The sequence below is a fragment of the Cinclus cinclus genome, chromosome 18, assembly GCF_963662255.1.
Source record: "Cinclus cinclus chromosome 18, bCinCin1.1, whole genome shotgun sequence".
Lineage (NCBI taxonomy): Eukaryota > Metazoa > Chordata > Aves > Passeriformes > Cinclidae > Cinclus > Cinclus cinclus.
The window spans coordinates 13,901,680-13,973,476 of record NC_085063.1 but is presented as its reverse complement, the minus strand read 5'-3'; the positions used below and the strand labels follow the sequence as shown (position 1 = coordinate 13,973,476).

Below are 71,797 nucleotides of genomic sequence, written 5' to 3'. Positions count from 1 at the left end.
AAGGACCGGGCAAGAGGTTTCTGCTTGTCTGAGTCTCACAAAGCTTTTCCAAATGCACCTTTGAGTGACACATATTAGAGAGGTCTGGTCCAAATGCTGCATTTAGAGTGTGCAATGACAGCTTTCCAGGCCATTATTTTAGAAGAGACTTTTTTTGTCCTCATAGTGAACAGAAAAGATTAAAAATTTAGAGAGCTGCTAGAAGATTGGGATAATTCAAATAGCTATTAAACCCATGACATCAGCCAAATTCACTCCACTTAAGTCCGTCAAGAACCATTCAGATCAGACATTGGACGGTAATGAGCATCTCAGCTAAAAATAAAATGTTTGGGCCTTTTTTGCTTACTTGGTGGTGCCATGTTATATTACATTGCTTGAGGAGTGTCACATCACATTTTGTGGCTTCTGTGGGATCCTCTGCTGACACAACATAACGCTTTTTATACTTAAAAAATATTTTTGATGGGATCCTTGCCATTCAGTTACTTTTGTTTAGTCATTAAGTTTGGTAAAATTCACAAATCTGCGCATTAATTCAACAGAAAGAGAAATTAGTTATTGGCAAGTGGAGCCAGCTAATTCCCTGTATATTTATAAACATGAAGAGAATGGACTTTAGCAGGCTTTACAGTGTCCTGAGGTCCAGCCAGTGCTCACCTGAGGGACTCATCAAGGCATGAATGGTCCTGTTAGATCTGCGTTAAGATGAAGGGAATCCATCCCTGTGCTTCTCCCTGAGCAGGAACCAGAAAAAGCCTCTCCAAGGGCATTCAGACCCCACAGAGTGTTCTGCATTCTCATCTTGTAACTCAGAGGAATTCAAAGCCATATTAAGCAGGAAAGGACACCAAAGGCAGGAAGCACTGAGACAAGGCATTAAAGAGAAAGAAAAAGCAGGTAAAGTTATTTTTTCAGCAGTTTTGCTGGTACATCTGGCACCAGTGAATGCTAAAGGCCAGGCAGGCATGGACTAGACTGAGGGCAGCCAATGCAAGAGGTAGGATGCTGCTACAGATTTCAACCAGCATCGTTTGTGTGAGCTGCTCTGTTCTCCTGGAAGGTCAAAGAGGATCAGAATTGTAAGGCCCTAATGCCAGCAGTGGTGTAGGGGCATTTATGGGGTCTGAAAGCAGGATGACACTGACTGGGATAGGGAGGAGCCTGACAATCCCACAGAGCTGCCAGCATCTCTTCAGTCTGATGAAGCTCAGAGTTCTCCCCATCAGCTGGAAGTGCTGAGATTGAAGGGGGACAAAGAGCAGGGAAGCACAATTCCTGGGGATAAGGAGGTCTGGGAACCAGAGGAGGAGCAAGCAGGCCCCCCATGTTCCTGTCATTTGTCATCTATTTTGATGGCTCGTGTCAGGTGCTGGCACTGTAGTGGGTGACAGCAAGCACATCTCACTAAATGTCTTTGTCCCAACATGCTGCAAGGGACATGTGAAGAAATTACTGTTTTGCAAAATTTTGATGCGTGTGAAATGTCCTTATTAATAACTTGGTTCTGCTCCCAGCTGGATTCAGTGGTGTCATCCCTGTTGGGGTGGGGAGGAACAGGATTGCACCCTGAAGGATTTGTGCTTAGCTGTTACTTCAAGAGCAGATTTGCCAAAGAAATGCTCAGAGGAGAGAACAGAGTGTTCCAGCACACACAGGTAGAAGATGGTATTTCAAACTGAGCACACTGGGCAATCTTTGCTCATGATTCATCAGTCAAAACACGTCAATTTTATCCCAGAACAGCTAAAAAAAAATCTGCAACTACTTGACAAGTACATTTTTGGTGCAGGTCCCAGTTCTTTCCCAGTTGGCCCATTGGCTTGTCTGTCAGCATCTCTTGCACATTGTGGAAAATTAACCCTGCGGCGTGTTCCATTTGCTGTTGTCCTGTTTTTCTCAAGTGACTCCATTCCTTGAGATCCTCAAAGGTAAAAAAGAACAAACTGGCACCAAATTCTCACTAAAAGGCCACGGCAAGTGGGCATTTAAATTCCTCAAGTGCTTTTAGAAACCTTCCCTTGAAAACCAGGTTTGCCTTTTGGGTTTATTTCACATTCTCTTGTAAGGCTCCAGCATCTTCTCTCTCCCTTGCTTGGTTTGGTAAATTTTATCTGCTGGCTCAGGATCTCTGTTTCATTTTTGGTCTCTCCGGAACATAATATTTTTTTAATTGTCATTACAAATTTCAGACTTTTTCTACATGGGGTTATAATTCTGCCTCAACAGATTCACAGTTTTGATCAAAGCTTAAAATATCCTTGGCTAGAACTATCCTGATGCAACAATATTGACATTACAGAATGTTTTTTTTCTTGGCATTATCCTAGTTATTCTTTTTTTCTAATGTACACTGTTCTGTAGTGGGTTTTCAGGATATTCTTCAGTGCTAGCAGAAACCCCTTGTTAAACTTACAAAGTGTTATATATTCCCTCCTGAAGGATATTTTAATTTTCTTTCCTAATGGAGAAGGATAGCAGCGGAAATTCTACTCGCAAGTTATCTTTCTTAGTGAAAAACTGCATCTGTTTCGAGCTGAGCAGTGCCTGTGCAAGCCAGAAAGTCACACTCAGCTGTATCCTCAGGAAACAGAATAAGAAAAGAAACTTTGCCCCAGGTGCTGTCCCTCAGTGAAGTCTCGCTGTGAAGTTGTGGTTCTGGTGTGAGCAGGGAGCACACCCAGGGGTGGATCCGTGCAGGGATTGCTTTGGACACCTCACACTCCTTGAAATTCACTCTCCTTCATCTCTGCCTCCAGCGACTTTGTCCCCGTGCTCCAAAGCAGTGGAGTTTCAGATCAAGGCACACAGAGGCTGCCCTGCTCCCTGTGCCAGTGATCCCCTGGTTGTGCTGTCCATGCTGGAATTGGGCACTTTGGAGCAGGGAGGGATGTTCTGGCTCTCTCCTCCATCCCAGCTTTGCACAGGGGCTGCTCTTGCTGCTCTGTTTGTCCTGGCAGAGATGTGAATACACACTTCAAAACAAGAGCTTGATCTTTATTTTAATTTGTCAGTGGATTCTTGGACTCCCACCAAAATCTTCCCTATTTCCTCTGGCTGGAATATCTGTTGGGCAAGTAACTGTAGCAATTTCACTGCCTCACATTTCAACCACTACTCAATGGTGTGATCATCTCTTCTGCCCATAGATAAGTTGGGTTTTGTGCATTGACATCACAATTGACTTGATAGGTTGAGCTACCTGATGATTCCTGTCTTTCCTCTTTCCATAGGAATCCAATTCTTAATTTATAGAAAGACAAAAATCTGTCCGTGCAATGAAAATGTGCTGTGATCTATTGGGCTGCCACTGATGGATGATGAAAGGCTTGATATTAATGCCCTGAATATGTATAATCCTGAGCCAGCCATGGTGTAGGGTCAGCAATCATTCACTTCATTTGATCCATTTCCTCACACTGACTTAACACAGAGCATGAAACCCTACAGAGCCTAGATAGTGGTGGAAAATCTGAGGAATTTGCTCCAAAGTTCTCCCTAGGCTATTGTTGCTGATAATCAGCATCTAAAATGTGATGAAATTTCTTTTGTTAACTTTGCCTGCATACTTAGTTGTATTTCACATCACTTTGGACTCCTGATTAGTTTTTTGTACACACAACTGTACACATCAAATTCAATAAATGTGCGGGAAAGGCAGCATTATCACCCAGCTCCTTTTGAAAATGCAGCCTCCAGGGATATATTTCCATTGCAGCATGTGGAGATTTTGTCACATGACATACGTTAATCTTTTCAGAACCCTACAGCTGAATCACAGGCAATGCTCTATAAATGTATCCCTGCACTTCCACAAAGACAAGACAGAATCTTTCTTGGGGTCTGATTTTTCTACCTTCATTGCACAGAGCCTGTTTACCTGGGAAGATTTGGTAAATAAGGACAAGTTCTGTGCCTAAGGGCGGAAGAAGGGCTCGTTTATCTTTGTCTCAGGGGACCATGGCATTGTGTTTGCTCTGTAAGAAAATCCGGAAAAGCCTTTGGGACACGGTCCCATGTTGGCTGTGCAGAGCAAGGGTGGGTTTTACCCTCCCAGTAATGGTGGTGAGTTATCTGTAGGAATCTCCCCACTCAGGGTTGTCACTCTGTGTGCACAGTCCTGTTTCTCTCCTCGTGCAGTCCTCAGGAGAGTTGCTTTCTCAGGACTGTGAAATATTCTTTAATTACTCAGCCACCACTTGGGCTCCCATTTCCTCTCCAGCTGCTCTGGAGAGGGAGAGTGGCAGGACTTAATTCTCTTATCAAAAAGGGCATCACAGGGTAAAAACTTTTGCACAGTTTTTGTCAGAGCTCTGAGCTTATTGTCTGCTTGCTTGGCAGAGAAAAAGTGGCTGCGTGTCTCAGGCAGCCTAAGTGATTTTCCTGCAAAAAAAATTCCTTGTGAAAACATGAGTGATTTTAAAAGAAGCTTAAGGAAGACCTGTCTGACAGAAAATGGGTTCGGAATTAAATTTCCCCATTTCTCAAGTGTTCTTAAAGCCAGGATTTCAGTTCAGTCCCATCACTGAGAGAAATTAAATCAAATGTAATTGTGGATGTGTCTAATCCGGGCTCCGACCACAGCTCCAGGAAAGTTGTCCAAGCTGATTTCCCAGTCTGGGAGGGTGCTGGGGTGGATCTCTGGAGTGACATCAGTGCAGGTATGGCTGGAGGAGCAGAATTTGCACCTTTGTGTTGTGGTTTAAAGGAATTAAAGTCACAAACTGCAGAGGCACTCAGACAGCTGCAGCCCTTGCTCTGCACACTGCAGCTGCTACTTAAAAACTACTGGTTCCTCTCTCCTGCCTCCCTTCCTCCTCCGGGCAAGGGCCCCTGAGCAGCCTCATGACAATGTCCTGGTCAGCTCTTTTCTGTTTAAAAAAAAAAAACCCAACCAAAAAACCAACAAACTTGATTTCCTGTTCTGGTGAGCCATATATCACTGACGCTCCCATCTGTGCCGTTTGTCTGTGACAGAATGACAGGTGTCATTTATCATTGGAGCTTGAGGAAGCTGTGGGAAGAGGGATTGAAATTTTTTCTGGAAGCAGTCAGTGTCTACAGACTGCCAGATCATTAAAAAGGGGGCTTTCCAAAGAAAGCTGTGTGTAATGTGATTGCACTTACTGTCAATGACAGGCTGAGAGAAAGAAGAAACATCAAAAAAAGAGAGAGAGGGGAAGGATCGAAAGGGAGAAAGGGAGAGAAATGAAGTTTCTGCCAGGGGCATTTAAAGCTACAGTACAACAAATGCAGGAATCTTTTTTTGGTTTGGTTTCAATATCTGCATACTAAGTAAGGCCTTTAGAGATTTTAGCTCAGCTTGGAGTGCCAATAAGGAAACCAAAACAGGAAACTTCTTTAACAGCACTTATTCGCATCACATATTATTTAGGGCACTGTAACAGAGTTTGTACTTTAAGGAGCGTGTCTCAAAGCACAATGACTTAAGACTGGAATAGGAGCTAGCAGAGACAGGAAAACCTATTTGGTCTGCAGCTGAAGCTCCCAATAAATCAAAGGGCAGAACTAAGACCAGATACAAGGCCCTTTTTCAAAAAAGGAGACATTTACAACGTCCTGTTTGCATAAGGACATTCAGGAAAAGCAGCATAATATCTCTATTTCAGCACCACCTAGGCAGGCTCAGGTCAGGGATTTGAGCTGAGTCTTTCTTTCTTCTCATGGTAAAGAACGCTTCTCACAATTGCAGCAAATTTTCCTCCTACTTGAGGTGCACAAAACCAAAATTAAGACTGTGTTTATTTGGAAATAAAAAAAACCAAACAACTTCCAAAGGATATCAAATGATTAACTACAAAAAGAAACTGGGACAGATTTTCTCATATTTTCTGTAGTCTCCTCAGGTGAGCTAGCTATGTTTATCCAATGTCCATAGCACAATTTTTGCTGCTGGAGCTGTATTAAGGAGCAAAATTCTAACTGATGGAACACAGAGAGGCTGGGGATTGCAGAGGGATTGCTCAGGAGCTGGTCACACGTGGTAATGGGCAATAGTGGTTAGCCTGGAATAAGTCATTTCAGTCCTTCCTGGGGTGAGAGTCTGTGGCTGTAGAAAATCCCAATGTGAGTTACAAAACTGAGATCCAACTAACACAAATCTGGCTGGATCCATAACCCAGGGACCCGACATCAAACGGGAGAGCTCTGTGAGTCTGGGCTGGAGATATGACCCAGGGCAGGCGTGTTTTCCTCTGGGCTCTCTTCAGAGTGATGGGTTTTCCTGCAGGCCTTTGGGAAGGACAATACAGAAAAGAAAAAAGGGAATTTTCACAGTCCTTTGCACAGGGTGTGTAAGGAAAGGGAAAAGTAATCTCCCTGTCTTGTGCCACCAAGCATGTCCGTGGAAAGACAAGGAGAATCCAGCTGTGCTGGATAAAAGCAGCAATCTAATGATTGAGGTTCTCCTGGGGAAGTCTGTTCAGTTCCCAGCTCTGCCAGGGGATTTGGGAGCGAGCATTATCTGATTTCTCCGCGTTTTCAGTTTCTGCTCTTTACCATCTCCTGCAGAGATTTGAGTTCTTTAAGATAGGAACCATCTCACAGCACCTTGAACACATCATGTCCTGCACGGGATGTCCTGCTCTGAGCTTGTGCTTCTTCCTGCAGCTGCAGTAGAATGATTACAAAGATTGTAATTATTATGGTCATGAAAAATGAACGCTCTGCCTTGTGCTTAACAGTTCAATAGCTTCTAGCAGTTGCATCTATTTGCACCAATGTTGGCCTCTGTGTGAATGCCTTTGCATTCCCTGGAATCAGAGAGATCAGAGCAAGCCCACCCAGAGCTAATGGCTTAGCACATGTATGTGCTAACTCCGTGCAACTGGCTGATGAACTTGTTACATGTGTTTGTTTGTACACCCTTCCCAACATGTCAAATGCCATTATATCACTCTTATCATCACCAGGCTCAGCATCATTCTTTCCTGGTGTTGGAATTGCAGAGCATGTGTGCACATGGATAGACATATATCTATGTATACACACAGAGATAAGCATCTGTACACATCAGGTTCAAAACCATTTTTACCACGTGAAGACCATTTATGCCCGATGCTTGATTCTTGCTGGGCTGGACTCCAGGTAAATGTGCTTTCCTGTGTGAAAGAGATCAGGTCAGAACTGCTTTAAATGTCATCTCTCTAGTGCAAAATAGATATCCCTGTTTTGAGCAGCTACATGAAGGAAGCAGAATATAAAATCAGGCCTCAAAGTCATGTCTGTGGTTCTGTTGATATTTCTGTCTGGGGGGTGACAGAGTCTGGCCCTGTCATTCTCAGCAGTACACCTGTACAACTCCTGTAACACTCAGGGCTTGAAAGCTTCCTGGGAAATGTTTCCTGTGAGTCCAGAAAAATGGATGGCATGCCATGGACACACAGATCTCAGAGGAAACTACAGCAGGCAACAGGTATCAGCCTCCCCTTTTAGGATGTAAAAATAAAGTTGCATCCAAGACTCTCAATTGTAACAGAAAAAATCTAAGCTGTTGCTGGTGTGGTTTTGCTTTGAGAAAGGAATTGCTGCTCACAGAGATAAGGTTCTGCCTTCTGGCCAAGTGGTTCTAGCAGTGAGATCTGAGCAAATACTTCCATTCAGCACAGCTAGGGTTTGAGACTAAACACTGTAGTCTTTACTCAGCCAATCCTACTCCAGTTTTACTTTGACTGTGGAGTTTGGGATCACAAAAAGTAGCCCCGTGTGCACAGCAAAGGCTTCTTTAGGCTAATGGTGGAGAAACAGGACCAAGATATCATTCATTCTCAAGATAAGCTGGAATGGAAAAGGGATTCAAGCCCAGATTTGAAGAAGTTTGTGGGGCTAGAACCACCCCACCTCAAGTGGCCGTGGTGGGTGATTGTCACCAGACCGTGTCACAGAGAATGGCTCTGCAATGTCCCCTGCAGGTTTATTTAGACTGTCAGCAGTTATCCCCCAGCTCCAGACTTCTTACATCAAATGTGTATCCAACACTGGCAGAACAAAGCTGAGTCTAATATTTATATAACATTAAAACCAGCTGGAACACAATCCTGCAGGTAAATATCCCCTCTTTGGAACTGCATCGTTTTCTCTTTGCTGGTAACATGTTGGTGTTGCAGGGGACATTTGGTTCACAGCAGATGTCTCAGCAATAGCTGAACAAAGCCAGAATTTCACAAATTAAATCCGTGAAAATCTTATTTTTATTGGTAAGAGTCTGGATTACTTATATTGAAAAAATTACCAGCTAAGAAAAGATCAGTAAAATTTGGGATTTGTAATACAAATTGTCACATACACATATGCTCCAGGATCCGTCATGCTGATCCCTTAAAATTAGGAGGAATTATACCATCATATGTGATAGTCTTCTGCCTTTTGGTCTTTATTTAATTTCTGTCCACTAGAAAAAATTATTTAAACTGTAAAGGCGAAAGAGGGGAACCCATCAATATGTATACTGTTTTTCTCCAGAGATTAAATAAAAGTTTGTGCATGTATTTACATTGTTCCTTCTGTAGTATATACTGCCCAGTTATATTTGGAATGGGACTTCAGAAAAGCTGCAGAGGAGTTAATGAGAATAGGATGTTTGTACAATTCTGTAAATATTGGTTTATATTTCTGGGAGCAGCTATCATATATCTTGAGCCTTTCTTTCTAGGCTCACAGCTCTCTTGGACTCCCATTTAGGTTAAACCTTTGGCAAGAGTTCAAGGAGCAGGGAAAGCAGCTGAGGATCTGCTCCAGTGGGAGAGATCCAAGAAAGCTCTTAGATGCTGGGTGTGCAGCTGACAGGGATTCCAGGAGCCTGAGCTTGAGGGAGCAGAGGGGAAGCTGTGCTGCCCTCAATGTCCCAAACCTCCAGGACGATCCCACAGAAGCTCCATGTGCTCCCCAAGACACATTCCCTGAATGCACAGGGAAAGCAGAGCTCAGATTTGTATCTCAGTGTCTGAGAAATCCTCTTTCTCCCCTTCTCTGGGAGGCAGCATCTGAGATGATACTTCCCTCTCTCTCTCTCTCTCTCTCTCTCTCTCTCTGGTTCTCTCTTTTTGCTTAAACTCTGTAGGGCAGATGTAAAGGTCAAGCCAATTGATTTGTCTGGGTAGCAGGGCACTCTCAGAGGAGATGCAATTCACAGTTTCATAAAGTCTGGTGGTATTGGCTTGACTCAATGTTTGTGAGGAGAATCTACAGATAGGGAGACCTCCATCATTGTTGAGAGCATCTCTGTAATTTATTGTGAAATGATTATATTTCAAGTTTCTTGCTAAAACAACTCAGAAATGCTGGTAGGTATGCTGGGGGGGAAGCCACTAAATACATAATCCATGTTCCCTCTCTGTGTAACTATGAAATGCATCTTGTTCACTTTTATCTTTGTCACAGAATGATTGACATGCAATATCTCAGCTTGACACTTTGATATTGGTGATCAGAGCAATTTGTTTCAACCTGCATGCTAAACCCTCAAGGTTAGGATATTCCTAAAATATAAATATAAAGGATGGATTACTGCTATCATTGCCTAGTTTATAATCTGTTCTTATCAGCCAAGGGCTGGTGTTGTAAAAGAGCTGATTTCTTTCTCTAAGTAATTTCAGTGTCCATTTTAACTGTACATTTCTTCTGCTCTTTACTTGTAACACTGAGTTATTCCAAGCCTGTTCATAAATGCAGAGACTGTGGAAGTGCACTGGGTATATCCATGAGCTCCTGTGTGCTTCCTGATGTACAAAATGGAATGGGACTGGTTTGGCACAAGACAAATCACGTTGTCAGGCTGATGAGAACAGTTTTCTTCTCAAGGAGAACATCGGTGCTCCTTTTCTACTTTGTCACAGCGCATTGCTCCTTTATTCTTCATCTTCAAATACACTGAAATGAATGGTTTGGATACCTGAGAAATAATGTGCAACATCCTTCTTTATTGCCTGGCTTCAAAGTTTGTTTGGTAAATGCTTTTGGTCTCTTTCCAGCAGTCACATGAAGCTTTAGGAGGTGTCAGTGAGGCTAGAGGAGGGTTTATGAGGCTGATTTTGGGTTAGAAAGGACCTTAAATATCATCCATTCCCAGACCTGCCATGGGCAGGGACACCTTCCACTGTCCCAGGTTGCTCCAATTCCCATCCAGCCTGGCCTTAGACACTTCCAGGGATCCAGGGACAGCCACAGCTTCTCTGGGAATTCCTGTTCCAGGGCCTCCCCACCCTCAGAGAGAGGAATTACTTCCTAAAATCCATATTCAAGTCAATCCACCCTCTTCTGTGGGGCTGCTCAGTGGCACCATCCACCACTGAGGAACCTCCTGTGCCTCTCTCTGTGAAAGCTTTGGCTGTTTTCCTTGTTCCTGTATATCCTATTTAATACTGAAACCTAATTAATCAAAGTGCCTGGGCTGCCGTGGATCAGCTCTGGCCTGTGACCATTTCACACTGGGATGGTTCCTGTACTGGTCAGGACTAGGGACCAACTGGGACTGGTGTGGGAGAACCATGGAAATGCTGCTGAATGTCTGAGACTCCACAGAAGTTCCTGTTCCTCATCCTGGGATGGACACAGTTTTACAACCAGCTCCTCCTTTCATGATATTTCCCTGCTGTTAAAATTAGAAACCCTTCTGGTCGGGAAGGAGGGCCAGACTTGTCAAATACAAGGTAGTTTGTAAGTGTAACACTATTATTTACATTGATATTTTTAGCAGTTTTCTGGTGCTTGTTGAGATTTGAAGCCAAGAATTCTTTGAGTTCCCCTTTCCTTTCCTGCAAATACCCAAGCACACACCTTCCCACACTGGACCATGGCACAGAGGGATTCTCCTGCTGTGCTCAGCCAGAACTGCCTGGCTGATAGGGATGAAGTACACGTGGAGGTCAGGACACTTTGTCCCCGTGCAGCCCCTTCCCTAACCCTGCTGCACTCACTCTTTGCACCCCCTTCCCATCACAGATCTCACTTGTGCTTAGCAAAATGCTCCCAGATCCTCCCGAGCTCAAGGTGCTATTTAAATGTAAATTATTATTTACAATATCTTATGCTTGATATAAGTTTTGGGGAAGTTTCATCTTTATACTTGTTTGCAGCAGCATATCCTTTCATAGCTATAATTTATATGCAAAGGTTTTCCCTGTCCTATCACACGTTTTCCAGTATGTTTTGATGAAGTCTGAATAGTTCAAATTGAGCTCCAGCATTGTGCATTTTATTTATTTCCTATCTCGTTTGTATTAAGTTTTGTCATAGGTTAGGGCTCGCTTTTATATTCCAGTAAGAGCGGATATAGAATATGTGATTATTCAAGGTCTTTGTTATTTATATATCCTGCATCCCGTGTGTGCTGCTCCAGTGTCCAAGTGAAATGCAGGATTCTATTTGAATTCTCATGACTGTGTGTGATCATTAAGAGCCACTGCACCCAGTACAAAATAAAAATGCAATTCCAAGAAGTGTGCACATAAATAAATATAAGTGAGCGCGTAAAAGAACGAATGAGATAAATTGGTTCTTTTCAAATATCAAACTTATCTTCAGTTTAAGGGAGGCATCCTCTGTGCTGCCTCTGCTCCAAATGGCACTTTAAAAAAAATTAAACATAACAATAAAACAGAATTCATTGCTTTTAATAACATTTTCAACCATGTGATGAGGGTGGGCTCCCTTTTTCCATTTTTTTTCCCTTAAGATTGCAGTTTTGAAAATAGCAGGAAAGGTCATAACACACCGAGCACTGCCTTGCCGTTTCTTTAGCACTTCTGAATTTCAGTCAGCTTGGGTTTGTGTCTGTGCTGAAGCTCCAGCCCTCTCCCTGTTCCTTTTCCTGCCGCATTTGGAAGGGGAACCCTCGCCCCCTTCTGTCCAGACACTCGCTGGGGTTTGGATCCCACAGCATTGCTCCCCATCCTGCCCAGCCAGGGAAGGGAAGGGAAGGGAAGGGAAGGGAAGGGAAGGGAAGGGAAGGGAAGGGAAGGGAAGGGAAGGGAAGGGAAGGGAAGGGAAGGGAAGGGAAGGGAAGGGAAGGGAAGGGAAGGGAAGGGAAGGGAAGGGAAGGGAAGGGAAGGGAAGGGAAGGGAAGGGAAGGGAAGGGAAGGGAAGGGAAGGGAAGGGAAGGGAAGGGAAGGGAAGGGAAGGGAAGGGAAGGGAAGGGAAGGGAAGGGAAGGGAAGGGAAGGGAAGGGAAGGGAAAGGAAGGGAAGGGAAAGGAAGGGAAAGGAAGGGAAAGGAAGGGAAGGGAAGGGAAGGGTTTCTCTCTGACACGGGATCCATCAGCTCTGGGGTTTGGATCCCACTGCTGTGCCCAGCACTGTTGCCATCCTGCCCAGCCAGGGAAGGGAAGGGAAGAGAAGAGAAGGGTTTCTCTCTGACAGAGCATCCATCAGCTGCTGGCACTGCAGCAGCCAAACACCAGACACAAGATGAAAGCTCCTGGTGGTGTTTCTTTGGAGAAGGGGAAGCTCAGCTTCCTGCCCGTGTAGAGATTTCCTGGGATGAGCAGCTCGGAGCTGTCTCACCAGCAGAGAGGGGGCTCCAGTGCCACCGATTCACAGCCCACAGCCACAACAGCCAGATCTGGTGGTGAAAAGCAGGCGACTGTCAGTCCTGGTCATTTTGGAGGGGCTCTCAGCTCGGGAAGCTGCTCCAAGCAGTTTTCATTCTTCCTTTCCCTGCTCTTACCTCCAATCCTCCTCTGGTCACCTGGGCAAGCAGTGACCTCAGCCTGGCTCTGCTCCATGGCCCCATGGCCCCTCCAGCCCTGCCTTCAGTGCTCAGTAACAACCTGGGACAGCTCTTCTGAGGTTAAAACAGAATAGAATATATGTAAATATAGTATTGCTTATTTATGGATGCATACTTGTTCGTTTCACTAATTTTTGTACAATTTTACTAAAATAAAACAGTGAAATCTGCTTTTCTTTGGGGACAACCAAACTGAGGGGAATTGTGCTCAATTGCACAATTTGTTCAATTTGCAGACACACAAACTAATTTTCTGTCTCTTTCTGTGGCACATAGACATACAAATATATATATTGTTATTTAGTTACTAATAACGAAGTTAGAGGAAAAGCAAGTGGCAACTCAGTAAATTAAATGAGGATATTTGGAATCACTGATGTGTGTGTGGACTAAAGCAGGAATCAAAGAAAGCTGTGTAAGAAGCTCTTACAAATGTCCCCATAGAGGGTTACAGGAGCATCAGAGCCTTACATCCTCCAAAGAAACAGGGACATCTGACTGAAGAGGTGGTAGAAGATCAAGCATATTAATTTTCATCTTGATCATTAGTAATTATTAAGTATTACTCCAGATTCAGGCTGAATTTCAAGTGATCTCTCATGTCGCTGACGCCTTGTACTGCGCTGCTGCAGGCAGCTGTAATTCTGTGTGACAGGACAGTTTATCCTTTCTTTGGGAGAAGCTGGGCTGTCCCCCCAGTTCTGCTTTGCTGGGTTTCTGTGTTTGGGGTCACAGTGCAGTGTCAGAGTGTGCACGTCCTACCCATGAAGGAAAGCTGGTGATCAGAGAGGGAGCTGCACCCTGAGAACACTCTGAGTATGGCACAAAGTGCTGAAGGGATGGACAGGTTTTTATGGAATGGCCTGGCTTGGAATGGACTGAACTCCCTCTGGCTCCAGCCCTGCCATGGCAGGGACACCTTCCACCATCCCAGGCTGCTCCCAGCCCTGCCCAGCCTGGCCTTGGGCACTGCCAGGGATCCAGGGGCACCCCGTGCCAGTGTCCCATCCATCCCTGCCCTCTGGCAGTTTGAAGCCGTTCCCTGAGTCCTGGCACTCTTGTAAAAAATCTCTCTCCACCTTCCCTGCAGCTCCTTCAGGCACTGCAATGGGGTCACTCCAAAGCTTCTCCTCTCCAGGTGAACAATCCCAGCCTTTCCCATCCTAATGCCTTTCTTCTCTCTGTAAAGCAGGAGTAACAGAGCTTCCAAACCTGCCCAGGATTGTCAGGAGGAGCAATCCTGGAAGCTGGGGGTATGTGGTGGGACAGGGACAGGGCTGTGTCAGGAGAAGAGGATTTGTTCAACCCTTCCAAAGGAAATGTGCACAGCGACTGCCACCCCTCCTGCTACCCACCACAGAGCGATCTCTGGCAAAAAAAACCACAATTCTTATAGCAAGGCAAAAAAAAAAAAAAAAAAATGAAATCACCTTCTCTAACACAGCCTCTTAGGGCTCAAACCTTTATAGAATACCAGGTTTTCAAAAAAATGTAATTACTGTTAAAAAACCCCCAAACAAAATAATAATAATAACAACAACAATAATAATAATAGTAATAATAATGCTAAAAGATACTCCTCTTCTAGCTTAAGCAAAATTTTTGCTCTACCAGCAGACAATGAACTCCAGTGTCTGTGAGCAGGCAGTCATCTCTGACAGCACAGGGCTTCTGCTGTACAAAATACAGTATTTATAATGTTTCTGCAAGTGTCTCTTTGATTGCATTATTCCTTTGTCTGACCTATACTTTCAGATAAAAGTGTTTTGCTTAGAAACTACATAATAAATCAAGTGTAGGAAACAGACACGTTCCTTTTCTATCAGGGACTAAATGTGAAAAATGTTTCAAAGAAGCTGAGGGTAAATGATGGAGTTCTGTTCCCAGTTTTGCCTTTGCTGAAACAAAGTAAAGGTAATGTACAGGAGGAATATCTCAGGGTCACTGCAGTCATATGTCAAGTGATAGAATAGTACTTTATTTGGCAAAGAGATCAAAGAAAAGCTTTGTGTTATTTTTCTTCTGTATGCTGAGGAATGGAAGAGGTTTTCTCCCCTTTTATAGTTACTAGAACTGTAGTTTCCCTGATCCAAGATGAGATCACCCAACTCCAGGATATGATTACATTTCAGTAGTAAAAAAAAATTACATAAGTACTAAGCATGATTTGACCTACCTTTCCTGTGTCAGACTGCTGAAATTATTTTACATTTATATAAATCCAAGCTGCTTTGCACCTTTTTGTAGCTAAAATAAATGCTACCCTGGGAACCAGGGGTCTCGTGGTGGACAACTTACTGCATGTTGAATGTGTCACAGTAAATCTGCAAGAGGTTTTAAACTGAAAAGAGTTGTTTTTTTTTTTTTTTACCCCTTAGAAGGCTAGAGGGAAGTAAGGAAATTAATTTTCAAAGCATAGGAACCAGAAAAATTCCTTTTCATATTCTCGTCTCCTTTTCTGTAAGCACTGCACTGAGAGAAAAAAAAAAAAACAACCAAGTTTTAAGCGAAATAACCACTTAGTGAAACACTTGCAGAGACAAATCCTGAAGTTATATAGGCTGCAGCGATTCTATTTTTCAAGCCCTGCTTTCCAAGGTGCCATGATACACTGTGGTTGTCTTTAATGCTACAGTTAACATATATTAAAGAAATGCTGGTGTCTTCATCCTCTGCGTGTGTGTGATGCACTCGGGTCTCACTCTCCCGGTGCCTTTGGGCTCCAGGTCTTGCCTGCAGCACATCAGTGCTGGGAAGGATTGTTCCCAAAGGAACAAGAGCGGGATGAGGTGTCCCATCCCAATGTCTGGGAGTCCTTTGGGAAGGACAGACAACCTCTGTCCCACCCTAAGCATCACCCCCAACTTGTGTGCTGGGAGTTTATTTACCACAGCTTGGGAAAGGAGCAGCACTGAAGAATTATTCACATTGTTCCGCAGAGCTCCTATCTCACGTCTCTTACTTCCCCCCCACCAAAAGCTGATGAAATTAATGAGAAGTGACCAAAGGAAAGGAACTCAGCTAACAACGTGGCTGAGGTCAGGCTTGAGGAGCGAGCACAGTGGGTTAAAACACCAACACAGTAATGTAGGTGTGAGCAAATGAACCGTCTAATAAATAATTAACAATTAATTTTCTTCTGTCTTTTATCTTTACCTCTTTTTTTTTTCCCCTCTACTTTTCTACCCCGCACTTCTGTTTTGCATTTGCCATGTTCCCGCAATTAATTAACAAACAAAATCAAAGCGTGGGGTTACAAAGTTCCAGTGGTGAAATCCTGCTGGAATGGAAAGTTGTGCTTCTCCAATCCCATTAGTTTGTGCTGGTATCGAGGGCTGGCTGTGCATATTTTATGGAGCAGTGGATCCCAGCACAGCCCCGCTGCTGCCGAGCTGGGAAGCTTTGTTTTAGAAATCTCCAATGCGATGTAGCCGCAGTTTGTGTCATGTTATATTGTCATATGACAAGACATGAACCAATGTAAGCCAGCGGAATGCAGCACAATGCATTGTATGACTTACACCTTGTCAGGTTTTTTGGCTTCAGAAAGAGCTTTTTTCCCTAAGGTAGTAAGTGATGCTAGAAAAAAAAATCCCCTGTTACCTAGGAACTGACAGGTGCCCCTATTTTCTGACTATCCAAATTAAATTTAATCTGGATGTGTTTCCACACAGCAAATCTAAATGTTGCTTTACTTTTTGTCACTTCCCGATTGGAACATTAGCGGCCTGCTAATGTGATTAACTGTTTGCCTCAGGCAGCTCAGGCTGGGCTTTGTCCCACTGGACAGCTGATGAGCTCAGCAAAGTTTAAAGCTCCCTGGCTAAGAAGGGATCAGCATCTCAAACCTGTATCCTGGCCAGGGGGGCTGGAGCCGGCCGGGGGGGACAGGAGAGTCACTGAGCTGGGCACAGGCGCGCAGGGGTTGTCTGGGGTGCCTTATCTATCACACTCTGCCTTGTCACAAATGCAACAGCTCAGCACTCTGGGGTGCATAGCTGTGCAGATGGCCAGGTGTAAGGGCAACAGGTGTACACGTTACAGGTGTGTACGTGTACAAGTTACAGGTTACAGGTGTGTAAGTGTGCAGGTTACAGGTCATAGGTGTGTATGTGTACAGGTTACAGGTGTGTACATGCACAGATTACAGGTTACAGGTGTGTAGGTGTGCAGGTTACAGGTGTGTATGTGTACAGGTTACAGGTCTGTACATGCACAGATTACAGGTTACAGGTATGTATGTGTACAGGTTGCAGGTTACAGGTGTGTATGTGTACAGGTTACAGGTGTGTACGTGTACAAATTACAGGTTACAGGTCTGTACATGCACAGATTACAGGCTACAGGTATGTATGTGTACAGGTTGCAGGTTACAGGTGTGTATGTGTACAGGTTACAGGTATGTACGTGCACAGATTACAGGTTACAGGTATGTATGTGTACAGATTACAGGTTACAGGTGTGTATGTGTACAGGTTACAGGTATGTACGTGCACAGATTACAGGTTACAGGTGTGTAGGTGTGCAGGTTACAGGTGTGTACATGCACAGATTACAGGTTACAGGTGTGTAGGTGTGCTGGTTACAGGTGTGTATGTGTACAGGTTACAGGTGTGTACATGCACAGGTTACAGGTTACAGGTATGTACGTGTACAGGTTACAGGTGTCCACATGTCCAGGTGTGCAGGTATGGAGATGTCCCTGTGTACAGGTGTACAGGTATGAAATTGCACAGCTGTCCAGGTGTCCAGATGAACAGATGTCCATTTGTCCAGGTGTCCATGTGTCCATGTGTTCAGGTGTTCAGGTGTCCAGGTGTCCAGGTGTGCATTTATCCTTTTGTCCATGCGTCCATGTGTCCAGGTGTCCATTTGTCCATTTGTCCAGGTGTCTATGTGTCTATGTGTCTATATGTCCATGTGTCCATTTGTCCAGCTGTCCAGGTGTCCAGGTGTCCATGTGTCAATGTGTCCATCTGTCCAGGTGTCCATGAGTCATGTGTCCATGTGTCCATTTGTCCAGGTGTCCAGGTGTCCATGTGTCCAGGTAATCATCCCATGGCACAGCCCACTGCCATAACTGTTAATTTTTAATGGTATCTGCTGTGTGGGGCTATGTGGATTAAAAGAATAACATTTACTTGGTGTATTTCTAATTCTGGATGGTTGGTGCTAGCTCACCCTGCTCCTGGATTGCCTAAATCCCTCTAAAATCCCAACAATGAATGCTTTATTGCCCAAAACACCAAATTCCAGCAGCACCATATGCAGAGCACTGCAGAGAGCTCCATATAGCATTGCCTCTCCTGGCTGGGGGGAGGAGGGGGTGTGAAGAATTATTAAACAAATTATATCTGCTTCTTTGAGCAGTCACAGGGAAAAATGTCACCCTGGAGTTCAAAAGTTTCCTCTGAGTAATTCAGCATGGTTTCCCCTGAGGGGGACCCTTCCAACCTTTAGGAAATGTCCCCGCAGAGTTTGGTATGACAAAGATTCCATGGAATTGCTTCAGGATTCCACAATTTTTAAAGGGTTAATGCAGGGACCATGCACACTCCCTGTGTTCTGACTCTCACTCTGTTTTCATATGCAGCAGAAGAACCACACCATGTTCTACACCAAATTTCCTTCCTGGGTGCATTTTCCCCCTGGCAGCAGGAATTCATGTGTCACCAGTTAGATTCAATTCCTTCCTGGAATCTCTTACACAGGGGGATATCAGAGCACATAACCTGGTGTATTGATGGGCAATTACAGCATTATTTACCCAGCACACTTTTGGTCAAGCTGGAATTAGACCAACATCATTTAATTCATTGAAAGATTTAGGATTGGTTTTTTTAACCTGGTAAAAGTGAAAACTCAACAAATTCAATAAGAACATTTGGAGTTGTTCATGTCTATGTCTGAACTAAATGCCACCTCCAGGAATTGCTTGGACACCTCCAGGGATGGGGATCCAAACCTCCCTGGGCAGTTCCAAACCCTGAGCACCCTTTCCATGGGGAAATTCCTGCTGCTGTCCACCCTGAGCTCCCCTGAGGCCGCTCCCTCTGCTCCCGTCCCTGTTCCCTGGAGCAGATCCCAAATCCCCCCCGGCTGTCCCCTCCTGTCAGGGACTTGTGCAGAGCCACAAGGTCCCCCCTGAGCCTCCTTTTCTCCATCTGAGCCCCTTCCAATCTCCCTCAGGAATTCTCCATCCCTTTCCAGCTCCCTCAGGAATTCTCCATCCCTTCCCATCTCCCTCAGGAATTCTCCATCCCTTCCCATCTCCCTCAGGAATTCTTCATCCCTTTCCAGCTCCCTCAGGAATTCTCCAGCCCCTTTCCCAGCTCCCTCAGGAATTCTCCATCCCTTCCCATCTCCCTCAGGAATTCTTCATCCCTTTCCCAGCTCCATTCCCTGCCCTGGACATGCCCCAGCCCCTCTTGCAGTGAGGGGCCAGAACTGGACACAGCACTCGAGGGGTCCTTCACTAGTACCCAGCACAGAAACAACAACAAAAAAAAATCAAGTGGAAGTTTGTGGGAAATGAAGAATTAGTGCCACTAAAGGCTAAAATCGTCAGTATTTATCAAAAAGCAGCAGTGCAGCAGCAGGAAAAGCAGGATGTCGATATTCCTGTGTCCTGGCAGGTGACCGTGCTGAAGGTGGAGCAAATCTGTGTCTGCCCAGTAAATGCCAATTTATCAGCCACCTTCTCCTGGCCATTCCCACCCTGGAAATGCAGCGCCTCTCCAACTCTCCCCTGGCAAAAGCAATTTTAAAACAAAGCAGAACAAAGAAGAATGTGTTCCTGATATAATTATGCCTTCTGCAACTTAAATTCCAGGCACTCGGTTTCATCTCTTACTTAAATGTATCTGTGTATTTTAATAGGAACATTCAGCTATGCTTTTATTAATGCAAAAACATTAAAGCACTATCCCTGAATACTAAAGCCTTAAAGGGCCATTTCAAACAGAACCTGTCATAAAATGTGCTCTCAAGCGTGTCCCCTTTAAGAGATTCAAGAATTAAATGTTCCCGTATGTGAATTTTATTTTGTACAGCACATTTGCTTTATGGCTACAATTAAGTTAGATGTGCCGATAACAATGTCTGCTTTCCATTTTAAATCGCACATTTCAGACACTCTGCATTGTTTTATTATCTAATCCACATGCTTTTAATTGCAATTATGGTCCCTTATGAGTCCCCTGGGAGGGTATGATTGCAATTAAAAATGTAATTTAAATGTTAATTAATTACATTCATTTTCTAAACTGGGAAAATTTCATTTATTATTTTCATGTGTTGTGCACTTATCCTAAATGCGTTACCTTCTAAATGTTTCTCTTTTTTTTCAAATTAAGTGTTATGTTTATAAAACAGGGTGTTTAATACGCTTTAAAATTTTGTTAGGATGTTTATACAAATTATTACTTTAAATTAATTGTTTCCAAGCTCTGTGCTCAATTTATATTTGTCATGCAAGCCAGAATAGAGTTGGGGTTTATCTTCAGCTCAAATTATGCTAGCATGAGAACCAAAAAAGTTCATCAGCAGCTTGGACTCTTCCTGTGGGTATTCTTAGGCACTTTTTTGGGCAGAAGAGGATTTTTTGGGATGATTTCAGTGCCTTTGCTGATCTTCTTCCTGTGATTCAGTAGGAGCAGGGGAAGAGGCTGAGCTGTGCTGTGGGCAGGAGCAGCTCAAACCTCTGAGCAGGTTTTGCAACAAGTGTAACAGGCAGGGACAAGGAGCTGCTAAAGAGAATCAGGAATCTGATTCCTTAGAAATGATAAAATTAAAAAACATGCCATTAAAAAAAATAGTTATTTCTATCACTTCCATTTAAATATCTACCTGCAGTCCCGGTGGCCGTGAAAATCAGCTCTTACATGTGAAAATAGGGATTTGTAGGGAATCTCCTGACCTTAAGAGCCAAGGATTGTTGGAAAATTATCAGATATATTCTGAATGCTGAGCATCCAGTGTTGCTCTGTCAGAAACCATCAGTATTCCAGTGTTTGGGAAAAGAAAACTCCTTGAAATCTTCCCTGCACTGTCTGGCTCTGGTCGCATCGGCACCTGCAGACCTGAGCCTGGAGGAGGGGGCAGGAATCAGGTCCAAGCAGAAACCAAGTCAGGTACTGAAGGTTTTGAGTCACTGGCTTCTGTAATTAAAAACTGATTAAAGATATCCTGATCCATCCTTTCAGCTTTGCAAAATATATTCTCATTACAAATGTGTGGTCAGTTCATTAAAAAAAAAATAGAAACTAATTTATTTTCTCCGGGAGCATCACAGAACAAACCAATTAAGTCAGGAAAATTTGGAATTATGATGTTCTGATAGATGAGCAGCTCCTCTGAAGAGGGAGATGAAGCTGAAGGATACAGCTGAAAGATTTTTATTTTAAATACTGCTGCCAGTTGTGGCTATGCAGACACTCCTGTGGAAGGCTTTAAGCATTAAAAACTGGAAAAATATCTATTTTTCAGTGGTGCAAGGCTGTTCACACAGCCTTTTGTATTGATTTAACTAATTGCTTAAGAATTAGAAATGGCAAGTGTTTTCTGTTCAATCAGTGCTGAGGGTTGCAGGTTTCTCCGAGACAATCCACGGAGAGCAGGTTCACGCACGGGCACAGCAGGGCACGGAGCTGCTGGGTTTCATGGAGCACTTCCCAGCCAGGTGCTCACAGGAATTTCACCCAGCCTGGAACTGCTCGGGATCCCTGCAGTGCCCTGAGTGTCCCTCAGCACTTCCATCTGTGCCCCTCACCTTTCCCTGCCCACACTGCTCCTCGCAGCGGAAAATGGGAAGGCAGTGTAGCTTTCGTGGTCTCAACTGGGTCATTTAAACAGCAAAATAAAGGAAGAAAAGAGGAAAAAAATAAACAACAAAATAAATAGGAATCCCCCCTGCTTTTTAATTTGTACCGTTAATAACGAGGATATGTTAGTTAATTCATAATTAGTAGGGAAAGTCTGAGTCTGTTTTGCATCTTTGTATAGAATTTTTTTTCTTTAAGTCCTGCCCTCTCCCCTCCCAAAACACAAATATTTGTGAAGTGATAAAACCCTGTGAGTTTTTTAATTTTCATTGATCCTTGACTGCTCCAAAAACTCTTCTGTCCCAGTAATCCCAGTGACATCCAGGCTGCCTGAAGTGCCACAGGACCCCACGCACCCCTCACACGTGGCACTGCCCCACTCCAGCCAAAACCTTCCCCTGCTCTGGGGCCTCCTCAGAGCTGCACAGCTCTGGATTGCTGCATCCATTCAGGGATGCTGCAGTTCATTTTGTGATTGGAGATCAAAACAATTACCTGCCTCCTGATAACCCTCATTGACTATCTATAGAGAGAATCAGCTCCTAAATAAATTACTATTGTACTTTTAAAGCTGTGCATGACATGTCCTACTTACTGCATGACCCAGATAATTTCCATAAATTAACCTCCTTTGCCTTCCATTTCCTCTGCCATCCTGCTGTTACCTTCCCACAACTTCTCCATCACCAGCAACTCATCCACTGGATGGAGAAGACAGTGATGCTGTGCTGAGTCTCAAAGTGACATTAAGAACTTACCTGCCTAAGTGTTCATTTGCATCTTGCTCACTAGACTTGTCATAGAGCTGGGGAGATAATATATTATGAGATGTGTACTGAATTAGCTGTCAATTGTAGTGAAGCTCTCCCTTAACTGTGTGAGAAGAAAGCTCTTGAATGAGCCTCAATCTTGCCTTTTTTTTTTTTTTATTTCAGCTGAGATGTTTCATTTTAGTCACCCAACCCCAGCCAATTTTATTAAGTCTGCTGTCAGCCGTGACCCCTGCTGAGGACTGGCAGGGCTGAAATAGTTATGCTGCCTGATGTCATTTTGGCAGCTCCAGATCCCACTCCTGCTTAGGCACCGAGGGCTCTGTTCCTCAGCTGCAATATCAAGTAAAAATGGATAAAAAGCCACTCTGCGTCCTCAGTGCTCTGCGCTGGTTGAACCAGAGAGGGAGGCTGTGGGAGGGACCACAGAAAGGAAAGGTTTCCAGACCTTGGAAAGGTTTGGACGGGCTGTGGGAGCAGCTGGAAGCACAGAGAACCTCAGTGCATTGGAAGTTTGGTCTGGGCAACGAGTCCCTGCTTGTGCTGATGTGGAGTCAGGGCTTCTCCCACACCCATGGAGCATCACCCGGTGCTTCATCACCGCTGCTTCCAGGGATTGGCTCGTCCTGGGAATTCCTCTGCTGTGCTTGACAAGCAAAAAGAGCAAGTCTCGTTGTCTTCTTTGGGTGCAACCCCTGCTTGTGCATGGGAGGGGCTGGCACAGGGCAGAGCCCCAGGACAAAAGCGCCACAGACTGGTTTTTGTTGGAGGTGTGCCCGGTGCCAGCCTCCCTGGGCACCCCTGCCCGGTGACTGCGACGTGGGAATGGGTGCACCGTGTGCCCCAGGTCCGTGGGATGCCTTCACATCCTGCACAGAAGGGTAGTGTGGAAAGGGAGCCGCTAGACCTCAAACGTGGAAACCACAACTGTAGCTGCCTGAGACCACAGCGTGTTACATTCTTTACACGCCAAAGAAAGTTTAAATCCTGCAAGAGTCATGCTTTATCGTCAAGGTAACCAGAATAGGTTCACCAACAATTTACGTGGCTCTTAAGTCTATTTACATGCTTGTTTACTTGGCTTTTCTCTCCAAGGAAGAAAGATGTTACCGTAGCAACTGGGTCCTGGCAGGGTGCTCGGGCTGCCGTGCTGGGGAGGAAGGAGCCTCTGCCAGGGCTCACAGCCCCCTGGGCACATCTGCCCGACCCCAGCCCGGGCACCGCTCGGGACTTGGCTTCTTGAGCTGCATGTGGCATCCCAGAGGAGCGCTGAGATGTGTCTGCGCCTCCTTGGCCTCGGGGGAGCTGTGCCAGGGCAGGGATGGGGCAGCAGGAGGTGGCAGGGATGCGCTGGGAAGGGAGGAGAGCTCAGCCCTGCTGCACCTCAGGGCGCTGCTGGCCCCTGTTATGTACCAGGTGTCACCAGGCGTCGGCAGAAACCAGCCCACCTCTGCCTTGGGATCCTGCCTGTCATGGCAGGAAAAGGTTAAACAAAGGAGATGGATCCTAGGATGGGATGTAGGGACGTGCTGGGGTCATTCAGGAGTCATTAGCTCTGTTTGCCAATTAGGACACTTTGCTGCTTCTCCTCATCTGTTCCTGCAGTTTTGTTCTTCATCAGCTTCTGCTCCGCTCAGCAGCACGTGCAGAGGGCAGGGGCAAATGAGTGCCCGCCGTCCTTTCTCCTTCCTTGCTTTTCTTGCCACGGAAGATTCTGACCTGACCTGCTGCCTGGACAAACTCCCCAAAGTTCAGCACATTCAGTCACTGCTCAGTGTGTGTTTGTGTCCTTGTTGTAACGGTGTTTATGGGAGAGTTGCTTCATCAAATACCCTCTTTTTCTTTGCTTTCTATTCTCGTTTTATTTTAATTTGATAACTGCATGGAGACTTCAGTCTGACTGCAAGGCAACTCTTATTCTAGAAACTAATTCAATTTCCTTGAATGATCAGGGCCAGATTTTTAGGGTAGTTACACATCTTGAGAAGAAATCCTAGTAGGATTTTCAAAAGAACCTCAGCAGATTAAAGCCTTGATTCTTTTCTAACCTGATTAAATTTTTGTAAAATTGCTCCTAAGACTCCATCTTCACTTCAACCTTCCTACTTACCTTTGAAAACTTGCCCTTTTAAAAAAATACATTATCCCAACTCCCATTTCTCAATTCCATTTCCACCCCTTTTCCAAAAATCCTGATGTGACGTCCATCTCCACTCTTGCTGTGCTCTTTAGAGATTTTTAATAATGTGACTTGCATTATTTTCATGTCTGTTAATGTTTTTATTCATTACATTACTGCTCTATATAAATTTAATTTATCTTGCTCTTCCTTTGGAGCACAATCCCAACATGCTGTTGTCAGCCCAGCTCCTACAAAACAGGTCTGTTGCAGTATCCATCCTGCAATATTGTAATAATTAGTGAGCAATATCGATAATAACTTCTTTTTACAGCTTTTTAGCACTGAGATATTTTCCTCCCCTTGAGCCTGAGTGTGAGGCAGACTAATGACCTTGTTTCTACAGCAAAAGACTTATAGACCTGGCGTTTCCAAACCATTTCTCAGCCTCTTCCGGAGGGTGACAGGTATCCTTTAGTCTTGGGGAAAACCTCCCGTCCAGCCTGGCACTGTCCTGACCCTCTCCATCAATTCCCAGAGCTGGGAGCAGTGGGATGAGGAGCTCCCTCCTGCACAGGGAGCTCAGGGGCTGATGTGCTGCATCCCGCTCACAAATATCCATTACCCAGCAGAGGAGCTGGGTGTGCTGAACACAGAGCTCCAGGAAAGCTGCTGACTCCTCCGTGTTTTGGGGTGAAGGGATTATTCTGGTTTGCTCTAAAATCAGTATGAAGCTTGGCCTGTGCCTGTGCCTTGCTCCTGCTGTGAGCAGGTTGTCGGGGCCACACAAGCGCTCGGATTGCGCCGCGCAGCTCCCGCCGCGGATCTGGCACTGGCAGCTGGTGCCTTTCCACGAGGAAACACTCGGAGCTGAGGGGACATGTGCACAGCATCCTGTGCCTCCTACCCTGCTTGTCATGTTCTTCATCCAAGGCAAGTCACTCAGCCAAGCAGAAAGCAGCCTAATCCCAGCACAGACTGGAACCTTTCGGAGAGGATCCCTGCAGAACAGAACAGCCACCAGCACTGCATGCAAGAGTAAAACTCCAGAGACAGCTGGGGTTTTTTCCTGAAATCGTGTAGCAGTTTCTCTCCTGTTTCACTCTGCCTCCAGAACAGGAGTGGGTGTGTTTACTTACTCAGGCACTAATGACAAGCAATAATAAAAACCATTTCCCACCCAAAAACTCCAAGGGTTTAGTCAAAGCTATTTAAAAAGTGACTCCCACTTTTCAGGATGTCAGGGAAGTGAGTGGCCCCAGCTATGTATTTGCTTCTGTGCCCAAATTCCATTAACTGCCAATCCCCAGAGCCCCTCCTTCCCCACTCTTTATAAGATCTTACTATAAAAAGGGATTTCCCTGGGTTGTGTCCCACTCACTCAGCCATGCATGGCACTTTTTAGGGTATCCTTCAGGACCACTTGCCTGATCTCCAGCTGCTCCTTTACCTTTGTTGCTTTGTTCACACTTTCTCTTCTCTGACTCATTTTTCGGTTTGAAGTTTCCAAGGCAATTCTGAGCACACCCAGCCCCTTTGACAGATCTTCCCCTTTGAAAGCTGGAGCTGGCAGTTTGGCACAGAGGGACCCAGCAAAGCTGCACATCAGCTGTGAGGTGGGCAGGATTCCAGTGCTGGAGCCTCCTAGAGATTCCCATCCCGGCAGCTCTGCCTGGGGGTTACACCCTGCAGGACTTGGGGTGGGGCTGGGTATGGCCTGGGATGTGTCTGGGAGAGAGTTTGCTGGCACACTTGCCAATGGAAAGTTGTTTTGCCACCTCGGATTCCCCTGTTGCAAGTTTTTCTCTGTCGGCCTTTCCCTCTTTATGATCCTTTTCCAGGGAAGTGGCTATTGCTGATGCTGCTTTGGAAATAAATGTCAAGGGCCTGTTTATCCAGTGCCACTGAAGATGCACCTTCCGCTGCAGGTGTGCACAAAGGTGTGACTCATTTTCTCAGCATTACAAAGGTTTGAAACCTTTTCTATTCCTGCAATGAGCTCAGGCCAATTAGTAACCACAAACCTTGTGATACATGTATTTCCTTGTATGCTTTCCTTTTACTGAGGCTGTAAAGAAGCCCAGGGATGGCTGTTCAGGTCTAGAAGGGGCTCAGAAGTCATTATCCTCTTTCTAGTGCTGTGGGTGACTCTGTGGGCAATTCTGTCCCTTCTTTTTCACTTCCTTGGCTGTACACGTAGTCTGGAGATAACTCCTGTGTGACTTGCTCCCTTCACAAGTCACCTTCATGCCATCACCCCTTGCTTTTTCCTGGCCAAATGGTGTGGAAGTGGAGGAGTGACCAGTGCTTCCAAGGATGGCTCAGAAGTTTCTGTGGCCAGCTGTTCCAGCGCCCTGCCTGACCTTCACCAAGCCTTGGCTCTGGCTCAGTCTTCCCATCTGTAAAGGGATAGGAACATTTGCAGAGCATTTTGGATTGTTATTAATTCTTCATGGAGTCTGCAAAATGTGGTGAACACAGAGGTGCTATAAAAGTACAAAGTATTTTTGTTATTAAACTCTGGAGGTGGAAGTAGCTGGCCCACAAGGAGCTTCCTCCATCAGTCCTTCAGTATTTCTGACCCAACACAGAATTGTCATCCTGCTTTTGCACAGGGTCAACGGGTGTGTTTTAAATAAACCCGAGAGCTGGAGGAGCCCCTTGAAAAGGAATGAAGCTTATGACATCTTAAATTTCTCTGATTTCTCTCAGTGTAAAGCAGAATTTCTCTGCATGGCGGTTCCCCGGCAGCTCTGCCAAAGTCACTTGCAATCGGCCCTGTCCTCTTACCCTCCAATAAACAGGAGACACAGCCCCACTATAATGGCTTGACAATACTTGCACACCCTGGGGTTTTGCTGCTCTCATGAAGGAAAAAAAAAAAAAAGAATGTCATGGACAAATGAATGTTGACAGTGGCCATACCAAACAATTCAAGGAAAAATTGCAGTTTTATCCGTATTGCTGCTGCCTTTGTCAATACTTTAAAGATGGTTCTTATTTCAGAGCAGGTATTGATTGTGTATAGGTTGGGCCCCTGGTTCCATTTGTCATTTCTGATATTATGGCGTGTTATCGTTTAAAGCTGTAATGGGAGAGGTGGCTGAGCTCAAAGCAAGCTGGTTGTCTGAAGCTTTGATAAATGGCTAGATGGTCTTCGTTTCTGCAGCAGTGAGCAGTTGGCTGCTATTTGCTTTACCTTTTATCCAAGAATAACTGTGTGATGGGTTCTGGAAGTGAGCAGTATCATTTTGTCAGATGTGGTTCAGAACTAGCCGGGTGGTCCTAGCAAAGCAGCTGAGGGATTTTTAACACCCGACAGGATGTGAGCAAAGGCCCTGGATAAATCTGAAACAATTCTGGCTCCACATGGCTGCTTTGGTCTAAAAGTTCTCAGGGTTGTTTTTGAAGGTGAGAGGACAGGAAATGCTGGGGGGTGGGGAGGGGTGGTGCTCTAAAAGCAGTTCTGTTCACAGGGAAGGATCTTAGCACAGAGATCACAGGACAATAGGTGGATTAGATTTCTTTGATGAACTTACAAACTCGCAAATTTTTTGCAGATCTAAATGAAAGATCTGCTCTTCAGATGCAGCCAATGGCCCCACCCCAGGCTGTGCGATGTGCTGGGAGGATGCAGCGCCGGGCAGACAGGGAGGCAGCACACTCTGCATTCTTTCCCTCTGCATCACGCACATTTTCCGAGGTTTTGGTATTGCTTTTGTGAAATCATATCTGTTTGTCAAACTCACAGTGGAGCTGGGCTCCACTTCAGTGGAATCACCAAGATCTGGAAATGGCAAATGCTCCCTTTGCCAATAACAGACAGGGTGATGCCCTGGCCTTGCAGAACCCCTTCCAGCACATTTTGGGTCACAAAACTAAGAAGACACCTGTGGATGCTTCATGTCCTGATTCTCTTGAGTCAGGTTTAATGTATGATTTGAGTTTAGCCTGGTGCAACACCAAGGTCTGCTTAAATTTCTAAACCTGTCCCAAGGCAATGTTTCTCAGTAAATGTAGGCAGGAGAATGCACTGAAATTCTCTCCCTGGTTTGATAACTCAGCTGTAATAACTCCACACCCATTGCCAGCGTGGTTGGATGAGGGGAGTGTTCAGTGCAGTTTTGGAGCTCTCCTCCAGTGCTTCTGAATCAGCAGCAGAGTCTTTACAGGTTGGCTCTTGAGCCTTCAGTACCTACCCTTCATTAACCTGATAATCTATGAGACACTGCTCCCTGTTCCTGCCTGGAGTAGATTGAAATGGGAGCTCTTAATCCTGCCACTGAAGCTGAATTGCTCGGACAAGTAGCAGCAGATTGATTCCAGCACTTCTTTCAGAGAAATCACAAAAGGCTGTTCAACCCCCAGAATAGCTGCAGCTCCAGTACAGCTCCCAGCACTGAAGGCGGGGGAGCTCTGCCTTTGTGTCCAGAGGAGAACAGAAGTCACCTTTTCTGGCATGGAAATAGAAACAAACAGAAGGGTTAGAAGTCACTCCTGCAATTCTTGGTCCTACAAGTAGCACAAAGGTTCTTCAAGTCCCTGTTCTCTGTGAGATTTCTGTTAGCTCTCAGCTTGTGATAAACCGTATAATCTGCAGGGAAAGTTGATGTGCATTTGTAGGACTGACAAGATAACAAGGACAACGAGCAAATAGAAAAGAAACCAGTAAGTTGTTAAACCTATGCAGAAGATATTTGGTCTCTGTAAAGTAGGAACCACACTGAACATGCCCCCTTCCTCATGAGCCAAATCCTGGCTTTGGGGGCTCTTTGGGAACGTTTAGTTCACTCTGGAGCCTCTCTTTAATTGTGCCTGGAAAAGCGTTGTCAGAGGAAGATTGCAGTGCTCAGTGCAGCCCAACAAATGGGTTGTGCTCGTAGTCTGTCAGCGTGACATCACCTCAGGAGACCTGGCTCCTCTTTTCTAGCCCAAACAGGATCAGATAATCATCAGTGGTGGTGTTTTGTGTAACACCTCACACCTCCTGTAGGGCTGCGTGTGCTGTAAAGGTCACTTTGCACTCTACACACAGACTGGTTGTGTCCCTGGCCAAAACATCCCTGCTCAAAAATCTGTGCCTCTCCGGGCCCCAAAGATGACTGAATTTCAATGAGGCTTTATTCTTCAAAATGAAAGGTGCTGTCTAACAGTAAAATATTGTTCTATTAAATTCAGCCCATGGCAGATCCACTACTGAGGGCTATTGAGGCAAATAAGAGCAGGGTGATGGCAGTGTGTGGTCATAAAGTTGCAATATTCAAAAATGTAGAAAAAGCAGGTTGTCAGATTTCAATAAAGCAGTGGAAATGAATAGATACATCTCAGAGCTGGTTGCTTCCTAGTGGGATGGAATTTGAATAATAATATCACACTTGAACCAAGCTGGGGCTGGATTAATGGCTGGCAGAGGCTGAGCTCTGGCCTGGTGGGGCTGCAGCAGCAGCACCACCCCTGGAAGAGTTCTGATGACACCCAGAGCACTTCTGCCTGTTTGCACACAGGACAGCAAAACCAGGGCACGAGGAAAGGGGGAATTATTGCTTTAAGCTGCAGTTTTCAACAAAGAAATCTCACCATTCCGAACTGTCTAGACCTTTAAAAATAAAAGATGTGCAGTATTTACAATGCTCTTCAGTATTCATGAGGCTTTGCTGCTTGTTGTAAGGCGAGATGAAAACAATACTCAGTAGATTTTCATAAGTGACATGCAACTGTAAGATTGATAGATGATGTGGATTTAATGTATGTGGAGTTCAGCGCCAACATAAAAGCTGTGATGTACCCAAACACAGGGTTTATTAAATCCCTGTTTCCTTAAATGATCATCCAAAGCCTTTCACACTTTCTTCCACCAGAAAATAAAGGAAAGAAGGTAAGAAAAAAGAGAAGAGGTAAAAGGGAAAAAAAAAAAACCCAACCAAGGGATTCCCCTTGGTTTTGGTAGAGAATTACAATATCGGAACTGAAAGAGACAAATATTTAGACACTCTCTCTGCATAGAGATTAATGTGAGAGTCAGAAATACATGGAATCCACTTAAATTGATGTGATTTAGTTATGAATGGTTAAACATAAGTATTCTCTGTCAAATGCCAAAACCTATTGTATTAACTCTTCCCTCTCCCCAGCCCTCCTGTGGCCTCTAAGCCTACCAAATTCTTCCTAGAGCCCAGGGGTCCTCTGTGCTTTGGGGACAGGGGACAGCACAGAATCCCTGGTACCAGTCTGGGCGAGTCCATGGCAGCTCCTGGGATAGTCCTGTTCAAAGAGGGGGAGCCAGGGCACAGCAAACTGCAAACTGCAAACTGCAGCCTGCCCTCCTTGGGCACATCTGGGACAAAACAAACTTGAAACTGTCCTGTCCTCACCGCCCCCCCCCCCCCGTGAGCACATCTGGGACACAACAAACTGCAAACTGTCCTCCATGAGCACATCTGGAGGATGCAGGGCTGGAGCTGTGCCTCTCCCAGAGCCAGCACTCTCCTCACACACCCTGGTCCTGTCCAGGCCTGTAACTCCACTGCTGTAACCTCAGGAGGCATTTCCAGGCATTTTCCTCTGACACAGCACTTCACCCTCAGTCTGCCACCAAGGCAGTTCTTTTCCCTCCCATCCCAGCTTGGCCCATCAGCTGCATTCCTGGGAATCAGGAGTGACTTAGACTGCATCCCAAATCCTCTGGAAGCTGATCCCTGAGTGCTTGGGGGTGCAACACACACACACACACACACACACCCACACACACACACACACACACACCCACACACACACACACACACACACTCCTAGAGAGCAGCTGTAACACCCTCTGCATCCTCTACAGCACTTTGTACAAAGGTGTGCTTGCTTCTTAGTGGAACATCTCACTTGGTTTCAGGGTCATTTCCTGTGACAGCTCCATGTCTGTCTTCTTTATCACCTCAAGATTTAGCAAAATGATATAATTAGGATATCTGTGCTCCTTCACCCAGGCAGCTGCTTTGGAAATCAGGCCACTTTAGCTCTGTTAAAGGAGCAAACTGAAATCAGACTCTCTGCTCTGGCCCAAATGTGACTTTTTTCGGGACTGGAAATCCTGCTGTTGTGTTCAGCCCTTGTGTGAATCATTTACTGTGGATTGATTAAGGAGCACTAGGTCGGGTTCTGATTTCCATTATTAAAAGGTGGGATATTGTTGCTGTGCCATGGGAATTGTGACCAGAAAACCTAATAGAGACTGAACCTGGATAAACCTGATACCAGTTGCCATCACCTCTTTTCCCTCTGCTTCTAAACCTGTTATTTTCAGGTACTCTCCTGTTTCCAAACAACATTTTGAATTGCAGCTCTTCTCTGCCTTGTTTCTTTTTCTTCCTTAAAATAAAAGATACAGGGTAATTTTCCCAAGTCTGACAATTTCATAGAATCATGGAATGTCCTGAGCTGGAAGGGACCCACAAAGATCTTCAGAGTCCAACTCCTGGTGCTGCCCAGACCCCCAGCAATCCCACCCTGAGCCCCCCTGGCAGCTCTGCCCAAACTCTGCTGCAGCTCTGGCAGCCTCAGGGCCGTGTCCATTCCTTGGGCAGTGCCCGGCACCCTCTGGGAAAGAACCTTTCCCATTATCCGACCTCAGCTTCCCCTGGCACAGCTTCGTTCTGAATTTTTTCACTCCAGCAATAGGTTCCACTAACAAAGCTTTCTCAGGAGCTACTGACATGTTTTTTTGTAAAACAGACGAAGAATTTAAATCAAAAACTGAGGGTGGGAGAGGGGACAGAAGTGGAAGGGAAGGAGGCAATGCATATCCTTTTGAATTTATAAACAAGTTCAAGTAAGTGATTGTGTTCTCTCCCCTCTAACTGCTGGTAAATATCTGAGGAAGTTGTTTGTAATAGAAATGTTTATTGGAAAAATAAACTTCAGCAAATACTTGAGGAAAACAAATGGCAGATCCAATAAATCCAATATGACTACACATTTGCTTTAGAAATTTGAAACCAAGCTCTATTTCATGCATTCCAGGGGAAAAAACCTCCTGTGTACCTGGTCCAAGCGAACCTGCATCAAAATGCTCTTTGCATTATGAATCATCTGCAGAAAAGATTTTGAATTACAAATACTGTTCTGAAGGAAACCTGCAAATTGTAAATAAGGAGTTGAAAATCATCCAATGATTTCTGCAGTGCACTTCTCTGGCTTTGCTTCCTGCAGAGGGGTGCTCATGTTTGTGAAGTCTTTAGATTTTCTGTACAGGTATGTGCACATAAAAATATTCATGATCACCTGAAAGACTGGGAAAGGAGTAGAGGAAAAGGAGAGCTAAGCCAGGCAGAGGGAAGAATGGGAAATATTTTGTGCAAATGAATAAAGGGAATTTTTTTATTGTTGTGCTTTCTAAAATAGGCCCTGTTGTGTCTCTCAGCTGTTCATGGAGTTGCTGCCTCTGGTAGAAGCTGCTTTCCTTAACCAACAAAAAACTGCTTAGTGCTGCTTGTCCTCTTTTGTTTTGTTTTTATAATTGAGTTTTGCCATGTGTGAAATCCCAATATTTTCTTGAAACCATGAGGATTAAATGCTTGACAAATCGGAAAGATTTGGGAAAGGCACAAGACTTGGAAAAGTTGGGAGTTCATTCCCTGGTGTTTTCTCTCACATGAGCACACAAACTTTTTTAGATCTGTGAGCTTCTTTTGATAAGATTAAGCACAGTGGGGAATGAGCATCTCTAAGCCTTTCTCTTCTCTCCATAGATTCTTTCCTTTAATATTTCAGTTCTATACATATCTTTAGTCTCTTGGAAATGGCTTTTTTGGGGTTTTCTCTCCCTTCTTGTGCAATATTAAATGTACTGCCCTTGTGCCGGCTCTGAAAGGGGAAGGTGATGGCTCTGCTTTTGGGAAGGAAATCATTCAGGTGCTGCTGATGTTTGCAGATGGGCAGGTCGGGAATCCCTGCGTATGAGTGGGCACAAGTGGCACCTTGAGCAATGATCTCTTCCTCAGGGAATTGGAGCTTTCTTCTCACCCCTGCTGTAAATTCGGGAGCCGTGGATGGATGTGCTTCTCTTTCAGCACCTTCCTGTCACAGAGCTGTCCCGATGCACAAACGCATTCCCCTTTCCCACACCCATCACCCCGGATCTCCGGGAACAATCCCTGTATTTCCCCCTGCACAGAGATAATAACAGCCTTTCCTTTGTTTTGCCTGCGGAGATTGGCATCTCTGCATCACGCAGCCAGCCTGGAACAACAGAGCTCTCACCTTGCTGGGCGGGGGAGCTCTGACAGTGAGCTGAAATTAAGAACAGGCACAAAAAAGGAAAGCTGGGTGCTAAATACCGAGGAGGTTATTCTGTGGGTTTTGTTTCCCAGAAGCACATCCCAGCGAGGTAACCTCTCCTGGAACTTCGATTTGTGATTTCCACGAGGCTCCCGCAGCCTTTGCCTGCACTGAGGTGCCTACTTGGAGTTCGCTTTTTTAATTAAGGCTCTGTATTGTAACTAGTCAATGTACATTATTGGGAGAATGAATGTCAATGCCAGTGCTTTTTCTTTCTCTCCTTTATCTTTGTCAATGATTCAAAGACATGATTTATGGTTAGTCTCCGTCTTTCAGGATCATCCATCAAGCGCTGGTTTCACTACAGGGCTCCAAGTTGTAAATCATGCAGAAAGGCTGTCACTCATCTCATTTAACCCTTTACACACGGGGATGGAGGAGGCGGGCTCTGCATCTCACAGCTGCAAGAAAGAGCAATAAAATGGCCATAAAATTGATGAAGTTAGACTAATCTACACCATTAATTGTTCCTTGTAATGCAATAATTATTATGAGGGACAATTTAAAAACCAGGGCAAGACTCCACCCTCCAAGTTCATCCTGAGAACCTGGAGGACTCCAGGGCTCCATAAAATGTGTCACATTTTTGTTTTCCCTTTTGAGCCCCTTTCAGATTTTTTAATGTCCATTACAGACGTGAGCCGAGCTTCTCTTTAGAATCAATCACAGGCTACTTCTGACCATGACCTTGCAGCGACTGAAGGAGTGCAAAAGCCCATTAGCAGCTGCTATTTTCAGCTCGAAATTAACAGTTCTTTTTCTTCTCTCTCCTTTTCCCCACTCCACCCCTCCTTTTTTTTTTTTTTTTTTTTTTTTTTTGGACAGGAAGACAGCAAAAAATGAAATGTGTAAGTGACATGGGAGCCTCTGCGCTTAGCCTTGTCTCTCAGGCTTGAGGGCTGGTGACAGCTTTGGCCAAGTGGCTGATGGCTCCTCCTGCTGTCCCCTGCCAGCCACGGCCACTGCTCCCAGTCACACCGAGCCCCAACTTCCAGACAATGCCTCCACCTGCTCCCAGCACAAAGCCAGGGAGACTGGCATTAAATAATGAGGTGTCTTTCTTTTTTATCTTGCGGCTTTATTTTATTTTTTTTTTTGGGGGGGGGGGATCCAAGTGTTGGAACTTGGTAATGGAGGGTTATTAATGAAAAATACACGTTTGGGGTCTATTTGTTTCGATTCTGTGGTGACTTGATGGCAATTTTAGCCCTGAATTATGTATGGCTCTGTTTTGCCTAGGCAAGCTGATACAAACAACAAATATAGTTAGAAAAAGATATATCAGTAAATAAAGTGAAAGGTTGTAAAATATGAATGTTTATCATCCAGACGGTGCAGCTTCTCTTCTTTTTTACATGAACTCTACTTGAGATGGTATTTAGGAGCTTGGGACTTCTTCTATTGCAGCAATCTCTGCAGCTTGTCACGAAAACAAATGACACCAGAGGGAACCTTGTCTTACATTGTATTCTTTTGCATGAACCTCCATCTTCTTAAGGTGCTCATAATTTAAATTTATATCCTGATTTATTGGAAGATAAGATTCTACCCTTCTTCCCTCACAGAGCAGTGCTCCTTTTAGCCCAGGCTCCTTCCCCTTCCCAGGGAAGCTCAGCCAGCTCCAGGAGGGCAGAGGGCAAGGGAGGGAGGATGGATCCTGTTCCAGCCCTCTGGAAGGGCACGGGGAGCTGCTCCCAGCCCATTCCTGCTCTAAGGGATAACAGCTGCCACTGCTCCCAAGCCTCGGCAGCCCCCAGTTTGTAAACTGGGACTTTTCTGCATCTTACACAGCACCAGGCTGTGAACTTGGGGGGAAATCAATTCATCAATTGTCTGATGACGTCAAGAGAAACTTTGCATCCTCCATCCAGGAGATCAACTCTGGTTTTTAAAGTATCATCCATTGTGAGCATGGTGATAAACTAACACATGTTTTATTCTGGACTAAAGTCTCATCCCACAGGGATCTCCAAGAATTTCTGCTGCTAAAATATGCCATAGAGGAAATTACAATTTTAGCATCTCTCTGCAGTCTTAATTAAAACTGTTCTTCTGAAATAAAGCTATGGTGTCTAATTACCAGAAAGCTGTCAGAAAGTAACTTTGAAAAAACCTGTGTCAAAAATGAGTTGGGAAGACTGGAAATATTTATTGAACTACAAGTTTACGGTGCTGGATTTTTTCTTGCACATAACGAACAACATTACTGCTAATTCCTGTCTCTTAGTATTCCACCTACGAGATAAGTTCCAGTTCCAGTCCCTCTTCACCAAACAGTTCCTTTTTGTCCTTTTTGACATTTGATAGGTTTTGCTTGAACAATCAGGGAAGGTTCCTTACCATTTTTTATCTTGTACATTCACAAAGTACCTGAAGTTGTTTGTTTGTTTGTTTTTTGTTTCAGTGTATTCCACATCACAAAACCCAGTTCTGGTACAAATGTGCATTTTTCCCTTCAACAGCAGCAGAAACACTGCAGTGCAACACTCCCAGTTATCCTGCAGCAGATCAGGAATTCTCTCTTGGAGATGCATTCCTGGCTCCTGGGGTTTTGCCCCGGAAAAGGCTGGAATTAAAACAGAATCTGCTCTTTTGATTGGCAGGAGCTGGGCAGAGGCTGTTGTGGCTCAGGTCTGCCTGGGTGAGCCCAGGATGCTCAGCCAGGTGTGGTGACCTCTCCTTAGCCCAGGGACCAGCCCTGAGCCCAGGGGTTTGGTTTTGTTCCCAGCTCAAAATCCCTTTGCGGAGATTTGCATCAGGTTAGTAAAAAAATAAAAAAACAAACCTAGGAGAGGTAATATGATGAATGCTGACAGGTACATTTGCTACAATTGATTAAACACTTTTGCCATCCTTAGGATTTTCTTTCCCCGCCTGGTGCCTTGCAGAGAGAGAGGTGTGAGTGACTTTGTCACTGACATTAAACACTTGTATGTACTTGGAGCTGCAAAATGTTATCCCCAGAGTTTGTTTACTCGATCTGTATTTCCAATCAGTGCAGAAGGTTTACTAAAGCAGTTCATTACTGATTTATTTATGATGTATTTAGATAGCAAATATGGTTCTGTCAGCAGTTGCTGGCTAAACAGTGTTGACAGACATTAATAGCATATGGTATAGGAATGGAATTATGATCTTTAAGAGTCTTTGTGTCTCAACATACATTTACAGTTTGCATCTTTTCTTAGGTAGAGGCAGAGAACTTCCAAACAAGCAAACACTGTTTCTTTTTCTTCTCTGTAACCTTTGGGGTTTGCTGGTGGTGACATTAAAATCTTCTGTGCCTGTTTAGCTGTTCAATTTAATGGAAGACAAATTCTCCCAAAGGTTTAATTTATTCTCACAAACTGAAATCACTGCATTCTCACCATGGGAAATGGCCTTAATTTTCCCAGCCTTCAGTATACATCAAGCATATAATTCATTTCTCCCCCCTCAATACTTCTCTCATTAGAAAACAAAGTTTTTGATATTTAAATGTTACATGGTTTAAGTTGAGAAACAGATTTCAGCCCCGTAAAGTGCATTTGCAGACATGATTGCCTCCCTGACAGCAATGGGTTTATGCAGGGTGGAACAGGAAAATCACTTGGATTTTTGACCTTTAATTGTTTGCTTCCACCAACACCAGTATTTTCACCCGTGTCAAGGAGAAAAGGCAGAAAAATGAGGCTGCTCATAGAGGAAGGAGGAAAAGGCAGTGGTGAAACCACCTTGGGGCAGTTGATGCTGAATTGTGCTGGGAAGAAGATTAATTTAATATAAGAGTTTGCCTCTGAATCACATGAGGATGAACGAATTAGGAGATAATATGGGAAATCATCATCCTATCCTTTTTTTTTTTTTTAGATTCATGGTGAACTGAGGAGGTGAAATGGGAATTCACTGTTTCATTTCCAAAGTAGTGGGAATCACTTTGCCTTCCACAGAATGGAATTAATGCCCCCCAAAAAAATTTAATCTGGAATTAATGGTTGGGCTCAATGACCATGGATGTCTTTTCCAACCTAAATGATTCTCTGATTCTGTGACCCATAGGTGCCCACCAGACAAAAAGAAGCAGCACCAGGAACAAGAGAGAGCCAAGAAAAACAAAATGTTGAGCTAGTTCTTCCCCCCTCTTAAATCCTTTTTCTTCAGAAGAGTTAAACCACTGAGAAATTCAGCTTCTTGTACATGGAAAAGTGAATATATCCTTAACATCTGAAAAAAAATATCAGAAATGAAACCCTTCAGAGTCAGGCTTCTCTCTTCAGTGCATGGAGCTCCTTAGACCCCAAGAGCTGGAGGAATCAAGCTGCCCCTGACACTTTTGGCTGCTTTTCCTCCCCGTGAGTGCTTAAAGACTTTTTTGAAAGGGGCAGAAACTAAAACATGGTGAATTCTTAAATAATGGATTAAAAGCAGTTTCAGTCTTTCTGCAACTTCTTCCTTTAAACGTGTTTGTGCAACCCGTTTCCAGTCAGGGAAACTGACTGTGCAGAAGGAGCAGTACAATATAAATAAAATAAAATGAAATAAAATCATAAAATTCCAAAATTCAGATAGAGACTGGTCAAATTCCAGCTGTGCATTGGTGGATGCAGCAATTAGCCCATGTGGACAAGGAGAACTGGGAGTTGTTCAAGACAAATCTTGTGCAGGTATTGGCTTGTTCTGTGGCAGACTTTGCCTTCATTTAAATTTTAGATTGATAAACATATTAAAAATGCATTTTTTAAGGTGTTATTGCTGGTAGAAAGAGAAAGAAAAATCAGGCCAAAACAGTTTGAAAGGGAAGTATTGTTTGGATTTGAACCTAGTGGATAAACTGAAAGTGTTTAGACAGTCTGTAATGAAGTGTTGTTGGCCTCTGGTCTGTAATAAATGTTTCAATTTTATAGCTCCAAACCAACTTTACCCATAAAATCCTAAGGGACTTTCTCTACTTAGCAAATCAAGCAGGGCTTGGTGTCCACAGCCAGAGTATCCTCGTGTGTTGTCAAAAAGCTGTGCAGAGCTACACTTGCACAGCTCCCACCCATTAAAACAGCAGAAATTACAGGTTTTGCTTTCACATTATCAGCACTCAGTACAAAACCTGTGCTAGAGAAGGTGCATGAGATTTTTTTGTCGTGAATAATCAGATTCTTGGTAGCAAATGGATTTTCCTGGTTTGAATCCAAGCCTCAATAAAATTATTGGGTGGGTTTCTGTTCAGGAAGTCCAGTTAGTGAGTGTGTCTTTTATTATAAAACTATAATATAACACTAACTCTATTTCTTATTTCAATTATTGCTCCAGGGGTCTGTTTAAAATCTGAGTGCAGATGTTGTGCCACATTCCCCCAGAACAAACACGGTTGGAGCATGGATGGAAGTTCAATGTCCAGAATTCCCTGTAATGTTCCTTGTCCCAGCTCTCCTGCATCTCTCAGAAAGCAGACTGGGCTTTCTCTCTAATTCTCTCCAATAATCCTGCTCTGCTCATCCTCCTGATTCCCAGGAGAATTTTGAGGGAAAACCTTTCAGATTCCCGTGTTGCTGAGGAGGTTAAAGCCCTGCTCACGTTGAAGAGAGCCCTCTCAGAGAGAGCTCTGCTTTGATTGATTCATTTCCTGCTGCTTGTACTTTCACTGATCACTTTCTTATTACTTTCCCACTTCCATCCATTTCAGCTTTTCCTCCTTTTCCAGCCATTCCTTACTCCTCCCCTGGTACCTGCCCCCACCTGATGGATTGGCTGCTCAAAGAGTTGATCCTGACCTGGCATGGGCCCTTCCCTGGGAAATAAATGATGCCACACAGACAGAAAATGATGCCCTAATAAACACCCAGGCCCGCTTGCTCCTCTGCCCAAGTGCAGACCTCCAGGGATGGTGCTCCAGTTGAATGTTGATGAAATGGAGGAGGGAGGAATTAAAACAAAAATGGAGCAATTTTGCTTTTTGTGTGGATTTAATCACTTGAAAATTCTGCACTTACCCTTGAGATTACTAGAACAATAATAAGTGTATTTTAATTCTGTAAACATTTTTAAATAGGCCTTTCTTAATGGCTTATATGTATGTATGTATATATATATATTTGGATTAGCCCGCAGCAGCAATTCATCTTTGAAAGTCAGTATTCTGAATAATTTGGTAGAGGTCAGATGCCCTGTGTTACATTTTCTTCCAAGTCTGAGAGGCCCCAGAAAAAGGAAAAGAAGTGGGGCAATTCATAAAGTTTTGTATAAAGTTTTGTTACTCGTTATAGAGCTGGGTAGTAGAGAGCTGGATCGTGGCTAATCCTTCCTTTCAGCTCTTTCAGGACTTCAGTGTGGAGTTTTGATCTCTGGAGTGTTTCGTGACCTCCTGCAGGCCTCAGATCCACCTCTGCTGGAAATAATAAATGGCTTTTTTGTAGCCCCTGAGGTCCCTCTCTGCAGCAGTGGTGACATCATGGTACCTGTGCTGGAGAAGTTGTTGCTGTCACTAATGACCTCTCTGATTACTGCAGTTTTTGCCCATAACTCAGAGTTGTTATTTCTTGCTGAGATTCAGGAAAAGCTGAGCCCGTGCAGCTGCAGCCTCCTGTTGTTGCTGCCTCTTTTTTCATGCTCTGTCCCATGTGATAAATGTCAGATATCACTTAGGACAGGGCAGGAATGCAGACTGAGACTGGGGTGATTATGATCTGTAAATGATCTGTGCACTGGCCCTGGCTCTCAACCCTTCCTTGGATCATTTGAGACCCAATTTAAAAGAACACAGCCTAATATTTGGATTTCAATGATTTTTCTTTCGTTTCTTCCCTTGAAATTTCCATTATTTTATGAATCTTGATAGATACTTGGACGCTGTGTTTATTTTCCATATCAGTGGGAAGTTTTTCCTTTTGACATGGATTGATTTGTTTTGCGCTAGTTTCTTTGCAGAACGGAGTGAACAGTACTCATTTTACTACTGAATATTATTAGAATTCTTGCTATTAAAAGGTCTTTATATCTGCAAGGAAACTGTGGGGCAGTATCTCAGGTTGGGTGGAAAGAAAGAGGAAAGTGCTGGAGTGAATAAGAGCAGGGAGATTTTGGGGGAAGGAAGAATTTTATTCCACATTGGTAAAAGATTTTAGCAAGGCAGTGCTGGTGTTGGAGGCAGTAAATAACAAAAGAGCAAAAAAGTAAATAAATCAATAAATAATGAAATAACGGAGGTAATAATAAACATGCAGTGTGTTTACACTGGTAATCAAGAGAGGGATAGGAGATGATTCGCCCTAATTTCAGGCAAAATCTGGTTGCAAGTTTGTGCTTCCAGAGCCACCTGAGCTTGTGCCTCTCACAGAGAATATTTCAGGCAGGACCTTAAAAGTTTTTCCATTTTGAAAGGAATTCCAAAGGATCACAGGCTGATTCTTCTCCCAGTTTCTGCAGCCTTGGCTCTGCTGCAACGAGACAGGAAAAGCAGGATCAGACCCTCTGAGTGCCCCTTCCCTGGCACAGAAATACCCAAATATTGTAGAGGTGACTGGAAATCGTCCATGTTTTGTGTTAAACGCTCTTTTGGATGGCTTGTTTAGGTGTCCCTCCTTCTGCAAAGGGAGACACGAGTGGTGGAGGTGCCACTCTGCCCATGGCAGTGCCAGGAGGAGAAGCTCTGCTCCAGGGAAACTCTGCTTGGCACCTGTGGCTCTGCCCTGCTCACAGCCTGGGCTGGCTCCCAGCTGTTGTGTCTGCACGTCTGAAGGAGATGTTTTGACCTTTCTCGTCTCTGACTGGTGTTGCAAAGATGGACTGATGTAGAACAGAGGTTTTGTGACAGAGTAATAATAAGAAAGAATCTGACTGCCGGTTGCTCATTACCGGATCTCTTTTAAATGCCAGAACCTTCTATGTTTGCCTTCAAACAACACTGAGCACCTAAATCACCATGGTAAACAGATATAGAAAGAGACAGAAAGGTTAAAAGTGTACTCATAATCTCTTGCTTTTCCTCCTAAACATGTTTGATAGCAATATTGTTTCTTAAAAACAATATGACCTCATTTGTAAAGCAATATTCATGCTAAACTAGTCAGCTGTTAAATATACCCAGCGCTGTGCATTATGATGAAGCTAAACCAGAATTTCAATTATTTTCTGGACACATTTAAAATTATAATACTTTACTGGGTTAGTGTTATAGTTCATCCAAATTACTCACAAAGTATCATATCAATCTCTAGCAAGTGCTTATTGCTTACATCTCTGGGAAGTTGGTGGAAGGAAGATGCTGTCGGGGGTAATGACCTTCATGCTGCCTTAGTGCTCTGATGGTGATGTGGCTATAAGTGCAGGCAAGCCTAATGGTCAAAAGCCAGTGTTTTCTGGCCATCATATTTGTCACCAAAGAAGCAGAGTATTCATTTGGACCACCACAGGCAGCAGGATGTTCCCGGAAGGAAAATAAAGAGGGAAATCAGCCACTTGATGATCTGTGTATTCTCCTTTTAACACCATGATCCCGGCAAGGGAAAATTCACACTTCAGAATTATTTGCAGTTTTTTATTGCCTGGAATGCAAGATCAAAACAAACCAGGCAGATGAGGAAGATAGATTTCATTATATTCCCACTTTCTACTTATGTACCTTATCTAAAGAGATGTTGAGAGAGAAATGATGCTGCAGCTCTGAGTAACCAGCACGGATTTATGAGTGTTACTGGCAAGTCTGGCTTAGAGCAGATCTTACTGGAGCTGCACTGGGACTGAATGTCCAAAGGGAAAATCCGAAGGCTCACTGCTCTTTAGACCAATGTTATAGTAGTGCACTTTTAAAACCATATTAAAATTTTCTAAAATCAGCTCTGATAGAAGGTGCTGGGCTGTGCTTTATTGCAAGGGGCTTGTTTTTTTCTGCAGCATCTTCAGCTGGGCAGGAATTCTGAGCTTTAATAAAATGTGTGTGAAATGCTGCTGGCTTCATCTCTAGCCATCACTGGATCATCATGCTGAGACCTCAGGAAACTCTGATTTTCTGTTACATTTACTGCTCTTACCCCAACAGGGGCAAATATTTAGGAACTCTCTTGAATTGGAACTTAACTTCTCCAAGAGACTCAGTGCTCTGTTGGGTTTAGCCGAGCTGGTCTGTTTTGAGTTGGACTGGCCAATTAATAATCAGCATTTTCACAACAGTAATTCAATAATTTGTCCCTCCCATTGCACTATTGATCAGTTATTAACAGAAGCAGCAATTTCCCAACCCAAACACCCAAACCCAACTGTGTGGAGGGCTGGTTCTGCACAGCAATGAAAAGGAACATGTTTCTGTGGATGTGCTTTTAGCATAAACCTCCTGCTTTCAGGGCTGAATTCTCCTGTCTGCCCAAGAGCCTCTCCAGGGAAAGTGCTGGTCATTGATCTCCTGGGGTTTATTGCAAGTCCTGTCCCCACATCTCCCAGCCAGGCCCAGCTCTTGTCAAGGAGGATGTGCTGTCCATGAGATAAGCCATGGATTCAAAAGAAACAAGCCAAAGATTTTTTTTTTTTTCATGATAACAAGCAAGTGTCCATAAACATAATCCTCATCTTCTTTCTATTTATAATTGCAGTTAATATAAATGTACTTCATTACTGGAGAGCAGTCTTCATGGCCATACAATAGCAAACAAATTCTTCAGAAGCATCTTTAATTATTCATTTGGCTGCACTATATTTTATGCTACTTTTCATAAATGTTAATCTTTATTATTGCCCTACCAGGAAAAAAAAAAGAAAGGAGGAAAGAAATACCTGTTATTAAATGACCTATCAGGCTGACATGGATAAATGTTGGTAGCTATTTAATTGTTTCCCATCTGCAGTTTTATACAGTTTCTATCAAACTGAAGGGTAATTTTTTTAGTAGCTGCTTATTTTAAATGTACAAAACCCTTGTGTGTAATTCCATTAGCTGCCCTACAGCATTGCAATCTACAGTTTCCCTGAGGCTGTTGTGAAATATTGATGAAATCCTTGCTTTTGTGGCTTCCTCTGATACACTAAACATTTGTCTGATGTTAGTTGAACTTGAATGGATCTGTTCAGAGTTATATCAGTAGTGACTTCAAAGGCTGTAAGGCTGTTACAGTTTTTTTTTACAAACTGAAGTTTCAAAGCCTTACCATGTGGTACTTTAAAAAAACAAAGTTCATATCAAATGAACCAAAGTGTTAGCAATACACTGGTAAGACTCATTACAATTTCAATTTCTATAGATACATATTTTTTTGTGATTCTGATTGGTAGCTCATGCCATTGAAAGAAATTTAGATTGGTACTTAGGGCAACCTAGGATAATGAAAGAGGGAAAACATAATTTGAAACTTGGATTTTAAATGAAGTAATCTATAAATTTACAACGCCACTCTTCTGTTTTCCACAACAATAAATAGGACAGGAGAAAACAGAAGAAAGGTGAAGGGAGACAAAAGTTTCAGACTTCTTTTTTCATCAGCAAAATGACTTACAATGGTGCAATTAAAGTGACTAATGAGGAAAATACATTTGCTGCTACTGTATCCCTTGAATTTTTCAGGCCTTGCTGAATCTTGGAGAGCAGCCTTTGTGCCTGCACCAGGGACTGAGTGGAGCTCAGAGTGATGGGCTGGGGATGTGTGATTGTCCCAAACCTGTCCCAAACCTCACCTGGGGATGTGTGACTGTCTGATACCTGTCCCAAACCTCACCTGAGGATGTGTGACTGTCCCAAACCTGTCCCAAACCTCACCTGAGGATGTGTGACTGTCCCAGACCTCACCTGGGGATGTGTGACTGTCCCAAACCTGTCCCAAACCTCACCTGAGGATGTGTGACTGTCCCAAACCTGTCCCAAACCTCACCTGAGGATGTGTGACTGTCCCAGACCTCACCTGAGGATGTATGACTGTCCCAGACCTCACCAGGGGATGTGTGACTGTCCCAAACCTGTCCCAAACCTCACCTGAGGATGTGTGACTGTCCCAGACCTCACCTGGGGATGTGTGACTGTCCCAGACCTCACCGGGGGATGTGTGACTGTCCCAAACCTGTCCCAAACCTCACCTGAGGATGTGTGACTGTCCCAGACCTCACCGGGGGATGTGTGACTGTCCCAAACCTGTCCCAAACCTCACCTGAGGATGTGTGACTGTCCCAAACCTGTCCCAAACCTCACCTGAGGATGTGTGACTGTCCCAGACCTCACCTGAGGATGTGTGACTGTCCCAAACCTGTCCCAAACCTCACCTGAGGATGTGTGACTGTCCCAGACCTCACCTGGGGATGTGTGACTGTCATAAACCTCACCTGAGGATGTGTGACTGTCCCAAACCTGTCCCAAACCTCACCTGGGGATGTGTGACTGTCCCAAACCTCACCTGAGGATGTATGACTGTCCCAAACCTGCCCCAAACCTCACCTGCTGAGGCCAGGACAGGAGTGTGGTGTGAGGGAGGGCAGCTGGGGTGGTTGGGGCACGGGGGAGGTTGAGCTCTTTGCAGTCACAGCATTCCTTAGGAGCATTTTATTTGGAAATGCAGTCTGCGGATCACCAAACACCATCAGCTGGTTGTAAAAATGACATTGTCAGTTCCAGGAGTTTGTAGAAAATAACAAATGATTCACTGGCACCCAGAGCCCTCGTGGGAGGAACTGGAGCTCCTGGCTCCAGCCGTGGTGGAACCCTTTCCTACAGCAGCCAGGACCTGGCATGGAATGGATTCACACTGACTGAATCCAGAGCATAGCAAGGATGGCTTGCTCTTTTTTATTCAATATCAGTCTATGCAAACAATGTTATCCTTAAGAAAAATTATTCAAGAAAAACCCCCACAGTAATTCCTTCCCTCCTCTGCACTCAGCTCAGCAGCTCACATCAGCTCACCTCTCTCTTTTCTTGTGTAGGTTTTTTTTTTCCTGCTTTATTTTTGTTTTTGAGTCGATGGGTCACTCACAAGCAGTTCCCTCCAGTCACTGATCATTTGGCTCATATCTGTGCAGGACGAAGTGCAAAGGACATCGTCTCTTCTGGTTTTGCTGCTAAGGGCCCACTGAAACTCAGGGGTATTTTGCCTTCTTATCCAGTAGGAAATTGGATACTTAATGGAAAACTTTATAATACAACTCTAATTAAAGTACAACAAAATGAAAGCCCCAAATTGCTTCATTTTAACATTGTATATAAATAATAGTTATGGCTTCATGGAATTGCCTTTGTTAGAATTGCCTGCGTTGGAATTCAGTCAGTGTGGAAGCCACTTCTTTCCTTGCTCCTGCAGAAGCTGCTCCTGTCCTCCTGCAGTGGATGGTGGTGGGTGTTCCTTCTCCTACTCTGCAAGAGGCAGGAATTCATGCCTTGGTATCAGCTGCTGTAGCTACTTAAAAAATATATATTTTTTTTGTCAAAAAAACAAAAAAAAAATAAAACAAAATTAACAACAACAACAAAAAAAAACCTCAAAGGAATATTAGGAAAAATCCCTCCATTGAGGTGCCAAGTTGTTTTGGACACAAAATTCATCACCATGGTGGTGATCCACACTGAGGCACTGCAAACTGAGTGTGGGTGTGATGGTAAATAGTAACAGCAGCAAAAGCTGCAAAAAAATGCCCCATTATCCAAATTAATAAGCTGACCTCCCAGCAAAGAGGCAACTGAGCATCTTCAGCTTTTTCTGAGGATGTCCAAAGCCTTCCTCAGGCTGCACCTGGCTTTGGAACTAAAACTCAGCACCAGGACTTTCAGGCCAGGTGACAGAGATGTCCCTTTGTCCCTTCCATCCATCATTCAGAGCCACGTGCTCTCTGTGCAGATTCAGGAACCTTTCCCTGTGTGTTCTTTCCACCTTGGAGAACTTAACAGGAAATTATTTCTGTGGTACAGATATTTTGAACAATTCACTCCTTTTTGACAAATTTCATACTTTGACAGTTCTTTCCATTGAATTCCATTGCTTTTCTAGAGTGTTCTCTTGGTTTTAATCCCATTAACATCCAAAATGTCTGTGATAAAGAGTTATGCAATGGCATAGGGAGCTGTTTTTCCCCCAGCTGCCAATTTCTTTCTTCAGTTGATTTTCAGACAGGGATGAAACTGTAGCTCTGAACTCCTACAAAGAGCCAGGTTAAGATTTGTCCGTGGGTGCTTAATGCAGTTCGACATCTTGGAGAAGGAGGAATGAGAAGTGGTCATTATCTATTATCTGCTTGGAACCTTTCAGAGGAAGAAACAGCTTCTGCCAAACACAAAAAGTTGTTAGAGCAGACGCCAGACAAGGAGGAAACAAGATCACCTTCTAGCACTGTGACATTGCTTTCCTGATGATGTTGTTTGAAGGAAAACTGGGATATGTATGGCTGAAGAAGTGCAGGTGGTGCCATGGGTTTTATATGGATTAGCAGAGTTCTTCTGGACAATGATTCACTGTCCCTTCTCTTGGCAGAAAATAAATTTTCCAGTCTTGGAAAGAAACATGCATGTATTTTAATAAATGTTTCTCTAAATGGAAAAAGAGCAAATTTGAGTGAAAAGAGTATCTGCTGGTGGAAAATTAGCAGTCAGCATGAACACTTTTGACACTTCACAATTCAGGTCAGGAGTGATGGATAATGTGGTGCCACTGCCAGGTTAGTCCTGGATGTCAGGGCTGGGCTCACCCCTGGGAACCTGGCTTGGTGCTGTCTGCAGGGAAAGGTCCCAGCTCCAAGGGCATGGGGGAGGTTTTAGACCCAGTTTTTGCAGGTGTGTTAACTGGACCTGGTTTATTTTAGCTTCTCTGTGGAAATATTCCAGAAATAGCTAAGAAAATGTCTTATTTGAAGAATAAAGAACCAGCTGTTTACTGCAGCTCTCATCCTAGAGAGGGAGGTTCTGTGGCTGCCATGAATCCAGTCACAAAGACACAGAGGGGAGTTAAGAAACCAAAAAAAAATGGAATTATATTTGTGATTATTATCCATATAATAATATTATCCTTACTGATGTCATGATTTTGACATCCCCTGTCTTGAGATCAATCAGCACTAAACCAAAGACTGCATTTCCATTTAGGAAGCCAAAAATTGCTTCCATTCTATGCTTTGAAGCTCCTGAATTTTGTCAATTTGTAATGATAGTGACATTTCAGTCTACCACTTCTTCAGGACTGCACTTTTCCCATCTTACACCTGCCTGGGCCTGTTTAATTTTGGTGAGAAAAGTTCTCATCTAGGAAAGGGAGGAAGCATTCATCCAGTTACTGAGTTTGGATTTCTTTCATATTATTTTTTTCCCTGTAACACAGTTACACATGAGGATCTCAGAGGTTTGGAATGTCAAAATAAGCCTGGGGGAGAGCTGGTGGGAAGAGAACAGGTCACTCAACAATTTATTACATGGACACCAATGTGATGTGCAAAATTTATGCTACTTATTACAGGCTCTGCATTTAAAGCATGTGGGTGTACAGATATAAGACACTCTTTACTTCTAAAATAAATAATGCAAAGTCCACTTAAATTAATGTTATTTCTGTTAACCAGCTACATCCCTTCATGTCCAATGAAATCTTGCTAAAAAACCCTGTTGGAAGAACATGAGCATGTCTTGTACCCGAGGTTGTCTTGTAGAGCTGGTCTCCACTGTCCTTAAAATGCCCACAGCAATTTAAATCATTTACATAAACAGAAATGCTTTTACAGGGAGGATACTGAAATGCGTTTTTAAAGCTGCCCAAACCCCTAAACCATTAAAGCAGACGTGACTGATGGTTTTGTGAAATTTTGATGGTGCTTTCTGGCAAGTCAGGATCACAGAATCACAGAATCCAGTGCCACCCCTGCCATGGCAGGGACACCTTCCACTGTCCCAGGCTGCTCCAGCCCCGGTGTCCAACCTGGCCTTGGGCACTGCCAGGGATCCAGGGGCAGCCCCAGCTGCTTTGGGCACCCTGTGCCAGCCCTGCCCACCCTCCCAGGGAAGGATTCACTCTTTATCTCTATTCTCACCCTTCCCTCTGTCAGTCTGAAGCCATTCCTCCTTGTCTGTCACTACAGTTCCTGATGGAGAATCCCTGTCTGCTTTCCCTGTAGACCCTCTGGAGATACTGGAACTGGTTACTTCCCCCAGTTACACGAGATTGTGTCAGTATCTTACACAGACACCAGGAAAAAAAAAAAGAGGATTTCTCAGCCCAAGTTACTCTACTGTAAAGGTTATAGTAAACATGTCAATGTCTAATTAAGCAGCAAATTTTATCCATATTGTGGGGGATGTGCAGCTGTCTGGTACTTCTGCTTTTCCTAGAGAAGGACAAAGGATCTTGTGAGGAATAAACTGCTGTATGTACCTTCGAAAGGAAAACTTAACTCCTGGTGAAAAACACTCAAAGAGTTGGTGCTGGAATGGAGAATCCATTGCAAAGCTATGGGAATGTTCTTTGTCCTGTGTTTTGCCTGATTCCTCCTTGGATGCCCTCCTTGTTTGTGTTGTGTGGTGTGCCTGGCACTGGTACCAGTCCTGGAGAGTGTCCCAGGGTCACTGCTCCTCTCCTGGGGACCTTCTGCCACCTCCATGTCCCTGCCTTCTCCTTGGTACCCCAAAAAACATGCAACAAAGGGCAAGTGGAATCTGGTTATTAGGGAAAAGTTTAGAGTTTAGGGAGGAGAAGAAACTGTTGAGGTGTAAGTGTTGTCCTTGCTGCTGCTCCAGTCTGATCACCTGTTCATGTTTGCTGTGACCCTGCTCATGCTCAAGGGATTGGTTTTTAGTATTTAGCACTTAACGTTTAATATTTAGCTTCTTTGCTGAAAGCATCTGCTGAAGAGCGCAGCGTTCCTCCTACTGTGTGATTATTATTATTTTATCAGGCTAAAGTGATGTGCAGGTCGTTTGCTCAGAGCCACTGCTGTGTCTTTGCCTCTGGTTGTGACACTTTCTGGTATCACCCCTGGAGTAAGCCAAGCCCAGCTCTAAGCCAAGCCTAGCTCTAAGCCTGTGTGACCTGTGCAGTTCCTAACCTCATGGCAAGGGTGTGGGGTAGATGACAGATGGATTTTTTTAGCCCCCATCACACAGAGAGCCATCATTTCCCTCTTCTTGTGCTGCACCTTCATCCAGGGAATGGTTCCTCTGGTTCTGGTTCATCTCTTTGGCCTGATGGCAAATGTGTGGGAAGGGGCCAGAACATGTAAACAGATTGGAAAATGAAGGCTTTGTCCAGATGGGCACCAGAAAGGTGGAACACTCCTCTGGATTTGCTAGAAGGGTATCTTTGGGTCAGGAGTACCAAACTGAAGGGAGCAAAGTGGGCCAGGTTCTTAAAGAGCCATAAAACAAATTTCAGATAATCGGAAGAAATTGGATTCTAAATAAATATACTCTTCCAGAATCAAGTTCATCTTAGTAATCAAAGAGCTAATTTGACAAATAAAATCCTTCTGGATTTGTTGTACTTTTCCAGTTTTACAATTAACTTCAGTCTACCTCTATCAAATCTTCTGTAACTTCCAAGGGTTCTTGCCCTGAAATTTATGGATTTTACTGAAGCACAATTTGCTTTCATGGTACACAGTACATTACTTTTATAAACAAAAGGGTTTCACTTATGCCTATTAACACTCTCAGGTGTATTTTGTCATATGAATTATTTGTGTACATTCTAAAGTGCATTTATTGGTGATCAAGTGGCAAAAGGTTACTGTACCTAGATGATGCTCTGAACCAGGAAGATTATGGCAGTTATTTGCCTTCTCTTCCTTGCAAATGCAACCCTTTCTCTCACTGAGGCTAAAAACAATTTCATAGAATTGAAGCTTTTAGTATAAACTTTAAATTCTTACATATGAATTTTCCAACTGTCCCATTACAGGACAGTTAGAATTATACTCCCATGACAGGAAAATTATTAACTCAGGATCTCTGGCAGTTATAAAGAATTATGATCATCTGCCAACAAAATGCAGCAACCTTCACAAAAAAAAAGAGACATCATTTGGCTTCTTTTTTTTTATTTATTTTTTTTTTTATTTCCAGAACTAACTGACAATATAGTTATAGATTAAAGCAAAATCCTGTAAAGAAAATACGTAGTGAAAGCAGAAAACTGGAACTGTAGCGTTCTCCTTTAACAGGTTATTTCATATATTGACATTACATTTCAGGTTATGTCCAAGAGGAAGACTTAAAGGAAGAGGAAGATATAAAAGAGGAGGAGGAAGATGATGATGACAACAACTCCACTGCTCAGCTGCAGGGCAGCAATGACACTGGCACGGATGAGGAGCACGAAGTGGGTCCTGAGCAGAAGGGGAACTTCAGTTTCCAGAATTCCCCTGTCAGCCACATATCCAACCAGGACGCAGAGAACGAATCACTACTGAGTGACGGTAGTGACCATGTGGCAGATATCAAAAACATCTGCTCCAGGGAGCCCCAGGACCCCAAAGGCAGCGCCCACCCCAAAGCCCAGAGCGAAGCACACGATTGCATGGATAAAATGACAGCAGTCTATGCCAACATCCTGTCGGACTCTTACTGGACGGGCTTGGGGCTGGGTTTCAAGTTGTCCAACTCTGAAAAGAGGAGTTGCGACAACAGGAACGGAGGGAGCAAAGCTGATTTCGATTGGCACCAGGACGCTCTGTCCAAAAGCTTGCAGCAGAATTTACCTTCCAGGCCTGTCTCCAAGCCCAACCTGTTCAGCTCGGTGCAGCTGTACAGGCAGAGCAGCAAAATGTGCGGGACTGTGTTCACGGGCGCCAGCCGGTTCCGCTGCCGGCAGTGCAGCGCTGCCTACGACACCTTGGTAGAACTCACGGTCCACATGAACGAGACAGGGCACTACCAGGATGACAACCACAAAAAGGACAAGCACAGACCTACCAGCTACTCCAAGCCCCGGAAAAGGGCGTTCCAGGACATGGACAAGGAAGATGCACAAAAAGTTCTGAAGTGCATGTTCTGTGGTGACTCTTTTGATTCCCTTCAAGATCTGAGTGTTCATATGATAAAAACAAAACATTACCAAAAAGTGCCTTTGAAGGAGCCGGTACCAACCATTTCTTCAAAAATGGTCACTCCAGCCAAGAAACGTGTGTTTGATGTGAACAGGCCTTGCTCCCCCGACTCCACGACGGGGTCTTTCTCCGACACCTTCTCTCCTCAGAAGAACACGAACCTGCAGCTCTCCTCCAACAACCGCTACGGGTACCAGAACGGGGCCAGCTACACCTGGCAGTTCGAGGCGTGCAAATCCCAGATTCTGAAGTGCATGGAATGTGGAAGCTCCCATGATACCTTGCAGCAGCTCACGACTCACATGATGGTCACTGGCCATTTCTTGAAAGTCACAAGTTCAGCGTCAAAGAAAGGAAAGCAACTTGTTCTGGATCCTTTAGCTGTGGAAAAAATGCAATCGCTGTCTGAAGCGCCAGCCAGTGACAGCCCCGTTTTAAAATCAAGCAGTAAATCATCTGCAGAATGCATAGGTCCTGCCTCTGAACTTAAAAAAGAAAGCAAAAAAGATAAAGCTGATGATGCAAACAAAGATGAGAAAGCAATGAAAACTGAGGAGTATGACGACAGTCTTCAGAAACCCCTGGATCCCACAATGAAATACCAGTACCTCCGAGAAGAAGATTTAGAAGACGGTTCAAAGGGTGGTGGGGACATTTTGAAGTCCTTGGAGAACACGGTCACGACAGCCATCAATAAAGCTCAGAACGGAGCTCCCAGCTGGAGTGCTTATCCCAGCATCCACGCAGCTTACCAGCTCTCCGAGGGAGCCAAGCCGTCCTTGCCTGTGGGATCCCAGGTGCTCCAAATCAGGCCAACCATGACCAATAAATTGAGGCCCATAGCACCCAAGTGGAAGGTGATGCCTCTGGTCCCTATCTCAGCAAACGTCAGCCAGTGCACTCAAGTGAAGAAGGAGGCTGAGGACAAGGAGGAGGTACAAAAGGACTATGCTAAGGAGGGCATCCAGGCTGAGCCAGCCTCACTCAGCCAGAGTGAGAGGGAACCTCCCCTCAAAGCTGAAGCCTCTGCGGAGCTAAAAAAGATAGAACCGTGCCCCTTGAAAGAAGAAGACAAAATTAAAGAGGACAGTGGAAAAGAAAAGCCAGCCCTCAAGGAGGCACCATCAGCTTGTCTCAGCAATGGTTGTGCTGCTGCCAGCCATTCCTCGGAGCTGCCCTGTGTGAACCCCCTGAGCGCGCTGCAGTCAGTCCTGAACAATCACCTGGGCAAAGCCACCGAGCCCTTACAGCCTCAATCCAACTGCAGCCCCAGCTCTAGCACAATTTCCATGTTCCACAAACCCACTCTAAATATGATGGAGAAGCCAGTTTTGTCTCCCGCTCCAACCCCACCAAAGCCTGCAAGCGTTTCCAGGCACTATTTGTTTGAAAACAATGATCAGCCTATTGACCTGACCAAATCCAAAGGCAAGAAAGCTGAGTCAGCTCAAGCACAATCTTGTACTTCTCCACCTCAAAAGCACGCTCTGTCTGACATCGCTGACATGGTCAAAGTTCTTCCCAAAGCTACCACACCAAAACCTGCTGCGTCCTCAAGGATCCCGTCCATGAAGTTGGAAATAGATGTCCGACGCTTCGAGGACGTCTCCACGGAAGTCTCCACTCTGCATAAAAGGAAGGGCAGGCAGTCAAACTGGAACCCTCAGCATCTGCTCATTTTGCAAGCTCAGTTTGCTTCCAGCCTCTTCCAGACATCTGAAGGTAAATATTTATTATCAGATCTAGGCCCACAAGAGCGCATGCAGATTTCCAAATTCACTGGACTGTCGATGACCACCATCAGCCACTGGTTGGCAAATGTCAAGTATCAACTTAGGAAAACCGGAGGAACAAAGTTTTTGAAAAACATGGACAAAGGACATCCAGTCTTTTATTGCAGCGACTGTGCATCTCAGTTCCGAACCCCTTCTACTTACATTAGCCACTTAGAATCCCACCTAGGTTTCCAAATGAAAGACATGAACAGGCTGGCTGTGGAGCAGCAAACCAAGGTAGAGCAAGAAATCTCCAGAGTTTCAGTTCAAAGATCTCCTGAAACAATAGCTGGAGAAGAGGACACAGACTCTAAGTTCAAATGTAAGTTGTGCTGTCGGACATTTGCGAGCAAACATGCAGTAAAACTTCATCTAAGCAAAACACACAGCAAGTCACCAGAACACCATTCACAATTTGTAGCAGAAGTGGATGAAGAATAACTCTTAAGGTATGCATGCTCTATAGTGAGTTTTCATTTCAGCATTTCCAGGAGGCTCCGTCAGGCTCCGTGCTTTGGTAAAAGTAGGAAAACAGTATAAAATGCATCGTGCATGCTGCGCCGCTCCTCCCTCGCATGCACACATCCATTTTATAACGTTTTCAGGAGGAGAGATTGGTCAATGCAAACCCACACTGCCCTAGAGAGAAATGTTGCTGCTTATTATTTGCCAAATAGCTGTTTGCCCGTTTCTCTTCTGTTCCTAAGAATAAATCATTTCACATCCACTGCACTTCCGTGTGGAATGCAAGAATTAAGTGCTACTCTTTGCAGTGAGAATGGAAAAAAGCAGATAAAGAGCACTGAAATCCAAAAGGTTATTACCTCATTCAGTCCTAGCACACCAATAAATCTGATTTGGATGGGGAAAAAGAAGAAAATTCAAAAGTCAAATTAGAAAAATCTCAATTATTCCAAGTTTCTCATAACCTCAAGCAGAGCCTCAAAAATCTACAAATAACTCTGAAAAGTTCCTATCTAGAAGTTCAGTTATTCTTCTGTTGATATTTGGATGCTCAGTTTTGTAAAATATTTTAATATTTTACACTTACTTAAACACTTGCTACTGTGAGTGGCCTTTTTTGTCACATCATTTTAACCTCTCTCTCCATCATTCCTTTTTTAATCTTTAAGATGTTTGATTATATTTTGCTTCGTGTTGGTGGAAGTCAATCCATAAACATCACTGACTTCAGTGCAAGTTCTCATATAACCTGGGGGAGTTAATGCTTACTTGAGATTTTTTACAAGCTTAATATTTCCAAAACCTGTTAGTAGGATACTGCTGCGTTAGTGTTGCTATTTTTTTTTGCTGCAAGATACACCAGTTGCCACAACCAATGTTTATAACATGTAATGTAATATTCAGATACCACATAATTTTTGCATTTTTAATTTTACTTGATTCACAAACTTGAATATTCTTGATTGAAATAAATATGCAGAACATCAACTAAAAGTCCAAATAGAAGTTTTTTGTTCTAATCAGATTTTTTTTCCAGGAGGGCTCTGTTTAGTTGTTCCCAGCAATTCCTCCAGCAGACTCAGGCTCTGCTTGTGTTCACAGAACAATCACGTACAGATCCAGGTTTTCTCCAAGGTGTTCATTACTTGAACAACATTCAGAAAATGAATTTGTCAGATGGTCAAAATTAAAGGTGTGCTGTGAGTTGTCACTGATGCCACCTGGCTTTGTGGCTGGTTGAGGGGACAGGGCTCAATCCCCGTTTGGGGGAAGATTTCCCATTGGTTTGCTGTAAATATTCATGTTTTAGGAAACACTTTCTGTGGCCAAAGCCAGCACGAGGGCTCCGCGTCGCTTAAGCTCCATTAAAAATGCTACTTTTGAATAATTTAAATCACTGATCAGGGGGTTGTTTTGGGCTGGCATTGTAAGCTATTGCCACGGAGTATAATGTCAGCGTTCAAGTGCAGGAGGATTTAAGTTTTGCATACATCTTGTACGTGCTGTCTGCATTGGAGGAGATTTACACTTCCTGCATATTTTAGCCAGCAAAATTCCACCTCACTCCAAAGGAGTTTGTTGTCTAAATAGGGCTAATACCCCAAAGTATCTATCTGGGCACTTTAACCCAACATTAGAATGTTGCTTTTTCACCTGGCCGCTCCAAATCACCACTCCTGAGAGGCTGGCTAGGGATAAACATCCCATACTCTGTTTCCTTCCCCACCAGCTAATGATTATTAAGACTCTGCCATTCACAGTTTTCACACAAGAGATAACAGAGCAAACCAATAATTTGGGGACTATCAAACAAAAGCTATCTGCCAGATATATTAATACAACAGTTATTTTGGCACATTCATGGCTTAATGTGTGACAAATGTTTCAGATTTGGTCTTAAAAGCACCGTGTTATTACTCAGAGGCAAACCAAACACCCACCTTTGTAAACACATTCCTGTTGCTGAGGATTGGAGGAACAAATACAAAGGAGGAGAAAAAAATATCTCAAAGGGGAAAAAAAAAAACAAACCTGGTTTCTGCATTGTAATAACCTGCACAGAGACATATTATTCAGGTGATGTGCAACTACATAAATAAGGGACTGTCCTTCCTGCCTCTGGATCCCGAGAAATTGCTGTCCTCGTAATACTCATCCATTTCTAATTTATATCAAGATGCAGGTTGTATCTTACCTTTGAAAAAATATATTTAAATTGCAATGACAGAGTGATAGCACTGTTATCTGGAGCTATAATTTCAGTTGGTATGCATGATAGCACAAATTGTCTGAAATGATGGGGTATTTGGGATGGCATTGTAAAGATTTTATTACAGTTTCGGAGCCGAAAGCCTCCCTGAAGTTCTGACGAGGTTGGGAGTGGGGAGCCAGAGTTTATTCGTATGGATTCTTCAGAAATCTGCAAGGAGACTAAATCAAATAACAGGGATTTTCAGCGTTTACTTACTCTTACCATGTTATTTTTTAAGATCCAGTATACATTTGAATAATAACGGAGGGGAGAAGAGTATTTAGAAAGGAGAAATATAAAACTGAGATCCTTAAAACACACACATGCATTTGTGTTTCCTTCTTGCAGACAATATTGCAGTGAAATAGGCATAAAATAGAGAGCATAGATTGAAATAAATGGAAATAAAACAGTGGAAAGAGTACTTGAAGTATAGAAATGCATAAGGTACTTTATATTTCAATGGCATTTACAAGTAGAGGTTATATTGTTAAATGTTAGCTATCATTAAAAATATCAATGAATAATCTGAGTTAGTACTGTAGAAAAATGTGTTATGGGGATGGATTTATTTTTAAGACCTCTGTGAGGCTGTTTATAAGAAATTTGCTATAAATTCTTCTTAAATGTAAAAATATATATATATATCTCTTTTATAGTCATCTTTGGTGTTTTCCTGAATTCCTCTAAGTGATATGAGTTTAGTAATATAAAGTAAGATTATGTGTAATATGCAACAATCAGACATCTCTATTCTCTTTCATTTAACCCACTTCAAATTTGTTTTTATTGCTATTCTTCATAGAAAACCCATGAACATTAGGAAACACGGCTTTAATTAGAAGTAATTTGTATGTTGACTTGTACCTTGAAGAACATTTGTTCATTTCTTCAGCTGAATTAGAATTTTTATGTTGTTCTGAGGAAAAAGGCAGGGCAGAATTGTATTTCTCACTTCAGAGCCAGGTGAGTTTGGCTTGGAGCTGGTCATTAACTGAGGCTCTCTGTGGCCTTGGCTACAACTTTTGCCAGAAATAAATCTCCATCAAGTCAAATTAACCAACCTGATTGGGGAGATTTCTGTTTCAAAAGACCCCAGTAAGAGAACAGGCAGCTACCTGAGATGAACTAATTTGAAAGTAAAGCTGCTGCAAAACAACAAAAAAAGAGAGTCATAATGATAAACAGTTTTTCTTTCTGTTTCCTCCTTTGTCTTTTTTTTAACCATCAAGTTTAAAGCTTCTACGGCGCTTTTTTTTCTACTTCATAGGAGACAACTGACATTCTGTGGTAAATGGAAGAAAGAGCAGAGCAGAACTGAAAATCCTCTAATGCACTGACACTAACTTGCCCTCTATTGTTGAAAATGAGCAGGCAATCATGATTGTTCATCAAATGGCTCCTAATGCAGTTAAAGCATTCAGCTATAATTTCTCCTTGCATTTATAATTACTGTCATAGACTGCACACCTCAGTGAGCAGATTAAAGCTATAAACTATTTAGCCGTAGCTTTAAGATGAGGAACTTGATTTGTCTGGCAGCAGTTATTTGTTAGAGAGCTTGACACTTCACATAAAAATGACTCAACTTGATGAAGAACAATGCAGTTTAAGCAATGCAGTGATTTTAAATCAGTCATTATACCACGCCCTGTAAGAATTGCAAAGCAATTTGTTAAATGATATATAGGACATGTAGATAACTGTATGTGTTAAGTATACCAAAATAGAAGATTTTTTTTCTTCTCTGAGTTTTATTTTCTCATCCCTCTGAAGCAGCAGGAGCTGCTCTGATCATGTTCCACTCTTAGCCAATACGGCTGTTAGGTGGTCAAGGACAATTGTGTGAATCAGTGGTCCAAAATTCTATTTTAGAGAATTTAGCTTGCTCTTCAACTTTCTTTTCTTCTTAGCAACAAATATTAGAAGCTGAGAGACCCTTCCAGGAGAAGCAGAGGTGCTGGGATGTAGCTGCCTGCAGTGGTGTCACCACAATTTTGTAAAGCAGGATTTACCAGCAAAACCAAGAGTTCTGCTCCCCATGTCATCAGCCAGAAAAAGAGGGTTCATCCCATGCAAGTCTTGATTATGGGACTTTCCGGGCAATGTCTTTTTGGAAAGTGATGGCTTCTCAATGGGAAGTAAAAGTCTGTGGGGAAGTTCCATTTTAAAATTTATTTTTATTGGGATAAACAGGGTAAAATTGAACAAGAGGAGACAGAGCTAGAAAAAGAAACAGGTTGGACTTTTTGCTGAAGAAAATTCCTGCTGAAGCAAGGAACTACATCCAAACCATCAGCTCTCCCTCAAAATAGTCCTGTCCTGGTGAAGCCTCAGTTCTCAATCCTTTGAAATTTATCACTGAAGTGGTAGATCCAGATTATTTTCTTTTTTTTTTTTTTTTTTAATTGAACATTTAAAAATCTTCAAGATTTCCCTGGGTAACATTTTTTCAATCTAGTCATCATCCTTGTAAACCCAATAACAGTGTGTTCTTGGTTTCCCTGAGAGCAGGCTCAGGCCAGATGATCCATCAGGCTGCAGCAGCACTGATGGACCCACGCAGATTTCCTGGTTTTTTAGGAATACTACAGGTTGCTGTTAAGATCAGTGTTATTTAACATTGAATTTGAGCTTCCAACCTACTGGGTCAACCTACATTGTTCCTGGGCTCTGTACAAACACATTGCATGTGGCAGCTCCAAGGCAGGAACTCCTCTGCTCACAAAGTAATAGCAACTTTCAACCAGATTTTAAGTGACCTTGAACAGTGCCAGCCTCCTCCAGCATTCACTATTCATAAGGATATCAAAATCTTGCCTTCTCCTTTCTGTGCCTGATATTATTAAATGCTACAGCCTTCATAATCTATAGCAGAACATTTTTACCCGGTGAGATTTCAAAGGAAGGGTACCTGAGTCTTATTTATACATTTTACACCTCAGCAATCGAATCACAAAGATCAATAACAAAAGGAAAAGACGTGAGCAGTATCCAGCCCTCCAAAGCACCTTTCAATAAAAATAATGCAATTTAGCAGGATGATCACTCAGTGCAAATATGATGGAGCACAGATGGAAAATGAGGAAAATTATAGATACTGCTTTATGGGAGGAGGAAAGGAGGAAGAGATTTTTCACTATTTATTGAGATAATGAACAAATAATTCATGATTATTAAGCTGTAGTCTTCAGGCCTCATTCTCCCATCTCTTCCCACCTCAGTTTGGAGCTGGGGGTGTTTGTGCATCCAGACAGGATGTGTTGAGAGGAGGGATCAGCTTTGCTGGGTTCCACAGAAATCCAAGCAGGATTTGCACCAGTGCAGCTCCAGCCCAGGAGGGGGAATGGGGTGGGACAGAGCCCCCAGCACGGAGCACTCAGCCTCAGTGGGACTGTGGTTCTTCTCCAAGAGCATCTCACCCTTCACAGCTGGGCAAACATCAAAACACAACACCAGGCAGCAAAATCTGACAGAGACTGTGGGGGCTGATCCTCACCCTGCTGCCTCCCATTGCCTGGAGAGCCCTGTTTTCCCAGGAGGAGGAGTTGGCCGAGCCCTCAAAGGTGTGAGGGGGCAGGAGAGGTGTCCTGCAAGCAGATCCTGCTCTGGGAGCAGCACTGGCTCTGTTTGTTCTCACTCCTTGGATGGACAGCAGGACTGCTGTGGGGAATGGCTCATCCCAGGATCCAAGAGGAGCACACACACCAGGAACGGCTGCAGTGGAGGAAGGAGGGACACTCAGGGCCAGGAGGGAACTTGTCCAGTGCACTAAATTTACACAATCCCTTTATTAAAAGCAAACAGTTCCTCCTCCCTTCCAAAATCCCTCCATGCCAGCACTCAGCTCTTCTGCCGGGGGTCAGCCCATGCAGGGGTGGGGAGGGAGCCATGGGGAGTGGAGGAGCTTGTCATGTCTAATGAATACCCTGAATGTATCAAGATATATATTTTTTTCATTTCAGAAAAGGTTCCATTAAGAGGGAGACAGCCCTAACATGTGCTTTGGCCCCTCATCAGATTTATGAGTATTTGCTCTGCTCTTTAATAGGAAACTCTGCAGCAACTGCCACCTTGCCTGCTCTCCCTGAGATACACAGTGGCTTCTCGGGGAAATGCACTTCATTATTAATGTGAATTTGTACGTTTTTATGACACTGCTTGGGGGAAGGGGCAGGCAGAGATTTCCTGGTGATATATGCTCATTTCGAACCATTTATTGTCCCAGACAATCGAAGAGCAATGATAAACATTGCTTCAGAAGGCGGAGGGTGCTGCAGTGACATTTTTGAAAGGAAAGGAGAGGTGGCTGGAGTGGCTTTGATGTGGTTGTTCCCCTGCACGCCACCTCTTGCAGCAGCTATGTCAGACCAAGCTCAGAGTGCTCTGTGCAGGTCCTGCCTCCCTTCACCAGCCTTTCCTCGGGCCAGCCAGCACCGTTTGCTCAGTGCTGTTCCACAGCAGAGGGGGCGTGGAAGGAGGAGAAGGAATTCCTCCTTTGGGAAGCCTGAACTGCAGAGCATCCCAGGGCTCGGAGCATCCCCGGGTTCGGAGCAGAGGGATGCTCACTGCTCTCTGTGCAGGCACAGTGAGTTTGTCCTCTCCTCTGGGAGAGCTGTTCAAACTCCAATGTGAAACTGCTGGTTTCAGTCATTTAATGAAAACTCAGCAACAGCCCCCATTTCTGACTCCCCCAAGGCTGTACCCCAAATCACACAGGTGACCTGGGGGTGTCTGTCCCAGACATGGCAGGGGTGCCCTGGTGCCCATCAACTTCTCCATCCAGCTCCACCTCTCTTGCTTCCAGCCAAGGCTTGGATGAACATTTCTGCCCATTCCCTGAGTGCCTCTGGCACTCTTCATTCACTCTGCTGTCAGTGCTCCAAGCACAGCTACACCACACCAGCTATTCTGGGGGACCAAGACCAAGACAAGGTGCTGGAACTGCATCCTCATGGCTGCCCCTTTCCCTTACATTAAAGACACCTCCATTTCCCTTTTCCCACCTCTTCACCTCCATCCCAAGGCCACCACAGAGGATTCCCTCTGGGATATGGCCATGCCCTGTTTCTGCCTGTGGTGAACACGCTGCTCTTCCAGCAGACAAGGGCAAACTCAAAACCTCCTTCGTGCTGGCTCAGCTCAGGATCAGCCTCCAGTGGAGCTCACCCTACACAGGCCAGGCACAAACAGGCTGTGGGTGGGCTCCCAGCCCAGCAACTCACTTCCCTCCCTAATTCCATGGAGCCCTAATCTGTTGGCCTTGCTGTTTTCATGGTGCAAGACCCAGGTTTGTCATCCAAGGAAGAAACAATGAGGGAGGTAATAGTGTTTATTTGATCTGTGTTTTTTGAAACATTGTCTGTACTCCCAGGGATTATGTGGTGGCCTCCTGTAAATCACAAATGCACACACAAAAAAAAAAAAACTCTGGATATTTTTCTGAAGAGATTAAGGTGAAAGTTCCTACATTCATATTTCACGTCTGGAAAAAAATATCAACAAGAGTGATAAGTATAGCCAGCATGAGTGTAAAAGCACACCCTGTCATTTGTTTTCCATGTGCCATATGTTTTCTGAATCCTGCACCTCCCACATACAAATCTCATGCAATAATGTGGGGTGCACACATTACTCAGGATTATTTAGTTAAGCCCTGCCTGTATGGAGGGAATTCACTTAGAGAAAGTCAAGCCACTGCGCTTCGTTTTGCTTTTTTTTGCTTATTCTGGATTCATAGAGTAGAAAATTAAAGATCCCACTGTGCCAGGCGTCATGTCATTTGGTTTTAATTTAATTCATCTCTTCGATTCTCCCTGTTTCTCCTTTTCTTTAAGTATCATCTGTAGGTGGTCCAAGCATCAACCAGAAGATTTACTGGCAAGACTAAATGTATGAATGCTATGAACACATTGTTTTTGTGATATGATTTAATGACCTTTTTGGCATTCCCATGGCTGTTGAAACTTTCCATAATAACTCCCTTTGGCAGTCAGTACTCTTGTTGATCAGGTGAGAGCTGATGCAAATGTCAAATGTCAATAAATTTGTAATCCATAAATATAATATTTGATGCTGGAGCGAGACCATTAAGCAAAGTGCAGCAGGAGACACCGAGGGGATGAGCTGCACCTCCCTGGGAACAGAAAGCAGGCAGGAAAGGAATGGCACCTCCCAAAGCTCTCCAGTGCCAAGCTCTTTTTCCTTTCCATGCTCCCTGAGCTTTCTGAGGTGCTGAGCTTTGCCAAAAGAACAAGATTTTTGCCAAAAGGGTTCCTGGTTCGAGTCTGGCAGAGTCAGGTGATGCAGGTTCTGTCCCCAGTTCTGCTTTGGCCTCACCGTGTGAGGTTGGGATTTAATGTCTCTGGTTCTGAAGGAGCTCTTCATAGCTCAGAGGTTTCTGAGGCCTCAGAGTTTGATCCTGGAAATGATTAGTTATGCGAGGTATTCCAGTAAATTAGCAACACCACTTACATAACTTAGGTGTAGCAGGAATGAGTCATGACTCATTTATAGCTTTAAGATGCTTGGAAAGGATGAGCCACGTATGAAGCCTGATTTTATACACAATAAAGACATGAGAGCACTCACATCATTTCCCAGGAGATTTCCTTAAGGACCCTCCACTCTGACCTTTGGCTCTGAACAGCTCCAGTTTGTTTGACATTGAAAAAAAACAAATGTGTGAACACAGTGCCATGAGCATTTGCACTTTGAACATGCTGGGGCAGAACACAACTGAACTGGAAAAGGCTGCAACAGCTAATGTACTGGGAGAATAGAACAGAGGCATTTACTTAATAACTCAACTAATTCCTTTAGCTCACCTTGTACAGATTTAACCTTTGAATGAGAGAGTCCCTAGTTCAAAATCCCATGGCTCCTCTGTCTCGTGTTAATTTTTAAATTATATATCATTGTTGAGAGGCCCTTGTGTTGAGCATTACAGGCTATTTTTCATGTCTAAAATGGGGAATTATAACTGAGCATTAGCTACTGGCTATAAATCACACGGAAAAAAAGTGGCATCTGCATCTACTCAGTACCAAGAGTGGTAGAATTGTAACTTAGTTAAATCCAGACAAGAGCGAGGACACAAATGTGGTAGCAGAGATAATTGTGACTTGGGAAAACGAAAGGTCCCTCCAAGTGTGTCACACTCTCACTGTCCTCTGCAGCTGCCCACAGCCAGTGCTGGGAGTGCCCAGGCACAGCAGCAGCTGGGGCAGCCCTGAGGGAAAATGCAGAGCTGGAAACTCCTGCAGAGCCCTCCCTGCAGTGCCAGCAGCACATCAGGGTCGTGCTGGAGCAGGGCTGGGCTGGGGAACCTCCCCAGAGCCTGCAGACAGCTCCTGTCCCTTTGGCTGACCCAAAAGGGAGCAGTGACACGGCTCCTCTCCGGGGATGAGATTTTATTCCCAGTTGTTTCATTCCCAGCTGTGGCTGTAGCCCAGGTGAGGAGGAGGAGGAGGAGGAGGAGGAGGAGGAGGAGGAGGAGGAGGAGGCAGCACGAGGCTGCTGACAGGACAGTTTTCCAGGCTGGGTAGGGGCTGACCAGCTCCTCCTCTGCTGCTCAGCTCACAGGGCTCACCCTGCTGCTCCTGTGCCTCTCTGAGCCGCCCACTGATAGTCGGGTGTTATCTTAAAAGACAACGAAATAAGCCAAGCACGGCCTCATTCTTGCACTTGCTTCTGTTGGCCTTTTTTTTTTTTTTTTTGCTTCTGCTGGCCTTTTTTTTTTTCCCCTTTCCCCCTCCCCTCCTTGTTCTTTCACTCTTTAGAAAGTTTCCAAGATCTCTTCTGTCCCCACTAGCATGAGTAAGATCTATCTCCCTGGTGCCCTGTGCCATTGGAAATTATTTGGTGCCTTTCTGCGAGATCCTCTTGCACTCAGTACAGCACCTTCGCAGCTGTGGGCTTTGGACCCTAATGCACCAACAGACTGAAAAATTCAGAAAGCCAACTACACACGTGCCATTTGTCTCGAGGGTGTTTGCTCAGACATTCCTCTTTTTTGGGGGTCTGTACAGCACCAGCCACTGGAGCTGCTCAACAGCTTCTTGAGGGGAATGTCCAGGAATTAGCATTATTCTCCCTGCAATGCAGGTCTCTGTGCAAAAAGAGCACAGACCTCCACAAGAGGTGTTACTGAAATGAAAGCCTCAGGTTTCTCTCACAGCAGACAATACACAAAGCAGTTTTCCCAGCTAGACCAGGGCAGTGTCCTGGCAGGAGGCATTTGCTCAGAGCTGCCAGCAGGACAGGGGTACCAGGAATCCTCCTGCTGCTGCCTGGCTGAGTTTCATGAAGGTTCTTTTGTGCTCCCTTGCTCAGTGTCCCACCCCGGCAAGTGTTTCCAGGATTAAATTCAATAATCAACACTTTAGGCTGATTATTTAATCACATCTTCCTAATGACCCTGGCCTTGTCCAGTACTCCATGGGGGTCCAAGCACCGCAGGATTCTGGTCCAGGAGAAATCTCTGAGTAACAGCAATTGTAAGAGTTGCTTTGCTGATTAGGGACAAACTTAAGAACATTCTTAAAAGCTCTGCAGAGCAGGGGCCTATGTGCTATATGTTTAATAAACTATTCAGCAGTAATTCAGGCAGCTGAGAATTGTTGAGGACCTGGTCCATCTAATTGTGCGTTTAAATCATGGTTTGCCTGTGCTTCAGATGTTCCATCCTGCACAGTGTCTCAGGTTGTGTGGTCAGAATCCTGTGGATGGTCAGTCTGTAGCATAAAACTGAAAATTACAACGTGCACCATAAAGCCACTGCCTCAAATTTATTATATATTGCAGCACAACAAGCAAATTCATACTCGATGCAGTATATGCCCAGACATTAATGTGAGCAGAGGATGAAATATTCTCCTCCCAGCTCGCTGCTACGTGTTCTCTCCAGAGCAGACCTGAATTGCCCAGGATCACCAAAGCAGAGGCAGTCACCAGGAGTGTCCAGTGGCACGGGCAGGACATCCCACCCCTCACAGAGTGAGGCCCCAGGGCTCTGAACTTGCAGTTCTGTTCGTGCAAGAGCTGAGCTCTCAGCAAAATCTCTTTACTATTCATCATAAAGAATCCCAGCTGCAGAAAGCCAGCACTGGGAGGAGATGGGGACGGGCTCTGCCTCGCCCCAGTGTAAATCAGGAGCGGCTCCAGCACCAAGTTCTGCTGTTGTCACTGGGCCATCAGCTCAGGATCAGCCTTTACCTGCAGAGGATGGGTGAAATATCTCACGGCTCTGTGGCCAGGGGCCTGCTGAGCTGCTGGCAGAGCTGCTGTCAGCATGCCCAGGGCAGGAGCATATTTTATCCTTGCTGTTGTACATAAGGGCTCTGCTGCAGCCGACAACATGAAATGTGTTAGTTCGGTTTGTTCAAAATGGAGTGTGTTTGTTAAGTGTTGCCTCTTTGATGTTGTGCTGCCATCTCCATCTTTGTCAGCATTGCCCATCTTTTTCAATCTAATGAACTCAAACCATCAGTGCAACTTAAGTTCGGCTGTCTGTTCTTGCATAGTTAATATTAAAAATGTACTAACAGTGTGGCTGCGAAATCAAATTATGCACATAAATATGCTGGCATAGCAGAGGAGGCGGCAGAAGCTGAAGTTAGCAACATTGATGCCAGTTCACATTTGCAAATCAACCGTCAATCTGTCATTAAACATGTTATCAAATGATGATAAGTGTATGCTTCTTGCTTGCATTGGCGCGCTTATTCCCGATGTTGATGTGCATTAATGGGATAATGTGCATTAACATAGTCTTGCTTGGATGAACACAAAACATTTTTTATCCGTCTCAGTTTGTTTCCCCCTGTGGCCCCCAAGTAAGTGTTTTGTGTTATCAAATTGCCAAAAAATGGGAAAACACATTACTTTTAATTAGCAAAAAATTTTGAGGGTTTTTTATTTTATTTTATTTTATTTTTAATTTTTTTTACCCAGACTATCTCCTGTGTGTTTTCACTTGAGGTGAGGGGGTAGGGGGAGGGACAAAAAAATCCAAAACCTTCCACTGACTTCTTTAAGTAAAACGATTAATGTCAGGAACTCAGAGATGACAATTACGAGCTGTCTTAACGCACTGGCCTTTCCTCGCAGCCCCTGCTTGTGACACGGGTGATGGGTTGTGCTCAGCGATAGGAAAAGCAGGAGCAGGGAGCATCTCGGGCATTCCCAGCCCATTGTGTGCCACTCTCAGGCATGGCAGGCACTCCCTGAGCAGGTTGGCAGTGAAGGCTGTACCGAGGGATTCAACACCACCAAAACTGAGGATGCTCTAGGAGGGGACTGAGCATCCCAGGAGGGGAACTGAGCATCCCAAGAGGGGAACTGAGCATCCCAGGAGGGGAACTGAGCATCCCAAGCGGGGAACTGAGCATCCCAAGAGGGGAATTGAGCATCCCAGGAGGGGAACTGAGCATCTCAAGAGGGGAATTGAGCATCCCAAGAGGGGACTGAGCATCCCAGAAGGGGAATTGAGCATCCCAGGAGGGGAACTGAGCATCCCAGGATGGGAACTGAGCATCCCAAGAGGGGAACTGAGCATCCCAGAAGGGGAACTGAGCATCCCAAGCGGGGAACTGAGCATCCCAAGAGGGGAATTGAGCATCCCAGGAGGGGAACTGAGCATCTCAAGAGGGGAATTGAGCATCCCAAGAGGGGACTGAGCATCCCAGAAGGGGAATTGAGCATCCCAGGAGGGGAACTGAGCATCCCAAGAGGGGAACTGAGCATCCCAGAAGGGGAACTGAGCATCCCAAGCGGGGAACTGAGCATCCCAAGAGGGGAATTGAGCATCCCAGGAGGGGAACTGAGCATCTCAAGAGGGGAATTGAGCATCCCAAGAGGGGACTGAGCATCCCAGAAGGGGAATTGAGCATCCCAGGAGGGGAACTGAGCATCTCAAGAGGGGAATTGAGCATCCCAAGAGGGGACTGAGCATCCCAGAAGGGGAATTGAGCATCCCAGGAGGGGAACTGAGCATCCCAGGATGGGAACTGAGCATCCCAAGGAACTTCCCGTGTGTTATCCCAGCTCCCTTCACACTTAGGGCTCCATCACTGCTGGGAAACTGCCAGGATGTTTTGTTTTTTTTTTAAAAAAAAAACCACCCTGTTTGGAAATAATAAAGGTATTAAAATAAGTTGTTATCACCTAATTAATGATGGACCGTTCTGCTTCCCCCAGGACTCCTCGGCTGCCCGGGGAAGGCTCCACTGCCCTACGAATGGCTTGAACAAAACACAAAAAAAAACAAATAGGATTTCTGTTCATTGCTTTTATTTAGAATTGAGCTGTTTCACCAGGCTTTTGAGCAAAGTTGAGGTGGAACTCCAGTGGAGTTGGGAAGGCAGTTTTCACACCTGCAGGATTTGAAGGTTTGCAAACTCCTGCTAAAAAGTCAATGGAACAAAGTTCTCCCCACTCCCTGGAGAACCTCGGTTAAACTTTCCCATTTCTGCACCACATTTGTGATGATCTACCCACGTTTTTACCTTAGAACAGAAGGAAAAACAATATGAACAATATCCGGTCCTGTTCAAAATGCTGGGAATTCTTCCAGGAGTTTTACTCAGACTTGACCGGTGGTGTTATCAACTCAGGCTCCACCGTTGCCTTAAAGGAAAATCAAACATTTCAAGTGTTTTATTTTTAGTTTATAAGCTGGAAAATGAAACTCCTTCTGAAACTTTTATGAAAGATATCAGATTATCTGTGTTTTTCTAAAACAGCAACTCTCTCTCATATAACAGAAATGTAATAGAAAATTGCTGTGAGTCTTTGCTTAAGACTACACCTAACCTTCAAACATGGTTTGAGATTTATCTTGAACTAAAAAGAAAAAGAATAACAACTGGTAGAATAGCAGGATTCTACAGACTGTGAACTTTTTGGTAAATGGGTCAAACTTTTGATCACATTTTCTTTTTTCTCTGTCTAATAATGCCATTAACTTTAGGCATCCTATTCAGGTCTCTGATTTCTATTATCTGGGTGATTTAAAGGAAAAATAAAATGGAATAATTATTGATTTTTTTTTCTATATAAATTGTCTTGATTTTATAAAAGTCATCCGTATCATTTCCTATTATTTCTAAATTGGGGATACAGGAGCACAAGTTTCATAATCATAAAACTCTAATAGCAGTAATTGTACTCCTGTTAACCCCAGCTCCAGCAAGCCCTCACAATTCCTACTTGAAAACCAAAGAGCCTGTCTTCTAATACAAAGAGCTTGAATTTTAAGTGTATTTTCTGTAACACATCCATTACTGGCAGAATTTATCCAGCAACATTTCTCTTTTTTTTTTACAGTTGTGTAGCTCTCCGTTGCTTCTACTCCATGAGCTACCTTGAAATTAACTTGTCAAACATTCATCCCACTATTTAGGGAGGATTCCTCATCAGCTGAGTGGGCTGGTTGGGCAGGGCTCGGAGGTGCTGGTAGTGAGGTGGCCCTCAAAGGGCTCCTGTGGAGGCTGTGCTGGGATCCTGTCAGGGGCTCCGTGCTGGGAGGGACTGATGTGTTTGGAAAACCAAACTGGGAATTGTGTCTCAGGGACTCACTCTCCACACCGACCCCTTCAATTCATCTCCCCTTCAATCCATCTCCTTCAAAGTGCTTCATCACCACGGCCCAGGGCTCTCCCTGTCTCTCTGGGGCACTTCCCAGCATCCTGGAACACTGGGAAAACAAGCAGCACAGAGCTGAATCGCAGCCTTGTGGTGCTCCTGTGTGAGCTGAATGAGGCTGGGTCTGATTCTGTCTGTGAGCTCCAGGCAGTCTCTGCTTTGAACAGCTGTACTAATCAGGTGCATTAATTTCCCAGTTTTCATTAAGCAGTTTGGAGCAGGGAGATGTTGTTCCTCTGCATATTTCAAAGCAGATGTTGAATAAGGGATGAGCAGTCACTGAGCTGGGCTCTTCCCCCTCCCGTTCTCCCAGTCCTTATTCTCCGTTCTCTATCTCCTTCTATTATCCTGGGCCTGCCTTTGGAGTGGTTTCAGTTTTTGAAAATGGCAAGTAATTAGTCAATATGTTTTCACCATATGTATCAGGCTCAGTAAAGAGGCAACCAATGGCCTTTGTCATGGCACAGTGAGCGCTCGTTTTCTCGGCACTTCAAGTGACGCTGAGCGTGCGGCGAGCGCCAGGGAATTTAATCAGGGGCTCTGCGAGGAAACATTTGACATCATCATTCACAGTTCAGTGCGGGTCACAGATTTGGGCTGAGGCCCCTTTGTAGGTCACCTCTGTGCTGTTCTCACCAGAGCTGCCTCTGCCCTGCCTGGTGCCCTGCACGAGCAGCGGGGTGCAAAGGGGGATGAATTGTGACTCCAAGTGGTCCCATTTTACATCTTCTTGGCACTGATGCTGTTGCAGCAAGGGAGAATTCTTGAAACCCTTTTTCTCCTTCCAGACTGGCTTTTTACATACCCCAAGCAAGTTAGTGCATATTTTCCAGATAGAAATTTTTGCTGTAAGGCTTCCTCTCTTTCTGACTGTTAACAATATTTTAAAAGGTCAGAATCTGATCTTAACACTGCTGATATGAAGTGACATTTGCCCAAATTTTGCCATCTCCTGGGCAAAAACATGTCCAGTGTTTTCCAGAAAGACATGGGGTAGACAGCAGCTTTGCCTGGCTGTTTTCCCCTCTTGGGAACACTGAATTTCAGTTATCTGGGGAACAGGTTTCTGCACTGCCCACTGGCTTCCTTCAGATTTACAGATAAAACATTTGAGCTCGGCCTCAGTTCAGTAAGTTACAGGTTTGTGCTTTTTTTAACATTTTTGGGGTATTTACAACAAACGGTCTTCAGTAAGAGCAATGACATTTTGTTTTACTGCAGCCATGATTTAAATTTATGTGGCATTGCTATTGAAGTCAATAGGACTCTTTCCTGAGTACGTTTTGCAGGGTACAGTATCATTAAAATATGACAGTTAATAGTCTTGTTTATGTTATTACATTTAATGAATAAATATATCAGTCTGAACATCAGACTCAGCTTTGTTTATACTCTTTAATTGTAGTCTTATCTCCCCTAGAAGCATGTTATATCTTTTAATTTTATAATTATCCACTTTATTCATGTGTGACACTCCAGAACTGCTGCTTATATCCTAAGAGACATCCAAATACAAACAGATGGAAGACAGGCAACCACTAGGAAACTGAGATCTGGATCTGAATCCAGCTCCATCTTTTCAGACCCCTCCAAAACCTCAGCTCCAAGGTCTTGGTTTGGGCTGTTGTATAAAGGAGCAAGAGTTGCACAATGACTCTGATTTATCCAGCTCCTCCAAACATGAACTTCCACAGGGATTTTGCACGACCCTTCAGCACCTTAATGTTCTGTGTCTCTAAGAAGAAACCTTTGCTTTAAAGGCAAAGAGAGAGCGCTGCTCACACGGCCCGTTCTGCAGTTTCTCAAAATGGCATTCAAGATCATCTCTTCACTCAGAGGTTGCATCTAATTCCAAACTCTCTTGTCTGGGATCTTTTGCTGTAACAGAGTTACAGTAAAAAAGCCAGACTGAATACTTCCACTGCAAAATTGTGTTATAATTTTAGTGCTGTATGAGGAGAAGTTGAGTAAAACCCTGGGGTGTTACAGGTGCACATGGGAACAGCTTCCACAGGATTCTGTGTGTTCTCCCTTCAAGCCTTCCTCCTCATCTGTGATGTAGCACAACAAATATTTGCTGAGTGATGCTGCTTCCAAAGGTGATGCCTTCCTTTGGATGCAGTAGCCAAAGCAGGAGCAGGCTGGGAAAGGGGAACACCCAGAGCCCAGAAATGCTGCTGGGATGACAAGAGAGCAGCTGGCAAGAAGAGAAAAGTGCAGCCAAGTAACAATAAAAAAACACCAAAAGAAAAAAAAAAAAAAAAGGAGTAGAGTTTCCCCAGCTACTGAGAGCAACATCTTTACATAGTGTATTTTTTCTTTCTTCCCAATCAGTTTGTCTGTACTTGAGCAATATTTTAACCTCAGATTTGGAAAACTTCCCTCACCTGCTTTGTGTTTAGAACTTCCACTCAGCAGCCTCCCAAAAGTCACCTCTAAGGCAGTCAAGTAAGGAAGGAAAAATCTGCTTAGAGACTGACACAAAGTCAGTACTTCTCTCAGTTAGCACTTGAAGAGGAAAATATCATAATATTTAAACCAGTTTTGAAAACTTTCCATGAAAATAGGGAAAGGGAAAAAAAAAACCCAAACCATAAAACACTAGTTGCATACAGAGAGAGGCCAAAGAGAGTTCAGTTACCATAGAGATTATTACTGGCAATTGGTACTCGGCAGCAGATTGGGATCTGTTACAATATTTTTATTAATATTTTCTCTTAATTGGTTATTTATATATTTTGGACCCATCTCTGTGCTGGGCCCAGAGTTTTCTCTTTACCTGTCACTCTTGCTGACGTGAAGCAGCAGTGACTGTGCCAGAGAGGAGGAATTTCCTCGCTGTGCAGACAGTCCAGGATCACAGAGCAGCAAACACCTCGAGGACAATTCCCGTGCCCGGCTTTGGCTGCCAGAGGAGGGAGAAGCACC

At 44.2% G+C, this 71,797-nt stretch overlaps 1 protein-coding gene across 1 annotated transcript; it reads left to right on the top strand.

Annotated features, from left to right (window-relative positions):
- The first annotated feature begins 16,213 nt into the window (after nt 1-16,213).
- TSHZ2 (teashirt zinc finger homeobox 2) lies at nt 16,214-53,949 on the top strand. Its single transcript, XM_062504971.1, has 13 exons — nt 16,214-16,223; nt 16,788-16,817; nt 16,864-16,976; nt 17,023-17,089; nt 17,143-17,225; nt 17,348-17,431; nt 17,680-17,790; nt 18,337-18,418; nt 20,735-20,875; nt 21,333-21,423; nt 25,227-25,387; nt 25,958-26,065; nt 50,879-53,949. Exons 1-13 carry the CDS (start codon nt 16,214-16,216, stop codon nt 53,947-53,949), a joined length of 4,152 nt encoding a protein of 1,383 aa, XP_062360955.1.
- Nucleotides 53,950-71,797: the final 17,848 nt, after the last annotated feature.

Coding starts and splice junctions, on each gene's coding strand:
- TSHZ2 (XM_062504971.1), top strand. Junction 17,791..18,336: donor CCAGGTGTCCATGTGTCCAG/GTAATCATCCCA, acceptor TTTCATATGCAG/CAGAAGAACCACACCATGTT. Junction 21,424..25,226: donor ATGGAGCACTTCCCAGCCAG/GTGCTCACAGGA, acceptor TGCTGTGAGCAG/GTTGTCGGGGCCACACAAGC.